At 45.0% G+C, this 64,875-nt stretch overlaps 1 protein-coding gene across 2 annotated transcripts; it reads right to left on the reverse strand.

The window, feature by feature from the left end:
- Nucleotides 1-15,827: 15,827 nt before the first annotated feature.
- On the reverse strand, nt 15,828-60,670 carry EEIG2 (EEIG family member 2). 2 transcript variants are annotated; one of them, XM_075322192.1, is made up of 12 exons: nt 60,374-60,670; nt 58,809-59,289; nt 52,054-52,174; nt 50,935-50,964; nt 50,323-50,439; nt 43,688-43,734; nt 42,749-42,852; nt 42,561-42,656; nt 23,406-23,592; nt 22,928-23,055; nt 21,310-21,379; nt 15,828-18,495 (listed from the first exon to the last, which is right to left on the reverse strand). In XM_075322192.1, the coding sequence occupies exons 2-12, from the start codon at nt 58,955-58,957 to the stop codon at nt 18,453-18,455; spliced, it is 1,092 nt and encodes a 363-aa protein (XP_075178307.1). In that variant the 5' UTR covers nt 58,958-59,289; nt 60,374-60,670; the 3' UTR covers nt 15,828-18,452. The 2 variants fall into 2 exon arrangements, with proteins under 2 accessions (XP_075178307.1, XP_075178306.1); XM_075322191.1 differs by having other exon boundaries at nt 60,308-60,670.
- Nucleotides 60,671-64,875: the final 4,205 nt, after the last annotated feature.

A 64,875-nucleotide genomic window follows, 5' to 3' on the forward strand; every position in this document is an offset into this window, starting at 1 on the left:
GGCCTATCCAAGAAGGCAGCTGAGTTATTAGCCTCCAGGCTTCAAGAAAAGAATGTACTTTGCCAGTCATCTAAAGTATCCCTTTTCAGGAAGCGTGAACAAATTTTCGTGGACTTTTTTTTCCCCAAAGACAAACACTTTGTTTTCTGTCATATCATCAGTAGTTTTCTCAGCCTGCTAGGTGTTACCACTTACAGTCCAACACAATAGCAGTTATTTCTTGACAGTTCTAAATGGAGTCTGAAATGTGTTCTCCTACATAACAGTAATGTTTATACAGAGGTTCCAATTGGTCATTCAACTCATGTATGAGAAGATTATAATGACATAAAAATTGTCCTCAACTTACTTAAGTATGAGGAGCATAATTAGATCATTTGTGTAGATCTTAAAATGGTAAATCTCCTGCTAGGACAACAGAGAGGTTTCACAAAGTATCCTTGTTTTCTGTGTTTGTGGGATAGCCGAGCTTGGGAGAAACACTAGACACAGAAGAAGTGGCTGAAACGTGAAGCTCTGGAAGTTGGGATGCAAAATATTGTGAATGAACCTGTAGTTGATAGACACTATCATTTTCCCCCCAATTCACATCAAACTTGGTTTAATGAAGTTTGTTCGGGCTTTAAATAGAAAAAGTGAAAGCTTTCAACATATTATTTTTGCTTTTCCTGCTTTGTCTTTCGAGAAGATTAACCTCTTCCCGACCGCGGACGGTATATAAACGTCGGCGCTTGCTGGGCTTTGTGCAGCGCCAACGTTTATGAACGGTCCGCGGTTTTGCAGCGATCGTGACCGTATGGTACCTGTAAGCGCCGGGATTCCGGTGCAGGACGCTAGCTGCGACCCCTGACCTCACCAGGATCTGATTGGTTCAGGTCCTGGTGACGTCAGCGCCGCGCTAACCAATGAAAACGATCGCTGGGAAAGTTTGTTGTAGTTACAAACTTGCCTGGGCGATCTGCCGGTATAAAACACTGCTTCACCTCAGATCCTCCGTGTGTGACTGATCTGAGGAGAAACAGTGTGACAAGTGCTGCTGACAGGAGCTCTGTCAGTCAGCGATTTTTCACACAGTAAAAAAACCCACATATTACATCTATAGAAATCAATTCCCCCTTTTCCCAGTTAGGCAGCATATAGGGTTAGATAGGGTAGATGTTCAGTATAGTATAGCATAGAATACAGTATAGTGTAGTATAGTATAGAATACAGTATAGTATAGAATACAGTATAGTGTAGTATAGAATACAGTATAGTGTAGTATATAATACAGTATATAATACAGTATAGTATAGAATACAGTATAGATTACAGTATAGTATAGAATACAGTATAGTGTAGTATAGAATACAGTATATAATACAGTATAGTATAGAATACATTATAGAATACAGTATAGTATAGTAAGAATACAGTATAGTATAGAATATAGTATAGTGTAGTATATAATACAGTATAGAATACAGTATAGTGTAGTATAGAATAAAGTATAGTTTAGTATAATATAAGTTGATTAGATAAGTTAGATAAATAATTTAGTAATATATAAAGATTAAAAATTGATCAAAAATAAATTTTTATCAATCAGTAGTGTTAATCTGTCAGTAGCGTCAATCAGTTAGTAGCGTACTGTTGAGTACATTATATATATAAAAATCTAAAAAGTAATAAAATGGCTCGTCGGTTTTATACTGCAGAGCAGGTGTATGCCCTTTTATGCTCTGACAGTGAGGAAAGTGTTCAGTCAGGTAGTGATGAGGATTTTGAGGGCTTTAGTGGCAGCGCCAGTGATGGCTCAGAAATGAGCAGTCAGTCTGGTCCATCCTCAAAAACGACCAGAACCAGTACAAGAGAGGCAAATAGCGCTACTGGAGAAACGGCTCCAAATCAGGGAACGATGGCCAGTACAAGCGAGGTCCCTAGTACGAGTGAATTGGCGGATGCCAATGTACAAAATGCTTTGCCTTTTGATGTAGCATTTCCCAGATGGGAAGCTCCAGATTCAGCTACCCCTTTCATCCCTGATTTTACTGCTAACCCTGGTATAAATGTGGAGGTGGAAGGTTTTGGGCCAGTTAATTTTTTTAATTTGTTTGTGACAGATAGGTTGCTAGAGCATATTGTCCTGCAAACAAACTTATACGCTTCCCAATTTATCACCAAGAATCCTCAATCCTATTATGCCAGATCAAATTCATGGAGGCCAACAAATTGTGCTGAAATGAGAACATTTTTAGGGCTTACATTTGCCATGGGACTTGTTAAAAAACCAAGTATTCGGTCTTACTGGTCCAACAGCCCTGTTTACGCCACCCCAATGTTTCCTGCCGTTATTCCTAGGAGTCGCTATGAAATTCTGATGAGATTTTGGCATTTTAATGACAATAGTCAATGTCTGCCTAGAAATGCCCCAGAACATGACCGACTATATAAACTCAGACCCATCATCGAAGAGTTCACAGAAACCTTCTTACGGATCTACACCCCAACACAAAACATTTCCATCGATGAGTCCCTTGTAAAATTCAAAGGAAGACTGCACCTCAAACAATTTATTCCATCTAAGAGGGCAAGGTTTGGAATAAAGCTATATAAAATGTGCGAGAGCTCAACTGGATACACATCAGCTTTTCGCATTTATGAGGGGAAAGACAGCCAGCTAAACCCACAAGGATGCCCTACTTATTTGGGGACATCTGGAAAAATTGTTTGGGAACTGATTAGTCCATTTTTACAAAAAGGCTATAATCTATATGTGGACAATTACTACTCCAGCATACCACTATTTAAAAGCCTGGTTGAATGCAACATAGGGGCTTGTGGGACCATTCGTAAAAACCGTCAGGGGTTTCCGCAATCTTTGGTGAACGAAAAGTTCCAAAAGGGGCAGTCAGGAGCTGTTCGCAGTGGAAAGCTGCTTGCCCTCAAGTATAGGGATAAAAAAGATATTTATATCCTCAGCTCAATCCACACAGATGCCACAACGGCTGTTGAAGAATTAAGGTCCACTACTCCAAAGCTAAAGCCAGTGTCAATCATTGAATACAGCAAATACATGGGGGGTGTGGACCTTGCAGACCAGGTTCTACAGCCATACCAGGTATCAAGAAAATCCTACACCTGGTACAAAAAGTTAGTCATTCACTTGTTTCAGGTTGCCACATACAATTCTTTTGTGTTATATAAAAAAGCAGGACATTCAGAAACTTTCATTGATTATCAAGAAAAGGTAATCGAAAATTTACTTTTTGCAAATTTTGGCCCCACTTATCCATTAGAATCTGAAAATGTCAAAAGACTGACTGAGCGACATTTTATAGCACTCATTCCACCATCAGCAACCAAAAGGAATCCCCAGAGAAGATGTCGTGTATGTACCAAGAGAGGAGTGAGACATGATACCCGCTATTATTGCCCACAATGCCCTTCATTACCAGCCTTATGCCTCACTGAATGCTTTAAAATCTTCCACACAGAAGCACGTTTTGAAATAGTATAAAAGTATCCCCTTTTATCATTCAAATACATGGAAATAGTAAATTATACACGGTACAATATATTGAGCACTACTATGGCATATTTGCAAATTTTGCACTAAAAACATCCACTGCGTGCTTGTTTCTGGAAATAATTCATGGAGTGAAACTTGTCATTAAACCTAAATATGAATTTCCAGTGGGGTGTAATTTCCACAAAGGGGTCACTTCAGGGGGGATTCTGCTGTTATTGCAATTAGCAGCTCTGCAAATGGAGTCCTCAAACTAGTCTAGGAATACACATGCTCCAAAAGTCAAATGGCGCTCCTTGCCTTCCGAGCCCTGCCATGCATCCATAGAGTAGTTTTCCAGCACATATAGGGTATCAACGCATTCAGGAGAAATTGTACAACAAACTATATGGTTCAATTTTTCCTTTTACCCTTGTAAAAATTAAAGATTTGTGGCTAAAGTTACATTTTTATGGGAAAATTTCATTTTTTAATTTTCACGGTTTAGTGTTATTACATTCTGTGAAGCACCTGTAGGTTTAAAGTGCTCATTATACATCAATATACATTCCTTAAGGGGTCTAGTTTACAAAATGGGGTGACATGTGGGGGAGCTCCACTGTTTAGGCACATCAGGGGGACTCCAAATGAGACATGGCGTCCGCAATCCATTCCAGACAGTTTTGCATTCCAAAAACCAAATGACGCTCCTTGCCTTCTGAGCCCTGCCATGCATCCATAGAGTAGTTTTCCAGCACATATAGGGTATCAACGCATTCAGGAGAAATTGTACAACAAACTATATGGTTCAATTTTTCCTTTTACCCTTGTAAAAATTAAAGATTTGTGGCTAAAGTTACATTTTTGTGGGAAAAAGTAAAATTTTCATTTTTCCCTTCCATATTGCTTTAGTTCCTGTTAAGAACTGGAAGGGTTAATAAACTTCTTGGATATGATTTTGACCAGTGTGAGGGGTGTAGTTTTCAGAATGGTGTCACTTTTGGGTATTTTCTGTCACTTAGGCCCCTCAAAGTCACTAAAAATAGGGTATGGTCCCTAAAAAAATTATTTGGGAAATTTTGTTGGAAAAATGAGAAATTGCTGATGAACTTTGATCCCTTATAACTTCCTAACAAAAAAAAGTTATGTTTCCAAAATTGCGCGGATGTAAAGTAGGCATGTGGGAAATGTTTTTTATTAACTATTTTGTGGGACATAACCCTCTGGATTAAGGGCATAAAAATAAAAAAATTGAAAATTGCAAAATTTTCTAACTTTTTACCAAATTTTCGATATTGTCACAAAAAAACACAAAATATATCGTCTTAATTTTTCCACTATCTTGAAGTACAATATGTCATAAAAAAACAATCTCAGAATTGACGGGATCCATTGAAGCGTTTTAGAGTTATAACCTGTCAAAGTGACACTGGTCAGAAATAAAAAAATTGGTCCGGTCACGAAGGCAAAAACAGGCTCTGGTGCGAAAAGGTTAAAGCAGGTGTATTCAATGGACCTCAGATTCGAACCCTCATATGTGATAATGCATTCGCCAAAAAGATGAATGAGGAGGAGAAAGCATGGCAGTCTTTTGTGGCAGTTAAAACTTCCTTGGCAACAAAAAAGCAGAAAACTCTGAATTTCTGTTTCAAAGGATGCTATATTCCGCGACATTGGATGTAACATGAGCGTTAAGATTCACTTCTGAACAATCACCTTTATAAGTTTCCCAAAAATCTTGGAGCTGTTAGTGATGATCAGGGAGAACGCTTTCCTAAAGATCTGAAGACAATAGAAGAGCGTTATCGTGGGCGATAGGACAAAAATATGATGGCAGACTACTGCTGGAGCATCAAACGAGATTGTTCTCAGCAAGTACACAAACGCAAGAGCTACAAACGCAAACTTTTGCCTGAATAGAAATAACGAAGTTTTGCACAATTTTTATGATTAAAATAAGTGTTTTAATATGTTCTATTTCAAAATTGTAGACAAATTCTGATGCAATCATATCTATTAGTGTATTTCCTGTATTACATTATTAAATTTTCACAAATATGATGCCCAAGAAGACATTCTACTTCATTATGTTAAACTAAATGTTGAAACTTGTATAATAAGATGAAAACCTAAACTCTTGAATTGCAAAAAAAACTGTAGGTGACAGAGAAAAACTAATATCAGATTTGAGATCAGCACACTCCAATGAAGTAAGAACAAGTGTTTTTGTGAATGCAACAAACATTTTGTTCCCCGGTAAAATCATTCCAGCAAATTAAGTGACCGGTCAAAAGCTGAATACCTCTCCTCCCTCTACACCCAAATGTGTGCACAAACAGAAGATCACAGAAATATATGTGGCGTATTCATAACACAACGTGGGGGGCTTTTTCTTCAGTTACTTCTTGTGAAGATTTAAAGGGTTTGACTTAAAACTGTGTATTATTGGATAGAAAATAGAACTTGATGAAAAATGAATAAAATACTGAAGTTCTATGAAACTATTGTAGGTGGGAATGCTCACTACACCCCTAATGACATGAGGTTCACATGAGCGTACAAGAAATTATTAATTTACAAAACCATTTACAGTTTCCTATATACAGTGGGTACGGAAAATATTCAGACCCCTTTACATTTTTCACTTTCATTGAAGAAAAAACAAAAAGCAGCACCAAATGTGCACTACAGCACTAAACATTCCAAACTGTACTTATTTTAAAAATTTTGAGATTTTTGGCAAAAAATTGCAATTTCTTGAGCTGCTTCGCCACGTCACGGCAAATCTCATTTGAAGCAGTCCTACACTAAAATATTTTTATAAAATGTGCCATACGGCCTCACATATGAATAGTAGAACTGCTCTTAGCAGCACTCACCTGGTCTATTTCAATCCCGTACCCATGACTGAGTCATGGCTGTGGGCGGGACAGGTCCAAGCAAATGCTGCATGAAGTAAATAGCCTGTGGACAAAGCCTGATGACTTAATGTGAACAGTCACCAACCGCCAAAATCTAGACAGATGGAATACATCCCAAATTGGGGTGCAAAGCAAGGTGGAGGTCAACCACCGACCAATTCAATGAAGAAAAAACAAAAAGCAGCACCAAATGTGCACTACAGCACTTTCATTGCAGCCATTTGTAAATTCAAAAAAGTTCATTTTTTTCTAATTAATGTACACTCTGCACCCTATCTTGACAGGAAAAAAAACAAATGTAGAAGTTTTTTTAAAAAAAAAAAAATTTAAAAAAAGGAAACCTCACATGGTTATAAGTATTCAGACCCTTTGCTCAGTATTGAGTAGAAGCACCCTTTTGAGCTAGTACAGCCATGTGTCTTCTTGGCAATGATGCAACAAGTTTTTCACACCTGGATTTGGGGATCCTCTCCAGTTCCATTAGGTTGGATGTGAACGTTGGTGGACAGCCATTTTTAGGTCTCTCCAGAGATGCTCAATTGGGTTTAGGTCAGGGCTCTGGCTGGGCCAGTCAAGGATGGTCACAGAGTTGTTCAGAAGCCACTCCTTTGTTATTTTAGAAAACTGAGAGAACTAAGAGGGAATAGATAACCAATATCATAGGTTTGAAAAGAAGTCAATTCAAACGGGATCAGTTCAAGTATACCAATATAATCTTTATTACATATAAAAAGACAAGTTTAAAAACTTAAGCAATGATCCAGAATTATAAATAATAGTTATAGACAGGAAGATAGAGAAAAAGTTCAGAGCAAAGGCTGTTCAGGTCTGCGCCATTACCATGGGGAATAGAGAACAAAGACTCAGCCCCAGCATGTGAAACTAAATATTACAATCCTAGTGGGAAAACACATGCTGATTGCTGGAAAGAGCATAGTTACTTACCCATAAGGAAGGCTACCCAGAACAACAGCCACCGCACCCCAACGCGTTTCGAAGTCTTTTTCAAAGATTATATTGGTATACTTGAACTGATCCCGTTTGAATTGACTTCTTTTCAAACCTATGATATTGGTTATCTATTCCCTCTTAGTTCTCTCAGTTTTCTATATTGCCTTTTGAGGGTGACCATATGCTATCCTATGATGCATAAGGTGGTCCTTTGTGTCCTACCTTGTTTCTCCTTTGTTATTTTAGCTGTGTGTTTAGGGTCATTGACTTGTTGGCAGGTGAAACTTTGACCAAGTCTGAGCTTCAGAGCACTCGGGAAGAGGTTTTCTTCCAGGATATCTCTGAACTTGGCCGCATTCATCTTTTCTTCAATTGCAACCAGTTGTCCTGTCACTGCAGCTGAAAAACAACCCCATAGGATGATGCTGCTGCCACCACCATGTGTCACTGTTGGGATTATAATGGGCAGGTGATGAGCAGTGCCTGGTTTTCTCCACACATACCGCTTAGAATTATCACCAAAAAGTTCTATCTTCATCTCATCAGACCAGAGAATCTTATTTCTCATAGTCTGGGAGTCCTTCATGTGTTTGTTGTTTTTGTTTTTTTGCAAACTCTATGCGGGCTTTCATGTGTCTTGCACTGAGGAGAGGCTTCTGTCGGGCCACTCTGCCATAAAGGCCCAACTGGTGGAGGGCTGCAGTGATAGTTGACTTTGTGGAACTTTCTCCCATCTCCCTACTGCATTGCTGGAGCTCAGCCAAAGTGATCATAGGGTTTCTTCTTTACCTCTCTCACCAAGGCTCTTTTCCCACAATTGCTCAGTTTGGCTGGACGGCCAGGTCTAGGAAGAGTTCGGATGGTCCCTAACCTCTTCCATTTAAGGATTATGGAGGCCATTGTGCTCTTATGAACCTGGAGTACTGCAGAATCTTTTGTAACCTTGGCCAGATCTGTGCAATGCCACAATTCTGTCTCTGAGCTTCTTGGGCAGTTCCTTTTGATCTCATGATTGTCATTTGGTCTGACATGCACTGTGAGCTGTGGGGTCTTAGCCCCGTTTCATACATCTGGCATTTCACCGTATCGCCGGATCCGGCGCACTCCAGTACAGTGTTCCAGTACAATGGCATCACGGCAACCTGCGGTCACATGCTGTCACTGGAGCTTGCTGCGATGCCATTGTACAGTATTAACTGTACTGGAGTGTGCCGGATCCGGAAATCCAACGAAATGCCGGATATGTGAAACGGTCCTTATGTAGACAGGACTTGATTTGGAAAGGCAGACATCTATCAGTTTAATTAAACACAACTGGACTCCAATGAAGAAGTAGAACCATCTCAAGGAGGATCACATGGAAATAAACAGCATGTGACTTAAATATGAGTGTCTGAGCAAAGGGTCTGAATACTTATGACCATGTTATATTTCAGTTTTTCTTTAATTAATTTGCACACATTTTTACACTTGTTTTTTTCTGTCAAGATGGGGTGCAAAGTGTAAATTAATAAGAAAAGAAAAATTGAATTTTTTTAATTTACTTTCCGTAGCCACTGTAACAGAATTGCAATGTATTCATAAAAACAGTTTCTATACTGTGGCTCCGTATGGCATCAGACTTTTTTTTTTTTTTTTTTCTTTGAAGTATTCTATTACTTGAATTGGTGACTCATCCCACTTATGGAAGAAACTAGTTCATGCTGCCATTTTTTTTATTTTATTTAACTCCTTCATTTTTTTTTCACATGATTCAGCATTGACCATATTGTGCTGTCTGTTTTGTGTTTGTTAAAAAAAAAAAAACAGCGTTCTGACTGAAAATTCGTTTGTGTGAAGCTGGCGAACATTGCAGCAGCCAGACAGCCGTACTCCATTCACTCAAACTTTGGGCATTCCCGTACTTGGGATTGGACAAAGTCCTGTGGGCAGATCCCCAATGAGCACACATTTATTACCTATCCACAGGATAAAAGTTCTAGGACAAGCTTCACTTTCCAGCAATACCCAATACAAATTAATTAGTAATACAAAAGTTAAAGTTTGTGATTTTTGTGCCAGTTTCTACCAGCTGTGAAACAATGGGAGGAGGTAGGACAGGACGGAGGTACGGCAGAGGCCACAGCTCTTCTAATTCCTGACAAGCTGTCTGGTCCCGCACACCAAAAACCTCACTCCAATACTTGCCGCTCATCAGACATTACTGATTCATGTAGAGGAGCGTCTGACTAACACACTTCCTCATCAAGACCGACGTGAACAACCAACCACTGTCTAGATCAGGGGTCTCAAACTCTGCTGAATATAAGGGCCAGATTGTTTACTGAACCCAGTAACATTTTTAGTGATCGCATATTTTTTTTTCTATACACCTTTGGATCACATTTTTTGCCTGTTATAATAAATGTGCACATTTTTATTTCAGTTTATACAGTATAATAAAAATACCTTTTATGTAAAAAAAAAAAAAATTTTTTTTGCATTTTATCCCCTTCTTGTAAGTAATATTTTACAATTAGCACCATATAGTAATTTTGGCCAACATTTTGTAGTTATATTTTCGTCCTCATCTTTTAGTAATTCCCCATCCTGTAGTAATGTGCCCATATTGCCCCCTTATAGTAATGTACTCATATTGTCCCCTGTGGAAATGTGGCCATTCTGTGCTCTGGTAGTAATGTGCCTATATTGTGCTCTGGTAGTAATGTGCCCATTTTGTCCCCTGGTAGATGTGCCCATATTGTCCCCTGGTAGTAATGTGCCCATATTGTGCTTTGGTAGTAATGTGGGCATATTGTCCCCTGGTAGTAATGTGGGCATATTGTCCCCTGGTAGTAATGTGCCTATATTGTCCCCTGTAATAATGTGCCCATATTGTCCCCTGGTAGTAATGTGCCCATAGTGTCCCCTGGTAGTAATGTGCCCATAGTGTCCCCTGGTAGTAATGTGCCCATATTGTGCTTTGGTAGTAATGTGGTCATATTGTCCCCTGGTAGTAATGTGGGCATATTGTCCCCTGGTAGTAATGTGGGCATATTGTCCTCTGGTAGTTATGTGCCTATATTGTCCCCTGGTAGTAATGTGCCCATATTGTGCTTTGGTAGTAATGTGCCCATATTGTCCCCTGTCGTAATGTGGCCATATTGTCCCCTGTGGTAATGTGCCCATATTGTGCTCTGGTAGTAATGTGCCCATATTGTGCTCTGGTAGTAATGTGGGCATATTGTCCCCTGGTAGTAATGTGGGCATATTGTCCCCTGGTAGTAATGTGGGCATATTGTCCCCTGGTAGTAATGTGCCCATATTGTCCCCTGTCGTAATGTGGGCATATTGTCCCCTGGTAGTAATGTGGCCATATTGTCCCCTGTGGTAATGTGCCCATATTGTCCCCTGGTAGTAATGTGGCCATATTGTCCCCTGTGGTAATGTGCCCATATTGTGCTTTGGTAGTAATGTGGCCATATTGTCCCCTGTAGTAATGTGGGCATATTGTCCCCTGGTAGTAATGTGGGCATATTGTCCCCTGGTAGTAATGTGGGCATATTGTCCCCTGGTAGTAATGTGGGCATATTGTCCCCTGGTAGTAATGTGGGCATATTGTCCCCTGGTAGTAATGTGCCCATATTGTGCTTTGGTAGTAATGTGGCCATATTGTCCCCTGTAGTAATGTGGGCATATTGTCCCCTGGTAGTAATGTGGGCATATTGTCCCCTGGTAGTAATGTGGGCATATTGTCCTCTGGTAGTAATGTGGGCATATTGTCCTCTGGTAGTAATGTGGGCATATTGTCCTCTGGTAGTAATGTGGGCATATTGTCCCCTGGTAGTAATGTGGGCATATTGTCCCCTGGTAGTAATGTGGGCATATTGTCCCCTGGTAGTAATGTGGGCATATTGTCCCCTGGTAGTAATGTGGGCATATTGTCCTCTGGTAGTAATGTGCCCATATTGTGCTTTGGTAGTAATGTGGCCATATTGTCCCCTGTAGTAATGTGGGCATATTGTCCCCTGGTAGTAATGTGGGCATATTGTCCCCTGGTAGTAATGTGGGCATATTGTCCTCTGGTAGTAATGTGGGCATATTGTCCTCTGGTAGTAATGTGGGCATATTGTCCTCTGGTAGTAATGTGGGCATATTGTCCTCTGGTAGTAATGTCCCATACTGTAATATCCTGTTGTGACATTGGTCACATACAAAAAAAAAAAAAATATATATTTTTCTCACCTTTCCCTCGTTGTCCTCCTTACCGGCTTCTTGAAGCTGCAGGCACCTGGAGCCCGTGATAATTGCGGCCTGGTACATACACAGGGCCACCGCCATCAGTGCGTTCCTACTGGGGAACGATTTGCAGCACTGCTGCTCTCCTCACATCTTTACTAATGGCAGCCGCACTGACCAATCAGAATACACCCACGTTAGCTTCTGGCCCCTGATGGGCTGGCGGCAGCTGCCATTAGTAAAGCTGTGTAGAGGCGTGCTGTTTTGTGCGGTGCGCAGATTATACTCGCCGGGAAAAAAAGTGCCGACGGCGGCGGTGGCCCAGTCTATGTACTGGGCCATAATCGTCACGGGGGTCTAGGTGTCTGGGGGCCGCAAGAAGCAGCCTGAGGGGCCGCATGCAGCCTGCGTGTTTGAAACCCCTGGTCTAGATGAATCGCATCCATTGTCTGCTGGTGAAGGAGCTTCTGACCAGACTTGTTCACCAGCTTCTTCCATTGGCTAAAAGTGCGCTCACAAATGCAGGAGAACCTGTAATACTTGCAGATTACTCAGCCTCACTCGGTGTCTGTTTTTCATACACATTCCTTGTTTTTCACCAATAGAAGATCTGCTTCCAAAACCAGCCATACAAGTCTATAGGTCTGAGAATCACGGACAGAAAACTGATGGCATCAGTGCACTGACTAATATTGTAGTGGATAGGAGAAGCTTCACAAGCCGCTTATTTTTGTACAGTATATGTAAAATTCACAGATGAATCACTGACATTTGTAAGAGGCCTGCGTGCCACAGCATCATGTCCCCAACACGCCATTGTGCATCTTTATAGCGTAGGTAATAGATAAGTATAGCACATGAATGCCAACCTTGTGCCGTACGCGTTTCTCACAGACCCATAGACTTGCATTGGCACTTGTCATCCGTGATACCGGAAAGAAATGGACATGTCACCCTGTGTTTTGAATGGAAATATAGTGTGTGTAGAAAAAAGATACAAATAGAATAGCACAAATTAATTATAGTTACATGTATCCGTTAATGAAACTTAATCCAGTTTAAACCTTATTGTCTAATAAGTTATATTTTATTTCCACACAATTTTTATCTGCCTCAAAGAGGTCGTCCGTCCCCGATACATACTGCACAAGCTGCGTGAATGCATTAAAACATCAGCTTTATTAACGGACATCCTGCAGTTCAGTCATCCGATCACTGCAATTGGCTGCAGCGGTCAGGTGACTGGAATGGAACATCGTCAAAGTCTAATAACACATTGTTAAAATCACAACCCAAAATGTAGGCCTCACAGGTACAGGCCTAGGTCATTGATTCCAGTCCTGCTATCAACCAGTGGAGCAGCCTGCACTGTATAATCCCGCCGCAGACCACGGGAGCAGCCTGCGGTATGCAATCCCGCCTCCAACCACGGGAGCAGCCTGCGGTATGCAATCCCGCCTCCAACCACGGGAGCAGCCTGCGGTATGCAATCCCGCCTCCAACCACGGGAGCAGCCTGCGGTATGCAATCCCGCCTCCAACCACGGGAGCAGCCTGCGGTATGCAATCCCGCCTCCAACCACGGGAGCAGCCTGCGCTATGCAATCCCGCCTCCAACCACGGGAGCAGCCTGCGCTATGCAATCCCGCCGCCAACCACGGGAGCAGCCTGCGCTATGCAATCCCGCCGCCAACCACGGGAGCAGCCTGCGCTATGCAATCCCGCCGCCAACCACGGGAGCAGCCTGCACTTTGTAAACCCGCCGCCAACCACGGGAGCAGCCTGCACTTTGTAAACCCGCCGCCAACCACGGGAGCAGCCTGTACTATATAATCCCGCCGCCAACAACAGAAGCAGCCTGTGTATAATCCCGCCGATTATGGGAGTTGACTGGGCTATATAATCCCTTTGCCAACCATGGGAGCAGCCTGCGCTGTATAATCCCGCCGCCGATTACAGGAGCAGCCTGCGCTGTATAATCCCGCCGCCGATTACAGGAGCAGCCTGCGCTGTATAATCCCGCCGCCGATTACAGGAGCAGCCTGCGCTGTATAATCCCACCGCCGATTACAGGAGCAGCCTGCGCTGTATAATCCCGCCGCCGATTACAGGAGCAGCCTGCGCTGTATAATCCCGCCGCGGATTATGAGAGCAGCCTACCTCCTGGACAGGTGCGGAGATAAAGTAATTGCCGACACTGCTAACAGTGCTCATCTCCCAAGACAGAGGAGGAGAAAGGATTGGGCACCGAAATCAGAGGCTTCTGTCCATTCACAACAGTTATGGAAAGACAGACGACTTCCACATTGGTAAATCTTACTAATGTGGGAGCGCATCCTCTTAGTTAATGCAGGCCATCATTAGGGCAACTGTGATCCCTCTAAATGGGCACCACATCCAAGTCCCAAAAATGGAATCAAATTCCCCACTCCCCATAACAACAATCTGGTTACAGAACAGAGACCATGAACATTCCGTATAAATCCCAAAGACTGATTTATTTTGGACATCGGCTGGTACAAATATCTAGATCAAATGTATTTACGGCAAAGTCAGTGAAGCGTACTCGCACGTCAGTCCTACTCATAAGAAAGGTCATAAAATAAAACACGTTTAATAACAGCAAATACTATATATTATATAAAAATACTATTGTACAAACCAAAGTCAGAATTGCACCATAAACAAAATGTGGCGTTTTCCTCAAAATAAGTCATTGTCCTGTATATTCTGGTAAATATTTCTTCCATAAGTCTGTATATTCACTATACACATAACAATTACAACATGGAAGAAACTTTGTGATATCCTTTACCATAAAGTCCCTAACCCCGACACCCCTGCCTAATAGTGTAAACATCAGCAAGTCAAGTGGTCAGCACTGGAATACAATATGGACGCCTATGAGGCCTGGGGGGCTAGAGGGTAGATGTAGTGTCACATACAACATATGGCAGAGTTACCCAAAGACCTGGCCTTGGTCCATTGATCCTCGCTTACCATAGGGGGTTCTTTAACCCTCTTTTGCACCCACCTATACATTTTGATTCAGTAATAGGCATGCGACTGGAAATTTATGGTTATCATGGGTTGGAAATGAAGGAACACAAGATGGTTTAGAGAATACATTGGCAAGCTCTATATATACACGTGGATACAGGCCGTACATGAGCGGCTATGACACGGCGGAGTACATGTTATTAGATAATGTTAGATATAGGCTATTAATCTAGTTTTACTGGAAAAGGATAAGGCAGTAAATAGTCGTCTGGCTTCATGGAGGTTGTATATGACCCGGCTGGATATACTCTTATGATTGTCTAGCACTACTAATCTATTACACGTCCAATGTAATTCTATACTAAAGGGTTGTAAAATATTTTAAAGTAAATTCATGTATTTGGGGCTAAACATTATTTTTGTACTTGGGTTCCATTCAAAAATGTGCATCATTTGCTTCCCGTATCTGAGACTGTAAATTGTTGGCTATAAAATGAGTGTACTGAGAATCCATCAGTAAGTGCCATCTGATGGGAGAGATTGTAAATATTATGTCTTTTTCTGTGCTGCCCTTGGCTGATTGATAACCACAGACCACATCAAAGCTGAATGTGTATGGAAAAAAACCTTAAAAAGCCAAAACGGAGCAAAAGTTTTACGTAAAAATAGTTTTTAGTCCCTATTACATGCGTTTTAAAAAAAAATAAAAAAAAAAAAATCTATAAATGATCCCCAAAGGGTGGGCAACCCCTTTAATGTCCGAATAAATTATAGCATGTATTTAAAGATTATACCCTTGTCAAATTCCCTTGGGACCACTTATTCTATTAGTGCATAAAGGGATGGGTTTCAGGTCTACCTAAGGGCATGGCTGCACACTCCGGCCTGAAACGCGGCCCACCCAGGAGGAGCCAACGCAAACAATTCTGTCTCACAATTGTGGGGCCATTGCCTCGGCATGGGTGGGTGGGCTGTGGCAATATTTTTATTGTTTCCGCAGAGGCACATGGGAAAGCTGCTTGTCCAAAGTAGACTAGGCAATTCATCATGAACATAAAGTGACTGCTGCATTTTCACAATAACTGTAGTCAAATTGTTTAAAGGGAACCTGTCACCACTTTTTTGGACTATAAGCTGTGGCCACCACCACCGGGCTCTTATATACAGCATTCTAACATGCTGTATATAGGAGCCCAGGCCGCTGTGTAGAACTTAAAAAACACTTTATAATACTTCCCTAATGGTCGCGCTGTGGTGGAGTTGGGCCATATGGTCATCTCTGTGCTCCAGTGCTGGCGCCTCCTCTTTCAGCCATCTGTGTCCTCCTTCTTCTGAAGCCTGTGTGCAAGACGCGTCCTACGTCATACACACTCACCGGTTCTACAGGACCTCAATGCCGGCGAGTGTGGATGACGTAGGACACGTCATGCACCCCGGCTTCAGAAGAAGGAGGACAAAGATGGACGAAAGAGGTGGCACTGGCAACGGAGACACCCATCTGACCCAACTCCACCGCAGAGCGACTGTTACGGGAGTATTATAAAGTGTTTATGTTCTACACAGCGGCCTGGGCTCTTATATACAGCATGTTAGAATGCTGTATAGAAGAGCCCACTTGTGGTGGCCGCAGCTTATAGGCCGAAAAAGTGGTGAAAGGTTCCCTTTAATACACTATGTCCAACCTTCAGCCACAGCAGTGTTCCTGGAAGGGAAAATGTCCTTCGGTTGATGCCTCGTCTTGATCCAGATTGTAGAACATTGTTCACATCTGCATCAGAGGCTCCATTGCAGATTGCATTGGGGAATAAAAAAAAAAAAAAGAAGATCTGCATACATTTTTTTCTAGCAAATTGCCATACACCATGATGGAACCCAACGACCCTCCCAAGTCATTGGGGTCCATAGGGATCTGTTGTGCAATGGATCCAGCACAGTGCTGCTTTTTCCTTTTTAATGGAAACGATGACAGATGTGAATAGAGCCCTACATTGCAAGGCTATTGTTATACACTTACACTGCACTGCTTACTGACGGTCTGCCGTCACTGTATTATGAAGACTATTCCCGGCAATAATAGTCAGCGCACGTCCTCACCCCACCCTACATCTCACTCAGTTGGCACATGGAATATATTCCAAGAAGAGATGATCTAACAATGGAGAAATCGGATTCCCACCCAATTTCAAGCACAGTAATCTTATGTCTCCTGCACACGGCTGTATTAATAATGCTCCTTTTTACACAGTAATGGGAATCCCACACAGGTGTATGGAGTGTTAATGCAGTATGGCTTGCACAAAGGTTATGTCCACACTAATCCATTAGATGGCGCTGTGGGCTGAGCCTGTATAGCAGGACGTGGAAGCTAAAAGGAATTAAAAAGAAGTGGACTCTTTAAAAATAACTTTTCCTGATCGGTACAGATCACTATAAAAAACAAAAACAGTGCTTCACTTACCCTCTTGGGGTCCAATGCAGAGTCTCCATGACTGTCCAATCACCATTATTTCACTGCAGTGGTGATGTCATGTTTCTCTATGGCCAGTCACTGAGCTCAGCGCTCTGAGCGCCTCCTGCTGTCAACACAGACTCTGCACCTAAGCTCAGTGATTGCCTGCAGCGCTGCTGAGGTGATGTCACGCCTGCAGCCAAATATCAGAGACAAAGTGCTGGACCCTGGTAGGATAAGTAAAGCACAATTTGTTGTCTTTCTTACAATGAACTATACATACAAGGAAACGTTCTCTGAAACGGCACAACAATTAAAGTTAGAGATGTGTACGGCCTCCATACAGGTTTGTGCTGGCAGCTCTGCTATGTGCATGAGACATAAGACGAAAAAAAAGAAAAAATCTTTGGCAAGATCAATTTTTCTCAAAAATTTTGCAAAAAGTGCACTTAAATCAGATTTTTTTTTATAATATATTATCTATAACTCCATGTGCAATCTGCAGACCCCCAACTGTTGGACAGATCAGATACCACCTCTCCGGAGAAGGCTTATATATCGCTTTTTAGGATTTGCGATGATCTCAGTATCACTCTGCACCTAATGTTACTGAGCTCATCTGTGCGTATCACTGTATCTCAGCATCTCTTGGGCTCAGTAGCTCCATAGCACTGTGATCTGGTTTCTACGAGTGATGAGCGAGCACTACCATGCCTGGGAGTACTCGTAACGAGCAGTTGGACGCTTGGATGGGCTCGACTTGTGTACCAAGTATCATGGAAGTCATTGGGGAACTTGTGCATTTTTCAGGAAGATTTTTTGGAAAAAATGCTTGGGTTCCCAATTGACTTCCATTATACTTAGTACATGGGTCAAGCACGTCCAAGGGTCTGACTGCTCAGTATGAGCACCGAGCCCCTGAGCATGGTAGTGCCCACTCATCACTAGTCTCAACCCAAGAGCATGTGATATCTATAAACTCACACTTATTGAGACTCAATGTACTAAAGACGTAAGACCATCTAATCTGTGGATCAGATACTAGCAGAATTTACACTTCTACTCATATGATTTGTAGAAAATGTCATAAAGAAGAGCTCAGTCTCAGTCCCGGAGGCTTATGCCTAATTCCAATGCACTTGCAATCCAAGATGGGGGCAGATTTGGTTGTGGATGATCGGATCACTGGCCATTTAGATTCTCCTGGATGTTGTGAAGAGTTCACCTCCACCAAGACAACAATCAAGGTTCATATTTACGGAGGGATGAGAGGAAACCATCCGGACCTATGGCAGCACAGCATGCATCTTCATTTGGAAAACTAAAAACCTGTTTATTCTTTCCATAAAAAGTTTGCAACGTATTGACCCATACACAGTAGGCTGGATAATAATATTCCCCACACAACCAGTCATCTTGTAAACTTCTCAGCGTTTGATGACCACCTGTTCATACGCTCCTGCCCCAACCCTGAAAGGAAAAGAGAAAAGTCAGGACGGGGACAGTTCGGGACTTCCATCTTATTGTGTAAAGAAATAGAATAAAAAGTGAGGGATATTTGAGAAGACATTAAAATGATAAATATTCTCCAGGTCTCAATATCATAATAAGAAGGATAAGAAGTCTCCAGTCACATCCGGTCCTGGGCTCGATATATGGTAGGTGAGCGCTCCTCATGTGAAGGGGGCTGGCTGACTGCCCCTCCTCTACATATGCCATAGATATTACATAGTAGGGGAGGACGGGCTGAAACAAGTCCGCTCCTTCCATATCACAGTGGTCTGAATTGGATTTTCAGAAACTGATGAGAAACTGTCTCTTAGTTTCTAATTCATCATTCTGACAAACTAAAGGCCCAGTCACACACAATGACTTACCAGCGATCCCGAAAACGATGCAACCTGATAGGGATCGCAGGTAAGTCGCTGGGAGGTCGCAGGTGAGATGTCGCACAGTCAGATCTTACCAGCGATGCAGGAACAATACAGGTCGCAGTAGCGACCTGTATAACTATCTCAGCGGTCACTGTGACCCTGTCACACAGTGTCAAACACAGCGATGGGTCCTGCCCAGCAGGACATCGCCTTTGAAGAAAATGGCCTGGACCATTCTGCAACGACTAGAGATCTCACAGCAGGGGCCTAATCGCTGGTAGGTGTCACACATAAGATCGCTAACTGGATCGCTACTGCGTCACAGAAACTGTGACTCAGCTGCGATCTCGCTAGCAATCTCATTATGTGTGACGGTACCTTAAGGCTATGTGCACACGCTGCGTTTTTTTGACGCTGCGTTTTTGGTCGCTAAAAATGCACCCACGGCAAAAAAAAAAACGCAGCAAAAAACGCATGCGTTTTACCGCGATTTGGTGTGTTTTTTGCTGCGTTTTTGATCTCTGCATTTTTCCAGTGCATTGCATGGGGGGGAAAACGCAAAAAAAACGCAGGAAAGAATTGACATGTCCATTTTTTTTTAAGCTCAAAAACGCAGCTTAAAAAAAAAAAAGTTGTGTGCGGACAGCAAAAATGAAAACTCAGACTTTGCTGGGGAAGCAAAGTCATGCAGTTTTGATGCCAAAAACGCACCCGAAAAACGCGCAAAATGCCGCGAAAAACGCACTGTGTGCACATAGCCTAAGAGCTGAAGCAAGCGGAATCATCAAAACTTGGGTTGTCACTACTCAATCACTAATATGTGCCCATGCGTAAAACAGATCTGTCTCCAGATCTCACAATACAAATGCAATAAATTATTAAATAGGTAGATTCAACCTGATGAGGCCGGTGTACTTACATTTACTGTCCTTATCAGAGTGGCTGCTAATCCTTTTTGTAAGTTTAAAAAGGGACTCAGTGTGAACAGGCATTCTGTGCTGACAAAGCGTGGTGTCACACACAGCGACGACGACAAGGACGTCGCTGCTACGTCACCATTTTCTGTGACGTTGCAGCGAGGTCCCGTCACTGTCGCTGTGTGTGACATCCAGCAACGAGCTGGCCCCTGCTGTGAGGTCGCCGGTCGTTGCTGAATGTCCAGCTTCATTTTTTGGTCGTCGTTCGCCCGCTGTCACGCACACATCGCTGTGTGTGACTGCGAGAGAGCGACGAAATGAAGTGAGCAGGGAGCAGGAGCCGGCGTCTGGCAGCTGCGGTTCGCTGTAACCAGGGTAAACATCGGGTAACCAAGGGAAGACCTTTCCCTGGTTACCTGATATTTACCTTCGTTACCAGCGTCCGCCGCTCTCGCTGTCAGTGCCGGCTCCCTGCTCTCTGCACATGTAGCTGCAGTACACATTGGGTAATTACCCCGATGTGTACTGTAGCTAGCAGTGCAGGGAGGCAGCGCTAAGCAGCGTGCGCGGCTCCCTGCTCTCTGCACATGTAGCACAGCAACGCGTGTCGTTATGATCGCTGCTGCTTCTGCTGTGTTTGACAGCTAAGCAGCGATCATAACAGCGACTTACAAGGTCGCTGTTGCGTCACAGAAAATGGTGACGTAACAGCGACATCGTCGCTGTCACTATGTGTGAACTCAGCTTAAAGTACAGGCACTGGAACATCATGGTAGGGCTAATCCTTTATATCCACAATCCCACTTGCTTGTTTTGCCTCTATCTTCTCCTTCCTCCAGCGCTATTAACCCAGAACTGCCAAAAGGGGGGAGGGTGGAGATAGAGGGAAATCAAGAAGGTAGTAAGGTGTATCTAAATGATTAGCCCCGCCATGATGCACAAACACCTGTACGTGACTCAATGTCCGCTGGCCTAGCTTGATTGACAGCCCTTCAGTGCTCTTCCTGCTGCTGAGATCTCACGCTGCTCAGTACAAGCTGCAGTTCAGTCAGTCTGGGGGCTGAGACTGATACACTGGACTTGTGAGCTCTCTCACCCTGTAGCTGGAATCAAGCGTTAATATCAGGAACATACAGCCATTCAGACACGTATATGTAAAGTATGTACACCAGCTTCATCTGGCCAAATATCTATTCAATCACGTATGTAGTTTACATAGTAAAATCTGATGACAAATCCTCCAAGTTTTAGGTGCCTCTCCTACATATTTTACATTGCAGCTTTTGTAGTTTAGATAGGTATACGGTATATACAAAGCAGCAAGATTGACAGGAGCTCAGTATGATCTCAGCAAATGGAGAGATGACCCTGATTTTAGCACAAGGACAATAAATGAAAAGCAGTTAAAAATGTCACGATATACTGAGAACAATTGAGTCTACATAAGGAGGGGTGGGGGTCTGAGACCCACTTTAAAGAATGTTCTGATTTACCTGTTCGGTAAGTGATGACTTCCGAGAGCAGTGCTCCCCCCGGGACCGACAAACAGCCGCAGACCTTCCTCTATAAGAAATAAAAGAAAAATTATGAGTGAGTATCAGGGACACTGAGGAGTAGATGGGTGGCAGGAAATTTCCCAATCATGAGGAGTATACGCATGCTGAACGCATAGGCACAGAATATGCACTGTGTCATCCGGAGCAGCGCAATGCCTGTTAAAAAAGGCTGCAGGCCTTACAGAAAAGAAGGACAAATAGGGGACCACAAACCAGGGGCGGACATTGGTGCAACCGAACAGGGGAACAAGAGGTAATAGGGTCCATTTTTACCTCCAAAGCAGTTGGAACTGTGCATTTTGATGAATTATTGGGCTGAAAATGGACAATATACTGCTCTTACACAGGGGCCCTTTTCAGTCTGTGTCCACTCATGCTACAATTAGTCCCTATTGGTACTCAGAACATATATATCAAGTGACTATAGTGAAGAGCAGTAATAGAATCGGCGGTAAGGCCTAAGACATACGGCATAAAAATCGTGTCAGCACCCATGAGCAATTATTTTCTCGGCCCCAATCGGATCGAGAAAACAATTGCAGCATGCTGCTATTGTAATGCAAGACTGTCTCGCACCCATTCAAGTCTATGGGGTGAAAGAGATTGTACTGCACTCGCGGTACACCGATGTACTGTGAGTACAGTGCGAGAATGGCAATAGCCGGCTATGGCGGAGAGAGGGAGATAAACTCCTCCCTCTCCTCCTCCGTGCCGGCCTGCCCCTCCCTCTCCTCCTCAGCGCTGGCCCATCCCGTGCAACTGAGGTTCGATTGCATGATCGGACCTCAGTTGCAATAACACTCGCATGACACTCGGCTCCTGCTGTGCTGCCAGCGCGAGCGTCATGCGAGGATCGCAGTAGTCCCCGTGTGGCCTTGGCCTTACAGTAAAGTGTATCATGATCTGGACACAGATATCAACCTCAGTCTTGGGTTTGGCCCACACTTGCATGTAAAATGGTTGAGTGCAATGCAAGAAGAAAAAAAAAACAAAAAAAACCAAACACCTTTATAGCACTCGGACCCATGTCATTCAATGAGGCAGAGCAGATCTGCGATTTCGTTTTCGGCTGTATTCGCCATGAGGAAAAAAAAAACGGCAGCAAGCTGTGAGTGGGAGCATAAAACGGATGAGACGCACCAATGCAAGTCTATGGGTGTGAGAAAAATAAAAGATGTCACATGGACCATCTGTACGGCGTTTTTTTTTTTTGTGGTTTTTTTTTTAAGGATACATTACAATTCTGTAGAACAGGACACTATAAATGGTCCCGTAAATGAATGTTGAGGGAAAAAAAATGCATTGCATATGGATGATCAGTGGGAAAAAAACCCCCAAAACTAAACAAAAAAACAAACAATCGCACTCGGATTACATACACAACACTCTTCCAACTTTTCTGGATAAAAATTGGACACTTTTTTTTTTTTTTTTTTATAAGCTTGTGTGAGCAAACCCTTACAGAATAATACAGACATAGCTGCAGCAATGTAATGGTAAATATGGCGGTAATCTATAATACCGTATTATCGCTAACGGAAACTTGGTAACACACCTTCTGCACTGGAGTCCAGGGTAAAGTCTTGGCTTTGGAGAATAGTTTCTATAACATCATCTGCGTTCACTCGGGTGGCGTCCACTCTTTTTAGCTGTGACTCAACAGAGTCTTGTTTCACTGGGAGCCTATAGGCAAAAGGATATGGAATTATAGGCTCAGCTGCATTTATCGTGCATTCTGCTCTTATGTGTGTCAAAAGGCAGCACCCCAAAATATTTCCTTTATTCAGCCACCATGCCGCCACAATTAAAATGTTACAGGTATTGTTCTCCATAAGTCCTTATGTGGTTTCTGGGCTCGTGGCTCTTGTGGACACGGTGCGGTTTTATTCTACATCTATTATAAGTATACAACTTGCGATAATCTCCAGGGGTTGAGGGGGGCTTATAAGACTATAAACCATATTGGTATTAACAAAGTAATAAACAGGTCACATACATGTGATACTGATGTCTCGGAGCGTCTCAAACTGTACCTGCTGAGTTTCTCAGAGGAAGATCCTTCTTCTTTAATATCCTGGTTATACGCCAGCGCCCTGTTGGTGTCATCTTCTATCGGTTCTGGAATACTCCCAATACCGGTGGAAGTGCTGCCGACCGATGTGTTTCTCCGATGGCTCAGTTCAGACAAACTGGAAGACCGCGAGTGGCCGGTGCTGTATCCTGAATTAGGAAAAATTAGTAATTAAAGTATTACATTTTCTTTCTTCTTCACACTGCCAGAGCACATCCACCCCATCAGCACTTTCCTACAGCCTCAATGCACCTGCCAAGTCACAATATATGGGCCACGAGTGAGAAGAGCTGCTAGTGAACACCCCAATAATGGGCGCTGCCTGGAAGATATTGGCATCAAGACTTAGTATAAAATAAAGAAGATTTATTCGAAAAAATATCATTTTACAAATAAACCCACTATATTTTATACTAGGACTCCACGCAATCATCTTCTAGGCAGCGCCCGACATTGGGGTGTTTGCTAGCGGCTCTTCTCACCCGTGGATCCTGGCCTCAGCGGGCAGAGGAGGATCACAGCCCTACGGAGCAGCAGTGGACATTGGCACGGAGGTACAATTATCCCAGCCATGTTGTCCTCTACAGTTGTATATACTTTTTTTTTTACAACGGTCTACGGTTAGTATCACCAATTCATCTCCTGTTTACACCAGTCCTGGATAATATTGCACAAGAGAGTGTCCCCCTCTGTTTTTCAAATTACAACCATTTGGACAAGAGATATATATTAGGAAAATACTGAAAACAGAGGTTCTTTCAAGTCAGAGAGTCACTTTAGTACTTTTGACTGTTCTCAGATTTATTTTTTTTTAATAAGAAAAAGGCACAATGAAAAAAAGATTACAAGTCCATAGAATTCAGTAACTTTACAGAAGGAGCTCCTTCTATAGAGATCACAGAGTGTCAGAATTCCTTCTAGGCAAAGTGTTATGTAAAGCAGGGCGTACTGGGGAGGCAAGCCTGGCTAGTTGGCTCCCAATCCTCGATTTCCATTCAGCCATTTACATGACTGGACATGAAACAACATCTCTATGTAGTGACAAGTATGGCACAAGCGGCATCTGCTGTGCTCCTCGTATACAAGTGTGTGACAAGCTGTTATCTGACACATTCTGTATACAATCAGTGGTGCTGCGCTCTGTGCACTTAATGGCTGTCAACGGCTGGAAATAATGAATGGGATATCGCAGCTCGCACAGGTAGAAGGCCCAGATCCACCTCAGTACAAGCCTTCAATGCCGAAAATGTCCTGCACTATTTTTGAGATTAACAACTTAGCACTTTTCTAAAAGCATAACCCTCATCCTGTGGTTAAGGAATAAAATATGCAATTAAAGAGAGGCTGTTACCCCCAAAAAGGGCAATTATGCTGCCTAAACATTTAGAAAGGGCACCTAGCCCCTATATAAATCATAATATACAAGTATAACTTAACTTATTATTTAATTAAAACTCAACTTTTTTGATATTCTAATGAGGGTGCTGTGGCGCACCCCTGACGTGGCCTATGCACCGTCGCTCCCTCCTATTTGTGTAATAAAGCCGGTACCTTACATTGATGGATTTGTCTAGAACTCCCAGAGGGAATGTGGGGGCTCCTGTCTGCACACTGACACTGGAAGATGGCAGCAGTGCGCCCACAATGGATGTAGGGGTGCTCTGAGATGTCGTCCAAAGGACCAGGCATCATAGCACACCGCTGTCATCATGTAGTGTCAGTGCGCAGGTGCAGGCAAGGGGCACAGCATTAGCTCCGAGCGTTAAGCTGGGTTCACACTAAGCGACAGCGACAACGACGTCGCTGTTACGTCACCATTTTCTGTGACGTAGCAGCGACCTTGTAAGTCGCTGTTATGATCGCTGCTTAGCTGTCAAACACAGCAGAAGCAGCAGCGATCATAACGTCACTACATGTGCAGAGAGCAGGGAGCCGCGCTTAGCGCTGGCTCCTTGCTCTCCTAGGTACAGTACACATCGGGTTAATTACCCGATGTGTGCTGCAGCTACATGTCACAGTGCAGAGAGCAGGGAGCCGCGCACAGTGCTTAGCGCTGGCTCCTTGCTCTCCTAGCTACAGTACACATCGGGTTAATTACCCGATGTGTGCTGCAGCCACATGTGCACAGAGCAGGAGCCAGCACTGGCAGCTAGAGCGGCGGAGGCTGGTAACGAAGGTAAATATCGGGTAACCAGGGAAAGGGCTTCCCTTGGTTACCCGATGTTTACGCTGGTTACAGCTTACCGCAGCTGCCAGACGCCGGCTCCCTGCATCCTGCTCGCTTCATTTCGTCGCTCTCTCGCTGTCACACACAGCGATGTGCGCTTCACAGCGGGAGAGTGACGACCAAAAAATGAAGCTGGACATTCATCAACGACCGGCGCCCTCACAGCAGGGGCCAGGTCGTTGCTGGATGTCACACACAGCGACAGGATGTCGCTGCAACGTCACAGAAAATGGTGACGTAGCAGCAACGTCGTTGTCGTCGCTGTGTGTGACACCAGCTTTAGAGACAAGTCAATCAACAATGTAAGGTATTGGCTTTATCATGCAAATAGGAGGGCCACGCCAAGAGTGCACCAAAGTGCCCTCATTTGCATATCAAATAATATTTAATTAAAACTCAACTTTTAAGTTAAAGGGAGTTTTCCCCATGAACAAAGTTAATTTTATTCAATAGATCTTGGAATAATAATAGTTTATATAATTAGATGTGACTAATATTTTTTTCCTGTGCTGAGATAATCTTATATATGTCCCCCTGCTATGTACTGTGTAATGGCCGTGTCTGACCGTACAGGAACATGGTCTGATCATACCACATCTCCTGTGCTGAGACCATCTTATGTGTCCCTGCTGTGTACTGTGTAATGGCCGTGTCTGTCCGTAAAGGAACATGGTCTGATCATACCACAGCTCCTGTGTTGAGATAATCTTATATCTGTGTCCCTGCTATGTACTGTGTAATGGTCGTGTCTGACCGTATAGGGACATGGTCTGATCACACCACATCTCTTGTTATGATCAGACCACAGTTGTTGGGCAGAGCCATATTTTAATCATTATTGTTGATGATTTCATAAGCATGAAAGAGTTTATCGACTGCACATTGAAACAAATGTACGTTGTATGGGAAGCAGCTTTTTGCCTGTTTATAATGTTTGGCTTCAGGTTACCAAATCCTAAAATATGTTGGCTAATTAGACACATACATTTCTCCAGGACCATTTATTAATCATGAATAATTTTTTTGCCAATACCAAGAGCAGATATGATGATACTGTTAAGTGCTGGGCAGACCGGCAAAGGTACAACTGATGGAAACGAGCAAAGTGGTGAATTCCGTTCTCATCGGACATCAGTTATAGAGACAACCAAAATGAGCAAGACCCTGGTGACAAATCAGGAGAGGCGCCAGAGACAGGCATGGCGGCAGGTGGGAGGCGGTTCACAGGGCTCCCGTCTGGAGGGCACAGACCAATGATGAAGCTGCTGAACCATTTTCCTTCAACTCTATTCACTCTACTCTTCTGATCGTATGCAGAAACAACGGAACCGTAAATCAATGCATTGTCATGTTATTAAGCCCGGGTTCTGACCAGTCCTTATTCATACTTACATCACTAAAAATTGTCGTAAGGTTTTAAATACTAGATGCTAGGAATGGGTCACCTTGAGGTGGGGGGATGGCTTTTACATTTTTCTTTCTAATCAAAATAATGTTAACAAAAATACCTTTTTTTTTTTTGTAACATGCACCATTACTATTTATTTACTTATTTTAGGGTATTTCCTCATTTTTGCTTTTTCTCTTGGGCAGTTTAATGGCCAGTGTGAATATGCTCCTACACATTGGATATCTACAAACCTATATTCCACTTCATTTCTTTTGGTTTTCGTTATTAGCCACATGTAGATTGATTTCTTAAAAAGTGTTGTTCCTAAAATATTAAGCGATTGCTACTTGCTGATTGCTGGGCATCCGAGACCTGGACTCCCCCACCCCCACCCCCACCCCCATCCCCTCTCACAATCCTGAAATCGAGGTTCTGGAACCAAAGTTTTACAGAGCTCCATCTTGACCGTAGCAGAGGTGTATATTTTTGGCCTCCACTCCATGCATTGTATGGGACTGCTGGAGAAGGCAGAGCATGGCATAGAGCACGACTACTGGAATGGTGGGGGCTCAAAAATAATATATTTATTCATTTATATAGCGCTATTAATTCCACAGCGCTTTACATACATTGGCAACACTGTCCCCATTGGGGCTCACAATCTGGAGTCCCTATTTGTAGGTCTTTGGAGTGTCGGAGGAAACCGGAGTACCCGGAGGAAACCCACGCAAACACAGGGAGAACATAAACTGCTTGCAGATGGTGTCCTTGGTGGGATTTGAACACAGGACCCCAGCGCTGCAAGACTGCAGTGCTAACCACTGAGCCTCCGTGCACCCCCAAACGAGTCTTTACCTAGTTAATGTCCCATCCCCTCCCTTCTTCATTCACCCCCCCTTTCATGGTTCCCTTTACCCAATTTTTTTTTATTTTTCTGGAAAACATCTTTTAAGTTCCTGACACTGTAAAGAGGTTTCCTACCCTAGACATTTGTGCCATAAATATCTAAAAAGGTATGGGTCCCAGAGGGACCCATCTCTCTCTAAATTTTGAGGAGAGCCATTAGATCAAATACTTAATTAACCTCTGGACATAGAGGACTGGGAAGTGTGTTCAATGAAATCGATTCTCCAAGATGGCCCCCGATGACATCATGGATTCGCCCGATGACATCATAGACCCACCCAACAGGATCACCGCAGATCCGCCCTGATTACTTCATAGACCCGCCTACGATGACACCCACCAATCAGCTCATGGACTAACACAATGTTCAGCCCACTAACCAATGAACACATCCAGGTATGCCCACTGTAGAGCAGACAATGCCCCTTTCCTAGGTTATATCAGGGCATGCTTCAGTTGAAATAAACTCTGTTCTGGGTCACCTCTGATCGAGGAAAGATGAACATCCGACTGTGTGTTTCTGATGTCATTTTATTGAGCATGCACTTGATCCAATACCAATTAGATCATTCAGTAGGCAACACGAGTGAACCCTGGTTAAGTGTTCACCCTAACATAAAATGTGTCTCCTAATTTGAGATCTCCATGATTACTGCACCTGGCGAAGATGGAATGGAGCTATGGAAACAGCCGAGCAAACATGATGGAGCTCCATTCTGTCTTCGTCAGGTGCAGTAATCGTGGAGATCACAAATTAGGAGACACATTTTATATTAGGGTGAACACTTAACCAGGGTTCACTCGTGTTGCCTACTGAATGACCTAATTGTTATTGGATCAAGTGCATGCTCAAAAAATGTATGGAGATAATCGGCAACTTCATGACATATCAGATGGATATGTTAAATTCAAGAGGGAAATACACCTTTAAGGAATGTTCACTTTGGCTGTATATACTGAACAGTCAAAAAAAAAAAAAAAAAAAAAGCATGCTGCGTTCCATATCTGTCCCATCTTTGGTTTATATACATACTTTTACCTGAAGTCTGGATCAAGAAGCAATAAAAGACTCGGCTGCAGAGCAGAACGATCATTCAATTTATGGTACACATATATGTTTTACACACACACACACACACACACACACACACACACACACACACACACACACACACACACGACATGTGTATATTTGTTTTTATCATTTTGGTGTAAGAACGTTTACAAAAGAATTAATCTTCCATGAATAGAAAGATAAATATTTGCTCTCCGCCAAAGACAAATAACAAAAGTAAAGAAAGGAACTGTTACAATAACAGAAAGTGAAAAGGAATGTGGAAACAGATACATTCCTGAAACTCACCGATACCCACCCAATACCTGAGAGGACCGGATCGTGTTCATTCCTGAATGTTCTGGAGACCGTAGCCACAGGCACAGCCATCCGCAGAGACCGGCCGTGGGAGCTACATGTATACGAGCGGCTGTGCTTCAGCCATCGACAGCCCCTTGCACAGAATAAGACCATGATCACACACAACATTTTCTGAAGATTAAAAAAACGAGTTTTTCAAGCAGAAGATCTTCCAATAAGGTTATGTGCGCACGAGTCTTTTTGCCAAGTTTTTGGAGCAGAAACTTGAAGTTTGCAAACGTCTGCACAGACCCTTACTCTCTTCTTTCAAGACTTTTCTTCAAGAGGTTTTGAAAAGTTTAAAATTTCTTTTTCTTGAAGAAGTTTTTCTTTGGCAGCCTTTAAAGGGAAACGGTCACCAGGTTTTACCACCTAATCTGAGAGCAGCATAATGTAGGGGTAGAGATCCTGATTCCAGCGATGTGTCACTTACTGGGCTGCTTAGTGTTGTTTTGATAATATCACAGTTTAATCAGCATTACATTATAATTAGAGCAGTGGTCCCCAACCTCTTTTGCACTAGTACCAGCTTTAAGTAAGACCATGTTTCCATGGCTCAGTAAGGCGGGGATTTGGTCATATAGGGGCGGGGTTATGGAAAATATACAGCTAGCAGGAGGGGAAAGAGGTCTGGACACATATGAGGTTCTTGTCCCTGCTCCTGTCTGAGCAAATTCTGCAAGTAGAGAGGCAGCACTGTACATTGAGCCTCAGTGTGCAGCACTGATACTTAGCAGCGCTATACACCAAACAGCGCTATAGACCAGGGGGTGCTGGCGGGACCTCAGTGTACAGCCCTGTAGACCAGGGCCCCGCCAGGACCTACGCCAGGAACCAAGACGCTGTGGCCAGATTGCCGACCCTCCACACTGTGTCCCACATAATGAGCCGCATCTACTGAGGTCAGCCTGCCGCCATGCATAATGTTCTGTGCCGGGAGCTGTGACATTTTAAATGTCGGATTCCGGCAGAGAAAATTAAGCGGGGCGTGACGGGGCTGCATCCACCCCACAAAAAGTGTGCTCTGAACTGCCACAGAGCACACAGTCAGTGTTTAGTGCTGGTCTGCGTTGGCGCCGCTGACCGGCAAAAAATCCCCAACGGCCCAGTCCTGGTCCACGGACCGGTGGTTGGGCTGCCTTGAATTAGAGGACTACTTGGCATACCGCTAGGTAGTCCAGCACATTCATGAGCTCTGTATAACTGCTAGATCTGCAGCAGAGAAAACATTGATTTTATCAAAATGACAGCAAACAGCTCAGTAAGTGACACATTGCTGGAATCAGGATCTCCGCCCCTACATTATGCTGCTCTCAGATGGGGGAGCAAAAACCTGTTTATTTTTTAAAGTGTCCCTTTATATTGGATACTGCCTACTTCACAACGGATTTCATCAGGAGTCAGTAGAAAGAAAATTTCTTTTTACCAAACCTCAGGGAAAGAAAAAAAACAAAAAACACTAATAAAAACTCCTCATAGACTCATGAAGACCGTGACGATCACGTTTGTATAGCGCTGTGGAATAGCGCTATACAAGTGAGTAAAATAAGTAAATAAATAAGGACCCAAAAGTGATCTCCAGTGTACAGAGTCTCCCAAGAATTTTAAAGCAACTAACGAAAAAAAAAAAAACTAGTATAAAAAACCCAAGTGTGAACACAGCCTTAAGGTGGTGTCACACACAGCGACAACGACGTCGCTGCTACGCCACCATTTTCTGTGACGTAGCAGCGACGTCCCGTTGCTGTGTGTGACATCCAGCAACGACCTGGCCCCTGCTGTGAGATCACTGCTCGTTGCTGAATGTCCTGCTTCATTTTTTGGACGTTGCTCTCCCGCTGTGAAGCCCACATCACTGTGTGTGACAGCGAGAGAGCGACGAGCTGAAGAAACAGGGAGCAGGGAGACTGCTTCTGGCAGCCTGCGGTAAGCTGTAACCAAGGTACACATCGGGTAAATAAGCAAAGGTTTGCTTATTAACCCGATGTGTACTCTGGCTAGGAGTGCAGGTAGCCAGCGCTAAGCGGTGTGCGCTGGTAACCAAGGTAATTATCGGGTAACCAGCAAAGCATTTTGCTTGGTTACCCGATATTTACCTTAGTTACCAAGCGCAGCATTGCTTCCACGCATCGCTGCTGGCTGGGGGCTGATCACTGGTCGCTGGTGAGATCTGCCTGTTTGACAGCTCACCAGCGACCATGTAACGACGCAGCAGCGATCCTGATAAGGTCAGGTCGTCAGTCGTGATCGCTGCTGCGTCGCTACGTGTGACCCTAGCTTTAGAACCAGGCTTTGTCCCCACAGGTATTAAGGCTTTATTGGCCATTATAAATAAATAAATTAAAAAAAAAAATGCGGCAAAAACACATGCCAGAAGGTGCAGTTTTGTTGTAACAAAAAAACTGCAGCATGTGGACATGGCCTAAATATTTATGAAAGGTTTGTAAGAAAAACAAAAACAAAAAAAAAACCATGGACAATAATGTGGAAAAGAAAAGAAAAATGAACTTTACACATTTCAGACAAAAATGTCCTTAGTAGTGATGAGTGAGCGTGCTCAGCACTGCTTCATACATGATCGAGCATCGGGGTGCTCGGGTACGCTCGGTAAACGGCCAGGTATCGGGGGTGTTCCAGAGTTATGCTAGAGTCCCCACCCCGCTGATTTTCAGCCATTAAGCATTCAAAGTTACAGTAATGCTGTAGCCATGCTGGCTACGGGCATTACAGTCATTGGCCGGCGCATCACATCATCATGTCTTATAGCAGACCCAGGGGTGCGGTTCTCGGCTCACTACAGTTCAGGGAGAGTTGATGGAGGGAGAGCTTAGGTTGGAGCAGGCATATTGGCAGATTTTACACTTGCACAGTTTAGTGCCTTTCATTTAGCGTTTTTTAGCCCGGTTTAATTTAATAAATAGTTAAACAAAAATAAAAAAAAAATATATAATGAGTGGGGTCCCCCCTGCCCATTTTTGAAAAACAGATAAGATAAAGCAGACAGCTGGAGGCTGGTATTATCAAGGTGGGAAGGCTGCGACTAGGGACATGTTTGTCAAACGCGTAAGCTTCTCATTTTTGTGTTCCTTTCAATATGTATTTGTCCCCGATTTTGTTATGAACATTTAATAAATATCAATTTTATATTTTTTGGTGCATTTTTTTTTATTTTTGGCTGACTGTCATTGCTGGGATACTGGCCCTTTGCTTCTGGGCATCAAACTGTGGAATTGTTATTAACCCATGGATTGATGATCTGAGTTTTTTTCTTAATCCTGATGGGTTTTTTGTGTTTGGATTATTTGTAGCGAATTCCAAAGTACTATTCTGGTATTCATCACGAATAATGAACCTAATGCAAGTCAATGGGAAACCCGAGCATTTTTCTTGCCCTGACATATACTGGAATAGTGCTCGGTATTCGGTAAGCATAATCCGAACACGAATAGTTACTATTCGCCCATCACTACTTCTGACATTAATAGGTAAATGGTATACATTAAATGGAATCTATCACCAGGTTTCTGCTACCCCATCTGGCAGCAGTATTATGTAGGGGAAGAGGTCCTGATTCCAGAGATGTGTCACTTACTGGGATGCTTGCTGCACTTTTTATAAAATCACAGGTACATCTTTTTCAGATCTAGCAGTTCTCTGAACGCTGAGCTCTGTATAACCCTGCCAACACCAATGATTGACAGCTTTCTGTGTACCCTGTACATAGGAAAAATTGGAAAAAAGTGTGCCTTATAATGTTGTAATGTGGTTGTCTCCTGATGAAGTTTGGAAAAACTTGAAATGCTTAGAAAATAAACCACAGGAATCATCTATCTCCTGCATCCTTTCACCGGCCAATTCCAGCAGCACAGATAGAAGTCATACTTTAGGTCTCATCCCTCGTGTGACCTGCAGCCTATGACGTACCACCTTTGAAGTTGTGTGTTACAGAACCAAATCTGGTGAGCACATACCACACTACTAGGATAGAACTAATAGGATATAGATATGGGTTATCCCCCTACTGAGCTTGTTTTTTGCCCCTCAGCTTTTTTCCTTGAATTTACACTGTGCATAGGCAGAAAGATGCTAATCGATAGTGGTGGAGGGGTTATACAGAGCTCATGAATATGGAGTACTACATGGCAGTAGGTTTACTAGTCTTCGGCCTAAGACTCACGGCATGAAAATCTGAGCGAGTGGAATGCGATAAAACATCGCATTCCACTCCGACCAATATTAGCCTGTGTGTCGGCGCACATGAGCGATTATTTTCACAGCCCTAAATCGGACCGAGAAAACAGTCGCAGCATGCTGCGGGTGCAATGCGACCCTTGTTTCTCTCGCACCCAATCAAATCTATGGGGCGAGAGAAAAATCGCACTGCACTCGCAGTACACGGGTGTACCGCGAGTGCAGGGCGAGAATGGCAATAGCCGGCTACGGAGGAGAGAGGGAGATAAATCCCTCCCTCCCCTCCGCAGCACCGGCCCTCCCATCCTGAGTGCCGGCCCGCCCCTCCTCACAGCCGGCCCGCCTCCCGCAGCTGAGGTCCGATTGCATGATCGGACCTCAGTCGCAGTGACACTCTGCTCCCGCTGTGCTGCCAGCATGAGCCGAGTGTCATGAGACGATCGCAGTAGTGCCCCGTGTGGCCCCGGCCTTCTAGAGATAATAATGTAAATGGTATGAGAGTATCAGTCTATTAAACCATGGCTCCATCATAATTTGGAAATGAACTAAGAGCTTGCAATCTATAGCCCCCGTAACACATAGCGAGATCGCTGAAACGTCACAGGTTTTGTGACGTATCAGCGACCTCGCCAGCGATATCGCGGTGTGTGACACTAAGCGGCGACCTAGCTCCTGCTGCGAGGTCGCTGATTGTTACAAAACGATCAGGACCTTTTTTTGCTCGTTGGTCTCCCGCTGTGCAGAACGTATTGGCGTGTTTGACTATGGGAGACCAATGAGCACTGACTCTGTAAGCAGCGTACGCTGGTAACCAGGGTAAATATCGGGTAACTAAGCAAAGCGCTTTGCTTAGTTAACCGATATTTACCCTGGTTACCAAGCGCAGCATCTTTACAAGAGTCGTTGGTGGCTGGTTGCTGGTGAGATCTGCCTGATTGACAGCTCACCAGCAACCATGTAGTGATGCACCAACGATCCCTGCCAGGTCGGATCGCTGGTGACTTGCTACATGTGACGGAACCCCAATACTACATCTGATGCCTGTTCAGCCTTCATTGAATTAGGACCCCCTGGTGTGGACAGGTAATTTAACTTGTATATCTACTGTAAGGCTGGGTTCACACATAGCGACAGCGACGTCGCTGTTATGTCACCATTTTCTGTGACGTAGCAGCGACCTTGTAAGTCGCTGTTATGATCGCTGCTTAGCTGTCAAACACAGCGACGCAGCAGCGATCATAACGTCGCTACATGTGCAGAGAGCAGGGAGCCGCGCGCACTGCTTAGTGCTGGCTTCCTGCTCTCCTAGCTACAGTACACATCGGGTTAATTACACGATGTGTACTGCAGCTACATGTGCAGAGCAGGAGCCGGCACTGGCAGCGCGAGAGCGGCGGAGGCTGGTAACGAAGGTAAATATCGGGTAACCACCTTGGTTACCCTGGTTACAGCTTACCGCAGCTGCCAGATGCCGGTTCCATGCTCGCTGCTCGCTTCATTTCGTCGCTCTCTTGCTGTCACACACAGCGATGTGTGCTTATCAACGGGAGAGCAACAATAAAAAAACGAACCAGGGCTGTGTGTAACGAGCAGCGATCTCACAGCAGGGGCCAGATCGCTGCTCAGTGTCACACACAGCGAGATCGCTAATGAGGTCACTGCTGCGTCACAAAAAGCGTGACGTAGCAGCAATTTCGGTAGCGATCTCGCTGTGTGTGAAGCACCCCTAAAGCCTGTGTTTTGTATATACAGAGCTTGAGAAGCGACACTACTGTCACCTCTGTAGTCAGCTCTGCTGAATTTCAAAGGAATGACAGTAGACAGACCAGAGCTAAGTTAGGAATATTTAGGGTTTTGCAGAAAGCAAAGATCCTACAGTTATGGGGGACACATTTTCTGCACCATGATTCCAAGGAGAATAGCATGCATGTCATTACATAGCTGTGCAGCCTGAGCATCAGCCCCAAATTAATATTGGTCAGATGGATTCTTGCACCCATGCTCCACTATTGTAAGGCTATGTGCGCAGTGTTTTTGCGCGTTTTTTTGGGTGCGTTTTTGGGCTCAAAACTGTATTACTTTGCTTCCCGAGCAAAGTGTATGATTTTTCATTTTTGCTGTCTGCACACAACTTTTTTTTTTTAAGCTGCGTTTTTGAGCTTTAACACTAGAACTACTGAGGTAGTCATTTTGGCTACTTTGCACTATGTATTTCTATATAGGTGTCATGAGTCCAGTAGTTCTAGTGTTAAAAAAAAAAAAAAAAAAAATGGACATGTCAATTCTTTCCTGCGTTTTTCTGTGTTTTCCCCCCATGCAATGCATTGGAAAAACGCATAAAAATGCAGAGATAAAAAATGCTGCAAAATGTAGCCAAAAACGCACCAAAACGTGGTAAAAACATATGCGTTTTTACGTGTTTTGCCGCGGGTGCATTTTTATGCGTTTTAGGCGGCCAAAAACGCAGCGTCAAAAAAACGCAGCGTGCGCACATAGCCTAATACTGTACTGTGCGACACCCCTTAATAAAACACGCTGCGCAGTCACAGGGAGTTAACCAGATTATCAGCTTTGTCAACAAAGATAATAAATGCCTGGAGGATACTACAGGCTAAAGATCAGATTTCAGGCACAAACTCCATTTTGGATTTGCCTTGGGCTACAGATGAGAGGCTATGCTCTGGATAGAAGCCTGATAAATCTGCATTCCTCCATTAAAGTTATGTTTCCATGTCGTCGCAATGTTCAGCATATGTGCCGATGCTAGAAGCAGCGTGTATATTAACAAGAATGGAGACCAGGGTGGAAATACACTGTAATCAGATTGGCACGTCCATGGGCATTTATGAGATGCCGCAGGCAATATGGCACGGCTGTGGGCACGGCAGCAGTTACATGTTCATTTGTAAGAAGTTTAAGCTTCAGGCAATAGTGTTATCGCAGCACAAAGGCAACGGTCAGAAATCAGTTCGGCACCAGACAAAGCCAGGGAGCACGGTTATTGGAGGAACCGAGTCATAGCCTAAATATACAGTCGTGGCCAAAAGTTTTGAGACTGACAAAAATTTGGTTTTCACAAAGTTTTCTACTCCAGACGTTTTACCTCTTTGTTCAGATGTTTCTATGATTACTAAGTTACAATCATAAGGATTTCATACGTTTTTACACTTTCATTGCCAAATACATCAAATTTATACAAAGACTCATTATTTATAGTGTTGACCCTTATATAAAGACTTGTGCCCTTTCCCCGCTGGCAGCTGGATATCAGCTTCTGGGCCAAATCCTGACTGATGACAGCACATTCCTCTCTAATTAGTGCTTGGAGTTTATCACACTTTGTGTTTTTGTTTGTCCATTGTAAGGTGGTCAATGGTAAAATCCTGGAGGGGAGATATATTTCACTGAGGTTAATAACTTCAGTGATGTGAAACCCAAAAAAAAGTGAGCTCCAGCATACTAGGTTCTGAGAGGGTTAATTGACCATGACAAGGGTTGGGTTTTATGTGAACAGTCAAAAAGATGCATGGAATGGCTGTTGACATATCTGCACCCTAGGGTGTGAGCCAGCAGGTAAACGTAAAGGCCACGTCTCACTAAGCAACATCGCTAGCAACATCGCTGCTGAGGCATGACTTTTGTGACGCAACAGCGATGTTGCTAGCGATGTTGCTTAGTGTGACATCCAGCAACAACCCGGCCCCTGCTGTGAAGTCGCTGGTTGTTGCTGAATGTCCTGGACCATTTTTTAGTTGGTCTCCCGCTGTGAAGCGCACATCGCTGTGTGTGACAGCGAGAGAGCAACAACTGAATGGGCAGTGAGAAGGGAGCCGGCTTCTGCGGATGCTGGTAACCAATGTAAATATCGGGTAACCAAGACGCCCTTTCCTTGGTTACCCGATATTACCTTCGTTACCAGCGTCCGCCGCTCTCATGCAGCGAGTGCCGGCTCCCTGCTCCCTGCACACATAGCCAGACTACACATCTGGTAATTAACCCGATCTGTACTCTGGCTAGGTGTGCAGGGAGCCAGCGCTTAGCGGTGTGCGCTGGTAACCAAGGTAAATATCTGGTTGGTTACCCGATATTTACCTTAGTTACCAAACGCAGCATGCTTCCACGCGTCACTGCTGGCTGGGGGCTGGTCACTGGTTGCTGGTGAGATCTGCCTGTTTAACAGCTCACCAGCAACCCGTGTAGCGACGCTCCAGCGATTCCTGCCAGGTCAGGTTGCTGGTGGGATCGCTGGAGCGTCGCTTAGTGTGACGGTACCTTAAGGCCTCTGGAATCACTTGTTCTGTGTATGGAGGTAGCGGATCTCCATAGTTATGCTCTTGGGAGAAGAGTAGAACCCTGTATTTGCGCGGGCGAACCCTGCAGCTACATGGACTGTTTGGTTGTTTTATTTTTTTTATGCCAGAATGTCTGTTTTTTGTTTGTTGGGCTGGTTTATGTAGTTGAATAAACCAGCTGAAATCTAAACAAAGTATTCCTGTGTCTACCCTTAACTGCAGCTGAGACAGCAAAATCCTGACACCAGACACTGAGCATTAACCACACAAAAAAATAACCTAAGGCTACTTTCACACATCAGTTTTTTGCCATCAGGTTCAATCCGGAAAAAAACGGGTAAAACGGATCCAGTACCGCATCCGTTTTTTCCCCATAGACTTGCATTGTTACCGGATTGTACCGGATGGCTTTGCGGTGCATCCGTTTTTTTCCGGATGCGGCAAAATAAATAAATGCGGCGGCCGGAGGCAACGTAGCTTGCAACGTTTTTTTGTCCGGCAAAAAAAACGCATCGCGCCGGATCCGGCGCGATACGGCGTGTTTTACAATAGAAGCCTATGGACGCCGGATCCGGCGTAATGCGGTAAAAAACGGATGCGGCCGCCGGATCCGTTTTTGTTAACTGCGCATGCACCAATGTAATTAACAAAACGGATCCAGCCAAAAACCGGACGAAAAGGATGCAAAAACGGATGCAAACCGTATCCACCGGATCCGTTTTTTAACGGATCCGGCATAACGGATCCGTTAAAAAAACGGATCCGGTGGATACGGTTTTCACTTTTTTTTCAGGATCCGTTGGATCAGGAAAAAAAAGGACTGTGCCTGAATACAGAAAACTGATGTGTGAAAGTAGCCTAAGTCCTCTGCAGTCCAACCCCTGTGCGTCCTGCAAAGTTAGAAGGGGGAATCATCACAGATTCTAACTATTTGGGACATCTGGAAGCTGGAAGAATGGATAGTCCGAAAAAAAGAAAAGGTGAGCGCTACCATGAGTCTTGTGTCATATCAACAGTAAAGCTGGGTTTACACACAAACTTTCTAGCGATCCCACCAGCGATCCCAAACTGGCCGGGATCGCTACAAAGTCTCTGGTGAGCAGTCAAACAGGCAAACCTGGCCAACGACGCAACAGCGATCCGCACCTGCAGAGCGACCTAGCTGGTTGTTGGGGACGTTGTAAAGCAGCTTTTTGAAAGGGAAGTCGCTGTAAAGTCCCCTTTACACACTGAAACTTTCTAGCGATCATGCTGCACAGCGGGAAACAAAGGACCTAAGAATGGTCCTGAACGATTTGTAGCGATCACAACTTCACAGCAGGGGCCAGGTCGCTGATGTGTTTCACACACTGCAATGTCGCTGGGGAGGTCGCTGTAACGTCACAAAACCGGTGACGTTACAGCGATGTCGTTTGCGATGTTGCAGTGTGTAAAGCCACCTTAAAGCCTCCCGAGAGCATCCAAATGTGGGTGCTTTACATCTGTTGAGCGGGCACACTCACAATCTTGTCTTAAATCACTGCCAGGAATAAAGAATAGGAGAAACACATCCTCCAAAATCAAGAAGTCCTAACGATCCAGGAGCAATTTGGTGATAAGCAATGCTTTTTCCACCAAGAGTAGCTCAGAGAACAAAACATCAAAATCTTGGTTCCTTGGCCAGGAAATATCCTAGGCCTCAATGCCATTGAGAACCTGGGACCAATCCTCAAGAACCAGGTGGATTTAATTAAAAAAAAAAAAAAAGGAAGGTCAGTGCACCCCACATAGGTCCATGCTGCCTATTTTTTTCTAACGAGTAGCACTTAGACCCAAAATTCGGTGGTGTGAACAAGCCCTAAGGAATGTAGATAATTGGATTCCTGGCCATTAGCAACCTATGAAAATATTTAGTAGGGTAACGGCGATGTTCAGCAGGGAGTCACCGGAACGAGGAATTTCTTGCACAAGAGATGTAGAAATAGCCTTTTATACAGTTTACTCCTCACATCATACGTGAAATATTTCTATGATAAGAGCTGGAAATAAACATCTCCTTATCTGCACAATCTGGTAATGAAATGTTCCAAGAGGTTAAAAACGCCACCTTTCCCTCCTCTTAGGAGTCGCTTTTATGAAACTTTCAATCGTGTTATTATTTATTTTATTCTGTGCATTTGTTTTTTATTGTAGAAATTTACAGCAGTTTTTACAACTTTTTGTTAATGTCCATCTGGTTGCCACATGGCGTCTCCTCAAAGCCTCCTACTATAGGCAGCAGGTAACCTATGATTTTTCATCTCTGCATTATGACATCCTCCAACCATCACCACTTATTTTATCTTAAAGATGTACGATTTGTTATGGTGACTTTACATCATTTAAAGTGGAGAAGAAAGAGGAATCTTAATTATTTTAAGGTGTAATGGCAACAAGGCTAAGAACAGAAGCAAGAGCCTGGATCAGAGGTTTAGTGACTAGAGTTGGTGCAGCTCTATTTGATCAACCTGATCTGTCAGCCACGTCAGTACTCTCAGGACAGGAGCCGCAAGAATGGCCTCCTACCGGATGGCATCTGCGGCTCTTCTTTTGATTAGCAGGTCTGGTGCGAGGTCACAATACAACACTGATGATGAGCCAGGCCTGTTAATCAAGCGAAGAGCCGCGAATACCATCAGGTAGGAGGCGATTCTCACAGCTCCTGCCCAGAGCCAACAGATTACCGATCGGGTCAGTGGACCAAGTGTGGCACCAACTTTATTAGTGACTTCTCCAAGTCAAAAGATCAAACAATTAAACAAAACAGAGATTTGTCACTAAAGAAATATTTCTACTGCAGTATAACATTCTATAAACAGAACGGCTCAGTGGTTAGCACTGTACAAAGGACAGCACGGTGGCTCAGTGGTTAAGCACTGTATAATGGACAGAACTGTGGCTCAATGGTTAGCACTTTATAATGGACAGCACAGTGGCTCAGTGGTTAAGCACTGTATAATGGACAGCACAGTGGCTCAGTGTTTAGAACTACAGTCTTGCAGTGCTTGGGTCCGGAGTTCAAATCCCACCAAGCATAACATCAGCAATTAGTTTATATGTTCTCCTAATGTTACGTGGGTTTCATTCAAGTCTCCGATTTCCTCCCACACTCGAAGACTAGTATGAAATATAGACTGTGAGCTCCAATAGGGACAGAGATGATCACGTTTGTAAAGCGCGGTGGAATTAATGGTGCTATATGAAAAACTAAAAGATGACATCATGTAAGGCATGGGTCCCCAACTCCAGTCCTCGAGGGCCGCCAACAGTGCATGTTTTCAGGATTTCCTTAGTATTGCACATGTGATAATTTAATCACCTGCACAGTTGATTCCAACACCCATGCAATGCTAAAGAAATCCTGAAAACATGCACTGTTGGCGGCCCTCGAGGACTGGAGTTGGGGAACCCTGATGTAAGGAGTGATGTGAGGTCACTGGTGCAGCAGAACACTACTCCTTAGGAGCTTTACAGTACGCTCCCACAGGCGCCAACGCTGCACTTTTTGCATTAGGATTTTTTTTTTTTTATAGTACTAGTGTTGTAATACTGAAAATGTTTAGAAATATTAAATTCTACAGCACGTCAGTGTACGCTGCAGATATCACAGTGCATTTCCATCCTTTGCAATTGAAAGAGCCTAATGTGCGCTTATCGGAACCCTTTCACAATATCTGCAACAGTAACATTACCTCCACGAGAAGTAGTTAAAAACAAAAATATGAGAAATCAATGGCGCTGCTGACTTACAACCGGATTCAGGATAAAACAAGCAAAGTGTTTCGGCACTGGAGCGACTCCTCCCTCAGTAACAGGGACATAAAGTATATTCATAAGGAAAAGGAAATGACATCATGGGGTGAGGTCAAAGGTGAAAACAAAACAAAGAAAACACAAAAATAATTTATAAAACACCTTTGGTTCCAATCAAATCCTAAGTTCAAATCCAACCAAGCATGTTTTATAAATATTTATTTCTCCTGACCTTTGACCCAACCCCATGACATTTCCTGATTTATGTATATAAATCCCTGATGTTTCTTACTGTAATATGTAACATGTAGCCTGTAGACTGCAGACATGTGAATCCTCGCAGCCCGCACTGTCAGGATTCTCTGGTGCGGTCACTGGGCGGTCATGTGAACACAAGAATACAGATTTGTATTTTCCATGACACATTCAGACTAGACGTGTGCGGCCTTCTGCAATACAAGTGAATTAAGAGATGTCACACGTCTAGTCGGAATGTGGTGGAAAGCATGCACTTCTCTGCAGAAGGTCCAGAATGGAAGTGCTCAGTGGGAACAACCCCTTAGATTGGGACATATGCATCTTATTTTTAGGCAGGGAATCCATAGTCAGAATGTTTAACATCTGAACTTTTGTTTCATATTTCCCCCTTAAAGGGGTGAAATCTGCAATGAAATATATGCCACAGAGATACATTCAAAAATCTGAGTCAAAGGTCCATATTTGTTCAGAAAAATCTGCAACGTGTGGAAAAGATTTATAAAACCTCATCCAAACCCATAGTACCATAAACTCTTGCAGGTGTTACCTGCAGCAATCCACTGATGAATCAGAGGCCCCATTATTTCTCCATATTGGGGAACAGACTCACCCCACAGGGAGGCTAATGACCAACCCTGCATTATCCTTATCAGTAGATCAGCTTGTACCTGATGCTTTAGATTGCTGGCTGGCGTAACTTGACGTCCTGGAATGTCCACATGCTCCAAGCTCGTCAGGAACAGAAGCGCTCTTTGATGAAAGGTCTCAAAATAATATAGATATACATAACATTAAAAACAGAACACAAACACACAACAGTCGTGTAATTAGCAAGGCAATTAAACGTTGTACATACCAGACACTCCCAGGTGCAGTTTTATCGTCTCTCGTCCTTTCCGGTCTTCATGCAAAGAGTCAGAATCTCCAGGGATTGCAATGGAGGTGGCAGTGGAAGGAGCCCTGGAGGCCAAAGAAGACATGGAGATTGCTGATATATGCTAATCATGGATCTCCGATCAGTTACCAAGAGATGAAAGTAGGTGCTCATAGGATCTTTATCTCCAGAGAAATTTCAAAAAGATGCTTCTTTCCCCTATAGCGACACTGCCGAGGAATATAACACAGGTAATGGCTGGGGGTCCGAGCAACGAGACTGGGCCACCCTTCTAATAAAAAGGCAGACTGCGGCAATTTTTAATATTTTTCTAAAAAAAATTGTATTATATTTTTAGATTTTTTCATTCCTTGGTCAGTGACTTTGACAGTGACTATCACTACAGGGGGGGTCTTGGAAAATATTGATAAACCCCTAGGGCTAAATTTAAATTGTCACAAGCAAAAATAAAAAATAAATTGTTTGTCAAAATGATACCTTCGGGCAGCCTTTTTATCCATTTTTGACATTGCAAAAGTGATAGAGAAAACTGAACTAATTGAGCCAAACATGGATATAGAGAATGTATGGGCTCGTTTTTTCCCCACAACTAATGTTGAGCTCAATGGGGGATGATCACCCTCAAATTAGACTTGACTACATCATGCTGCGAGTTTTTTCTTTTTCTATTCACACACATCACGTGAATTGTGCCACTAATGTATTATTCTGGCTGTGGTTGGTCCGTCATGCACATGGAAGGAAAAAAAACACAGTCTGAACTGGGACTAAAGCTGCATTTACATTACTGATCCTTGGTTTAGATTTTGGTTGTTTTCACATAACTTATGGACATTTCTATCAGTTTAATAATCTTCATCACAATATAATACAATATACAATGCATTAGGAGTAACTCACGTTTTAAAGCAGGGGTCGCCGGACATGAGCTGCATAGAGATTCCAACCTACAGGCAAAAACCGGGAAATATAGAAAAGCAGGTCAGAAAGGTAAAACGACAAATTTCCATCTATGCAAAGGTATTGTAGCATCACAAGAGCTGTGTACACAGCAAACGTTTCCGAAAAGCAGGTCCTGACGGCCTATTATGTGCCCAATCACATTAGTGCGCTTCTTCATAAAACCAAATAAGATCCACAGGAACTTTGTGACTTAAAGGGGTTGTCCACTACTTTTATAAAAATTATTTTAAGGGCAGGTCCACCTTTACAACTATATGTGTTCTGGTTTCAACATGTCTAAAATAAAAAATGAAGACATTTAGCAAATGGCAGGGCAGAACTATTTGCAATCTTGTTTATTTTTGCTTTGGATGTGATTACCTATAAAATCAGGCTCAGACTGGCCCCAAGGAGAACAGGTAAATCTGCCCGTGGGCCACTGTGCGGGAATGGGCCATATACCCACTTACACGAGCCATATACCCACTTACACGAGCCATATACCCACTTACACGAGCCATATACCCACTTACACGAGCCATATACCCACTTACACGAGCCATATACCCACTTACACGAGCCATATACCCACTTACACGAGCCATATACCCACTTACACGAGCCATATACCCACTTACACGAGCCATATACCCACTTACACGAGCCATATACCCACTTACACGAGCCATATACCCACTTACACGAGCCATATACCCACTTACACGAGCCATATACCCACTTACACGAGCCATATACCCACTTACACGAGCCATATACCCACTTACACGAGCCATATACCCACTTACACGAGCCATATACCCACTTACACGAGCCATATACCCACTTACACGAGCCATATACCCACTTACACGAGCCATATACCCACTTACATGAGCCATATACCCACTTACATGAGCCATATACCCACTTACATGAGCCATATACCCACTTACATGAGCCATATACCCACTTACATGAGCCATATACCCACTTACATGAGCCATATACCCACTTACATGAGCCATATACCCACTTACATGAGCCATATACCCACTTACATGAGCCATATACCCACTTACATGAGCCATATACCTACTTACATGAGCAGTAGTTGGCACAATACGTGAATGAGGGTAAAGTAAATATGTCCATGCAGCTGAACAGTGGCCCCCAGAGTCAGTGATTTTAGGTGGCCCCTTGGAACCCCAGTGTGACGCTGCCTATAATCCTAAACAAATGGTTGTGAAGGAAAAGCTTTCATTAAAAGCAGCTTCTAATCTGCTGTGAAAAAAATGAATCATTGTGAATCATCATCCCATGTATATTTACATAGTTTTACTAAGGATAGATTTATAAAAAGGACCCAATTCATTTTTTCTTTTTTTTTTTTTTTGAGGGGGGGGGGGGGGTTGTGATGTTTATTGCACCAAATTCTTCAAAATGTTGCATCTAAGTTTCTGAATTTTGTGGGGAAAAATAAATAAATAAATTTAAAAATGCTCTTTATTTTCGTCTTTAACTCGTTTTGCAACTTTTTAGCACAAAAAGGTCGCACGTTCGGCTGAAAAGTTTGAACACAAATATCCGGGGTGCGTGAAATCTCTCCAGGTATCGGGGGCAGCTGAGGAACCTTTGTGCAAAAATGTTGCACCTTTTTTTACAAAAAGTTGCAATTGATGAATTGCCTGAAAACTCCGTCCTCAAACAAAATAAAAAATACAGTAAAATAAAAACCAGGGGGACACAAATAAAAGCCATTATAAAATACACAAATGAAAAAGTTTAAAAACGCCAAAAGACAGACAAAAAAAAAAAAATGGCACAAGTGCAATAATTAATTAACTTTATAAAATGCAGTAAAAATCTATCACTTAAGGCCGCTTTACACACTGCGATATCGGTACCGATATCGCCATCGTGGGTACCCGCCCCCATTGGTTGTGCGATACGGGCAAATCACTGCCCGTGTCGCACAACATCGCCCGGACCCATCACACTACTTATCTTCCCTGCGACGTCGCTGTGACCGGCGAACCGCCTCCTTTCTACTGCAGCGTCACTGATCCGCCGCCCAATAGAAGCGGAGGGGCGGAGATGAGCGGGACGAACATCCTGCCCACCTCCTTCCTTTTGCATTGCGGGCGGGAGGCAGGTAAGGAGAGGTTCCTCGTTCCTGCGGAGTCACACGTAGCGATGTGTGCTGCCGCAGGAAAGAGGAACAACCTCGTTACTGCTGCAGTAACGATATTTGAGAATGGACCCCCATGTCGCCGATGAGCGATTTTGCACGTTTTTGTGACGATGCAAAATCGCTCATAGGTGTCACACGCAGCGGCATCGCTAAAGCGACCGGATGTGCGTCACAAATTCCGTGACCCCAACGAGATCGCTGTAGCGATCTCGTAGCGTGTAAAGCCCGCTTTAGGCTACTTTCACACATCAGTTTTTTGGCATCAGGCACAATCCGGCTTGTGCCTGATGCAACGGATCCGGCGCAGAATATAAAATAACGGATGCGCGGGATCCTTTTTTTTTTTACGGATCCGGTATACCTGATCCTTCAAAAAACGGATCCGACGCATCCGGGTTTGCATCCGTTTCGTCCGTTTTTTTGCTGGTTCCATTTTTTTTCAATAATGCGTAGTTTAAAAAAACGGATCCAGCAGCCGCATCCGTTTTTTGCCGCATTACGCCGGATCTGGCGTCCATAGGCTTCCACTGTAAATCACGCCGTATCGCGCCAGATCCAAAAAGAGGGAGGAGGAGCGCACCACATTTAGACAGAAGTATCCGGATCCAGCGCAATGCTTTTTTTGTCAGAGACAAAAAGGTTACAAGAGACGTTCCATCCGGCCACCGCATTAGCCAATTATGCCGGATCCGGCAAAAGCCGGATGCAACGCAAGCCCATCAGGCACAATCCAGCGCTAATACAAATCAATGGGGATAAAACGGATCCGGCGCAGATCTGTTTTATACGTTTTTTTCCGGATTGTGCCTGATGGAAAAAAACTGATGTGTGAAAGTAGCCTTAGCAAGGTCCACAGAAAATGGCTGCATAAACTTGCTACAATTATCACAGAGAAGCCCGAACTCACATCCTGTTATTCTACTAGTAAATGTAATAAAAACAAGCTGGTGAAACAATGGCGAGCGCTGCACTCTCTGTCAGGAGCTTTTAGGAGTAATACATTCTGATCCCGTCCCTCCCGGATGAGCGTGAAATCTATAACGGCAACAGGAACGACTGCAAAAGTGTTTATTTCCCAGAGCTGTAAGTGCATTAGCCAGGAAGAAGCCGATTTAATAATTCACAATGATCCCTCGGATAGGCTGCGATTACCCTTCCCGGAATGATGTGGATCTTCTAGACGCGGCTTGGCCTGCACAGAGCAAGATCTTCGATTTCAGCTTGTACAGCAATTTACTCTATTAGACACTGTATTCAACAGCTAAATAGAAGTGGAGTAGAAGGTTTTACTAAAATGGCTCTTGTTCGAATATTAAAAAAGGTCTGTATCTGCACAGAACACTGTAGAGTCATAGAAAAACCATGAATACTTATTCCAGGCGTGACCCCATCCAGACCCATTACAATACATAATTCATCATCTACCGCAGCCTGCTGAAAGGGGATCGGTTACTGGCAATGACCTGACAGACAGCGCAGGAGAACATCGGATTAATCAGGCAGGATATTAGCATTTCTATAAGAGATCGCACTACGGGAAAGCGCAATCTAAGATCAGATGGGAAAACTTTCAAAAAGGATCATATAGCCATTCTAATATAGATTTTCAAAGCAAGTACTCCAGCCTCATCAGGAGATCAAGCAGATTTGCAGGATCATAGTCCACATAGGTACTCATCCGAGACACGAATGCAGGGGACTACTAATCATGACAATCACAAGATGCCGGCATTCCAGTTCCGCTGACTTACACTTTCTGGTCCAGCTGCCATTGAGCTCCTCATAAGGACCCAGGCCCTTCCATTCGTTTTGCCTAACTCTACTCAACAGGTCTAACTGATTTATTTAAAGGGTTTATCACAGGGGAAAATGTACTGATCACTGGGGTCCTAGGCCTGAGAACGGGGCACTGGAACAGGCTCTGCAGGGTCATCTTGGAGAGTGGAGGGGCGCATGCTTCACTGCCGCTCCATTCATTGTCTATAGAGCTGCTGGAGAAAGCCCAGTACAGTGCTCCACTATACCCAGCAGGCAATGAATGGAGCAGAGGTCCTGCATGCACACCTCCATTCAGGAAGGGGCTCTGCACTTTACATTGGATCACTAGGGTCCCGGCAGCAGTCAGTCAGACCCCTAGCAATTAGTAAGTCATCCCCTATCCTATCTTGGGAATACCCCTTTAATGTACAGTGTGCAACTGCATAATGGAATCTGCCGACATTCCAATGATTCACAAATAAGGAAAGTTACACCTAAGAAAAAAAATACTATAAAAGATTTCTGGCGATTATTAGAGGATTTGGACAATACCGGACTATACATATCCTATTCAGCCACATGGATCCCGACTATGAGCCGAGAGAGCCCGAAACTCAACAAGTGCTGGACAGTAAAGCATTTATCCTACAAACGATGTCACCAAGGAATGGATGTAACATGCACATATCCCTTTGGTCGTCACTATCGGTATGTGTCACCGGTGATGGCCATTTCACAACCTGTATTCTCGTCTTCTGTCATCTATAATGGATCTGTCTACAGTCTTAATGATGACTACATGAAGCGAGCGTCAAGTTCACATAATAATTGCAATTTATATCACGTTAATTCCAAGCAATATAATAAGCCAGTTACCCTCTACTTCTATATACTGGATAAGATTCCGCTGGCGGATCACTTTACATTCTATAGATTGTGTCGCAATTGCAAATAAACGTTTATATACTATAATAGTAGCATCTTTGATCCAGGCCTTACTATTCAACTTAAAAGGGAATTATCAGCAGATTTTTGCTATATAATCTGAAGACATCATGTTGTAGGGGTTAAAACACAGATTTCAGTGATGTGTCGCTTATCCCGCTCTGTACTGTTTACCAGCAATGTTTTTATTTTTTAGCTTCAAAAGATTACTATTGCTGCAGCAAGAGGTCAGCTAGTCCAGCACATCCCTTACTGTCATTAGCAGCCCACAGTCTATAGACATTATGCATAAAGAGTCTGGTGTGGGCAGGAGCAACTCTCCCAGCTCTGATGCATTGCTAAATCTAAAAACTCTGATTCTGTTACAACTGCTGCATCCAGTAAACTAAGTCATACATTGTTGGATTCAGGGTCTCTTTCCCTACATCATGTAGTTCTCCGATGAGGTAGCAAAAGTCTGTTGAAAGATTCCCTTTAAAAGGAACCTGACAGCTGATGGATGTTATCTGACCCATGGGTAGCATGTCTCAGACACTGGTTGTATGATCTCAGCTTGGTATATTTGATTCTGAAACACTCACATACTTTAAAAGTTGCCAGGAACCATGCTGCACGGGATTTAGTCAGACAGGTTTCGCCCCGCCTCCTCCCCATGAGTGACAGGTCTGTCCCTGTATGCATACATAGGAAGAGACTCCTCAATCAAGGGGAGTAGGGGGGGGGGGGAGGGAGAAGCTGACGGGGCCCCGCCTTTCTGACTAGTCTCGAGTTTTTCGCTTTCCAGTGTTTTTTTCTGAAATGCCGAGCGTTTAATAGTCAAACATACCTGGCTGAGATCATACAGACAGTGCCTGCTACATGCTGCATGTATCAGCTGTCAATTTACCTGTAAAGGGGAATTTCTAACAGTGAACCTTATTGGATATCCGCCGGTTTATCACTGACTATGCATCATGGCTTATCCACTGATAGATGCGGGACTCACGTATGTGAAGAACAGGCATCCTGTGACCCTTATGGTGAGTTGAACGCAGGCCAGCACATCCAGGTGAAAAGTAAAGAGAGAGCAGGCCACGTATGTGTATCGTGGATATGGAAGTTATAGACACGGCTGAGTCGCTCCCATATGCACCCACTTGTTCTTTAATTCTCGGGCTCACCCTTTGGGTCAGGAGATCCCCGTACTTCAGATAATGGTCTCAGAGGCGGGCCTGGGTCTGTCCAATATCTCTGGAACATCCTGTGGATAGGTCTTAGAAATACTCTTGTAATATTTGCCGAAGATAATACTAAAGGATAAATTCTCCTAAACCTACATATAATGCAATAAGAAGTACACGCTGCCCACTGGAGACGCTAAATTTAGCGGAGATTTGGGTTCTGCCCAATAGAGTTAATAGAAACTGGCAAGAAATGCTAAAGTGGAGCTCTGATACCCAAGCCGACGTCACCCAGTAATGTGATAACGCGCAGGACTGGTTCTGTGCGGAGCCGGAATGTAATAATCCATAAGGTCAGCACATACAGTGCAATGGAAATCATCTCAGTACAAGGAAAAAGGACTGCGGAAACGGCAACAAAGCTCATTGTCAGCAGAGTTTAGGGTGTATGGGCCCCTGGTTTTTGGTATTGTCTAGTCCTCCATTTATACAAGTATCATAGCACAGGACACATCAGTGCTGCAATGGCCGCTACTAACCTTTAGGATAGAGTTATCTTGTCTGGTGTTTTTGGTGTCGTATCCTTCTAATAGGCATCGCCGAACGGTGTTACCAGATCCAGCAAACTCCGCAAGGTTCAAGTCTGCAAATCCGAGCTATAGAAACAATGGCACCATGGTAAGAAGAAAAGCAGGAGGTTCTACAGAAGTATTCATATCATCATATAATAGCAGCTGATTAATAAATGTAGGGAAAAAGCCCCAAAAGAAGCAAAATTCTAGACATACTGGACATCCCTGGTCTCCTCACATGGGGAGGATCCCACTTTTGGACCACTTTAGGCGGTGGGTCCCAGATGTGCATTGACTGATGGAGAAATCAGATTACAGTGCTTGAATGTCTCCATCACTCCCATAGACTCAGAATGAAGAGGGAAAACCTGAATTCTGGGCACTAAACTCAAACTGGGCTCTCTGGACCACCGATCGTGTGACCTGTGATGGAGCTGATGGTGGACACCCAGAGGTCAGCAATTTGTCAGCTATCCTGTGGATTTGTAATGGGTTATGATTGTAGGACCACCCCTTTAAATGCAAATAAAAGGAAAAAAAAGGGGGGGGGGGATTTTTGAATAGTAATAAGCATGTTACCTTTGCGTAGGCTTTCCCGCCTTTTAGCTCCTGAAACAAATAAGAGACAAACACCAGTGAATTAAGACTTTGCTCACAGCACGAGGGCCTTGTTCACACATTCCCCAGGATATTCGGGGAGCTGTCACTATCGACAGAAAGGATAGTACAGACTACAGAGCTATTCCTGCTGTCTGAATAATGGACACGACAGAGACCCCAATGAAAGTGAATGATGTCCATGGTTCACCATTATATACGACGGACGTAGTCTGAAAGGGATACTCTAAAGTTTGGAAATTCTTCCCTATTTTTATGAGAGGGGCTAACTTCTCAACCATTGGGACCCCCACTGATCCTAAGAACAGAGACTCTGAAGAGCCCTGTGTGAATGGACTGGTGGTCGATTATGTGCATGGCCACTCTGTTCATTCTAAAAGGGCAACGGTCACCATGTTTTTTGCTATGTTATCAGAGCAGCAAGATGGAAAGGCAAAATCCTGATTCCAGCGATGTATCACTTACTGGACTGTTTGTCGCAGTTTTAATAAAATCCCTGTTTTTTCTGCTGTAGATATAGCAGTGGTCACAGTGCTGAGCTGTGTATAACCCCACACACACTCTTGATTGACAACTTTCTGAGTACACTGTACATTGTCAGCAAGCTGCCCATCAGTGGGGTTACAGAGATTAGTTGGCCTGCCTAGCAAGCGATACCTAGTCCTGCAGTGATGATCTCCTGCGGATAAAACACTGACTGTATTGAAGCTACAGCAAGCTCCTGAGCAATTGACACAACCCTTAAATCAGGCTCTCTTCCCCTACATTATGAAGATCTCAGATTAAATAACAAAAACCTGCTGACAATTTTCCTTTTAACAGCCAAGCTCAGTACTCAACCTGTCTTCGGAACTACCATAAAAATGAATGAAGCGGAGGTGAACATGATCTACCACTGCTCCCTTCACATGGGGCTCCTTAGAGCCGTGGTTCTTGGGAATCAGTCGGGGTCCCAGCTGTCAGAATCCCAGCGATCAGAAAGTTACCCTCCAACCCACAGATTGGGGATAATGTCCAAACTTGGGAATATCCCGTTAAACGATCCTTCCTGCTCCATCATGTCAGTGGTGAGAGTCTTACCTTGCGCACAGATACTCTGCAGATACAGGGGTCCAGGATACCGGAGGCCGCGCTGGCACTCATCTTACACATGAACGAAAAACATTTCTTCCAGTGGACACTGTTCGCTTGAACAACCTCTCTGCAAAAAATGAGAAATTAAAAAAAAAAAAAAAAAAAGTACTGGAATTTTTTCTCTAATCTCAGAAAACCTTTCTATGTGGTGACTAACGGGCTTAGGATTTTGTTTTTTTGCATGAGATGAATGGGGCTCACACACACCTCTGAAACCCAAAACCGGCCATTTCCCACACAAACCCATACCCGAAGCCCAAGGTCCAGGTAATTATGTCCTTACTGATCCTTCCATCTGACACCTTTATTGAGTGATGGACTCCAGTCATGTAATAGAATATGGAAATGGCAACGTGAGGAGGGACAGTCGCCAACATGGGCGTCAGGCGCGGCCGATATCCCTAATCAGGTTGCCCAACCTGTTATTGTGCCAGGCTCTGACAGACAGGGCAGCCTCCTCTGTCCCTCAGAGAACTCATTTTACTGCTTTTTCCCCCTGTAAGGAGCATGGCCAATAAGACACAGGTGGTCCCCCAAAGCTGGCCGCAGATAATGGAGTGGGTCAGCGCCCCCCATATCGTCATCCGGTGGCAGATGTGGGTCTGGCTTGTTTTGGTCACTCGTGGCAACAAAAATAACACTGCTTATGTCGGACATGACTAGAGAATCTGACTCATCGCTTCCTCCAGACTCAGACTTCTCCTCAGAGGAGCTCCATTGTCAGCGTCGGCCCTGTGGACACGAGACAGTCACACACCACAACACTGCTGCTGCCCGGCAACCACAGGCTTTTATCATGGCGGCTATTCTTCATTTCCTTCCTTAAAAACTGACAGATTCTTTGAATAACGCATTCCACATTTTATATTATATTGTATTATAAGGCCGGTTTCACAAGTCTATCTTTTTTGTTTATGTGAAAAACAGAACAATTTTGTGTTTTGGACCCGCCGCGTTTCATCAGTGTTTGGTCAGCGTGTCCCTTTTTAATATCAGCGTTTCATCAGTTTTTCTCATAGCAAAAAAAACAAAAAAAAAAAAAAACACAATGGAGGCTTCTCCAGCTTGTCAATCAATCAGTGCTAGAATACGACTAGTATGCCATCCGTGTGCTGTTCAAGTATTTCACGAAAATCAGATGTGTAAAAGGGCCAAATTCTTGGTAAAACCCAAAGTCTAGAGATTAAAAAGGGGTATCCCCAACTATAAGATCCTATCTCAATATGTAGTAGGTGTAATAGTAATATTATTAGCAAATCCCTCCAATTAGAAATGTAGTATAGTTCTCCTGATATAGCCATGTCTCTTACCTCATGTGCAGGGCATTGCAGCTTAGGTATCCATGGTTACTACCACTAGCAAATAACTGTCACTATAAGAGTGGATGTATCCATGGAAACCTAAGCTGCAATGCCCTGCACACGAGGTAAGAGACTTAGCTATATCAGGAGAACTACAGTATATCACAAAAGTGAGTACACCCCTTGCATTTTTTGTAAATATATTATATACTGTATTTTCATGGGACAACACTGAAGATCTGACCCTGTGATACAATGTACAGTAAGTAGTCAGTGTACAGCTTGTTTAACTGTAAATTTGCTGTGCCCTCTAAATAACATAACACACAGCCATTCATGTCTAAACTGCTGGGAACAAAAGAGAGTCCACCCCTATGTTAAAATAGCCAAATTGTGCCCAAAGTGTTAATATTTTGTGCGGCCACCATTATTTTCAAGTACTGCCGTAACTCTCTTGGGCAAGGAGTTCACTAACCTTCACAGGAGCCGCTGGATCCTCTTCCATCCTCCAGGACGACATCACTGAGCTGGTGGATGTTAGAGACATTGCGCTCCTCCACCTTCTGTTTGAGGAGGCCCCACAGATGCTCAATAGTGTTTTGATCTGGAGACATGCTTGGCCAGTCAAACGCCTTTACCCTCAGTTTCTATAACAAGGCAGTGGCCGTCATGGGGTTGTTTGGGGTCGTTATGTTGGAATACTGCTCTGTGGCTCAATTTCTGAAGAGAGGGGGGGGGGTCTGGGAATCATGCTCTGCTGCAGTATGCCATAGTACATGTTGGCATTCATAATTTGCTCAAAGAACTGTAGCTCCCCACAGCCGGCACCATTGATGCAGCCCCAAGCCATGACACTCCCACCACCATGCTTGACTGTAGGGAGGACACACTTATCTTTGTACTCTTCTCCTGGTTGTTTCCACACATGCTCACACCAATCTGAAACAAACAAGTCGATCTTGCTCTCATCAGACCACAGGACATGGTTCAGTTCCAGTAATCCATGTCCTTAGTATGCTTGTCTTCAGCAAACTGTTTGCGGGTTTTCTTGTACATCATCTTTAGAATAGACTTCCTTCTGGGATGACAGCCATGCAGGCCAATGTGATGCAGTGTGTGATGCATGGTCTGAGCACTGACAGGCTGACCCCCTCCCCTTTTACCTCTGTAGTAATGCTGGCAGCACTCAGAAGTCTATTTTCAAAAGACAAACCCTGGATATGATGCTGAGCACATGCACTCAGCTTCTTTGGTCAACTATGGCGAGGCCTTCTCTGAGTGGAACCTGTAAACCGCTGTATGGTCTTGGCCACTGTGCTCTGCACCTCAGTTTCATGGTTTGGGCAATCTTCTTATAGCATAGGCCATCTTTTTGTAAAGCAACAATTGGTTTTTTCGGCTCCTGAGAGATTTCTTTGCCATAAGGAGCCATGTTTACACATCTCTTCCCCATTCACATCTGAGACCTGGTAACACGAATGAGTCACATGACACTGGGGAGCGAAAATGGCTAATTGGGTACAATTTAGAGGTGTACTCACTTTTGTTGCCAGCGGTTTTGACAATAATGGCTGTGCATTGAGTTAGAGGGCACCAAATTTACAATTTGTTATACAAGCTGCACACTGACTACTGTACATTGTATCACTGTCATATTAGTGTTGTCCCATGACAAGATAGAATACAATATGTACAAAAATGTGAGAGATGTAGTCACTTTTGTTATAATATATATATATATATATATATATATATATATATATATAAAAAAATAAATAAAAAACGCTGCACAAAAGCAGTGTCAGATTATCTGATAAGTCAAGCCCATAGATTTTCTCGCCAGTCTTGATGAGGTGTGTACGCCTTTTCATGAATCGGACGCATGTGACGAGTGGTGTGCACCTCCATGATCTACACCATAAGTCATACTTTAGTCATTAGAAGAGTTTGGCGCCATGTCCCTGCTCCACTCTTTTTGCCAGACATGAAAGAAACTGGAGTGAAAATGCCAAAAGTCACAAAATTTTGCAAAAACAAAAAACCTCCAAAAAAATACAAACTGATCTGTCTAATGCCTCAGCCAAAGGACATCGTTTTTTATCGGTTTATTTGATTACATATAAAAATCCTTTAACCGGGGGATTTTTTTTTTTTATATCAAATAGATGACAAAATTTATATAACAGCTATATAAGGATAAAAGTAAAACTGGACCTAATGGGACTAAAGGGTGCTTTACACGCTGTGACATCGCTAACGATATATCGTCTGGGTCACGTCGTTAGTGACGCACATCCGGCGACATTAGTGACATCACAGCATGTGACAGCTAGGAGCGACGATCAACGATCGCAAAAACGGCAAAAAACGTTGACACGTCGCTCCTTTTCATAATATCATTGCTGTTGCAGGACGCAGGTTGTTCGTCGTTCCTGCGGCATCACACATCGCTATGTGTCTTTACCTGCGTCCACCGGCACGTTCCGGCTGCTCATCTCCGCCCCTCCTCTTCTATTGGACGGCCGTTTTGTGACGTCACTGTGATGCCGAACGCCCCTCCCCCTTGAAGGAGGGATTGCTCGGCGGTCACAGCGAAGTTGCAGTGCAGGTGAGTGCGTGTGACGCTGCCGTAGCGATAATGTTCGCTACGGCAGCGATCACCATATATCGCACCAACGACGGTTGCAGGTGCTATCGATCGCGACATCGCTAGCGATGTCGCAGTGTGTAAAGCAGCCTATACAGATATAATAGACATGTGCAAGAATAAAAAAGAAGTGCAAAAGTAATGTTAACCAGCATAATTTTTTCAGACGAAAAGAGGATTATTTTGATATAAACATATTGGATCTCTTTTCCAAATAGTTTGTGAATGGCTGACGTCTTGTACATTTTTGTGACATTGTGCAGGTATATTGGTGAGCGCCTCTAGCGATGAGCGGGCACTACCAAGCCAGGTGCTCGGTACTGGAGACCAGCAGGTTGGATGCCCGGCCTTAGGCAAACTAAGTAAATGTATCATGAGGGTTCAGACAGCTTGAGAATGTGCCCGCCTTGCCAAGGCACAGGTTATAACAGGAAGGGCTGTGTTACTGACAGCTGCCCCTTGAGAGAGCTTGTGCTTATATGAACAAACCGCTGCAGTGTAAAGCATGGCAAACTAAAGAAATCTAGCTCAAGTCACTTAAGATATAGGATATGGATAATAGACTTCCTTGCATATCTATGAGACAATAAGTTATAAAGTGCAGTGCAACCTAAAAGCCAAATGACATACCTGTCCTTTTTCTTCTGGGAGCATTGAAGTGGACAATGCCAGGACTGACTGCCGGTCTCCTGACCAGAATGTATAGTCTCAGACTAAGGCCTCTTTCACACGTCAGTGATTCTGGTACGTTTGTGCTTTTTTTTCTACGTACCAGAATCACTGACATACACAGACCCATTATAATGAATGGGTCTGCTCACACGTCAGTGATCTTTCTCTGCACGTGTCTCCGTGCGGCGTACCCGCGTGTGCGTGATTGCCGCACGGAGACATGTCCATTTTTTTCTGGCATCACTGATGTTCCACGGACCATGCAGTGGTGTGGTCCGTGAAACACGTGCCAGAAAAAAACGTGCATTTAAAATAATAAACATTTTAACTCACCCGGCGTCCAGCGATGTCCTCTGCAGCCCGTCCTCCCTGCTGCTTCTAAGCTGGCTGATTACTGTCGCACATCTTAATGATGCGCGACACAGCCGACCCGGAAGCAGCTGCTGCAGGGGTCACCGCCGGCCGGATGCTGCACCGCGGGAGGATTCAGCACCACGGACAGCGGGAGCGCGCACAGGTGAGTTGATTTCTAAGTGCAATCACGGGCCACGGAGAACGGAGCCCGGATTGCACTTAGACAACCCACGTGTGCCGTGATTCACGGCACACGCAGGGACATGTGCGTGTTTTACACGCCAGTGAAAAACGTCTGTGTTTTTCACGGACGTGTGAAACGGGCCAAATAGAAGGCTGTAAATTGGGGTCAGGAGATCTGCAGTTAGTTCAGGCTTTGTGGTTCATGAATTCCCCCTTATGACCCTGTTCAGACTGACCACTTTCACAGTGTGGGGCACAAATATTTCCATATAGACAAAATGCTTACAGACTGCTACAAATAATGCCTGGCTACAGAAAAACAGCCCCTGGGGTGGACCACCCAGACCCAAGGAATACAGTCCCACCCCAAGAGGAACACAGGTCATACTGGCCACCAGCTATCCAGGAAAAACTGAGCGATAGCCCTCGAGGAGCCTACACAGAATCATAGAATGAGCAAGACAAAACAATCACTGAAATCAGTGGAATCCTAGGTGCGTTGGATACCTGGCCTTGGTATTTCCCTTGTCATATCCTTAAACTTGTCAAAGAGTTGGATATTGACTAAAAGGGCCACTTAATATGATGGTTATGGTGGTCTCCTTAAAAAGAGCCACTCCTTGGCTAGGTCCTTCCCGGAGGAATATCTGACTATCTTCTGTGTCGAGACTCCTAACAGAGGCTCCACGGACCTTTTTTGATTTGCAGAATCATAGAATGGTAGAGTTGGAAGGGACCTCAAGGGCCATCGGGTCCAACCCCCTGCGAGTGCAGGCTTTCCTAAATCAATTGATTGAGAGCTGAATACCTTCCATGGTTGCCTGTTCCTCTCTCCGACTGCCCTCACCACCTCCCGTGGTAGCTTGTTTTAATCTCGGACTGCCCTCACCACCTCCCGTGGTAGCTTGTTTTAATCTTGCACTGCCCTCACCACCTCCCGTGGTAGCTTGTTCCAATCTCGGACTGCCCTCACTACCTCCCGTGGTAGCTTGTTCCAATCTCGGACTGCCCTCACTACCTCCCATGGTAGCTTATTCCACTCTCGGACTGCTCTCACTACCTCCCGTGGTAGCTTGTTCCAATCTCGGACTACCCTCACTACCTCCCGTGGTAGCTTGTTCAAATCTCGGACTGCCCTCACTACCTCCCATGGTAGCTTATTCCACTCTCGGACTGCTCTCACCATCTCCCGTGGTAGCTTGTTCCAATCTCGGACTGCTCTCACTACCTCCCGTGGTAGCTTGTTCCAATCTCGGACTGCCCTCACTACCTCCCGTGGTAGCTTGTTCCAATCTCGGACTGCCCTCACTACCTCCCATGGTAGCTTATTCCACTCTCGGACTGCCCTCACCACCTCCCGTGGTAGCTTGTTCCAATCTCGGACTGCCCTCACGGTCAGAAAGTTTTTCCTAATGTCTAATCTGAATCTCCTTTTAAATTTCATCCCATTGCTTCTTATACTTCCTTGTGCTAATGAGAATAGGGTAGTTCCCTCCGCACTTGCTGATCCCTCCCCCCCGCTGATGGTGGTTGCGGTCTCTCACCTGGTGGACTCCACACTGAAGCTGCCGCCATCCAACAAGCGGATCTTACAAAACAGGATCCCATTCACAAAAGGAACCGATGACAGTTCATCCAACTCAAAGTCCACCCGGAACTTAAATTTCTTCTTTTTCATCATCATGAAAGCCATAAACTGGACTCAGGAGGCCACAGGATGGTGGTGCCACGCTGGACACAATGACCAAACAATTATTTCCAATACTTGTGATGTGTGCACTGTCGTGTCATTGGCTGCACCTTCCTGCGATTGCCGTGTGGGGATCTGAGCAATGGGAAAAGTTTTCAGAATGCCAGTTATTTCCCAGGAAGACTCAGTGTGAGGGCTCGGAGCTGCCCCTGTCCCGTAGACTTCCTTTATCCGCCCGTCCTGCCGGATCCAGAAGGTGACGGCATTATGACGGTCTCCAGGTTCTGCCAGATCCATTTACAGCCATAATCCGTCTTGTGTGCAAGGATCCAACCCTGGAAAATAAGAAGGATCTATGAGCGCTCAGTGTCCGGACCTATGGGGAATCAGGTGCACCCCAATACCTGACCTGGGAGAGGCAACTGCAAAATTATCAGGGTACCCCGCCCTCCTGCACATGCACAACCTAATGTCATCTAATGATGCATGTGCAATGGACACAGACTGACCCCTTGTCACACAGCCTGAGCCCATGTATGCTGCCTGAGCCCATGTATGCTGCCCGAGCCCATGTATGCTGCCCGAGCCCATGTATGCTGCCCGAGCCCATGTATGCTGCCCGAGCCCATGTATGCTGCCCGAGCCCATGTATGCTGCCCGAGCCCATGTATGCTGCCCGAGCCCATGTATGCTGCCCGAGCCCATGTATGCTGCCCGAGCCCATGTATGCTGCCCGAGCCCATGTATGCTGCCCGAGCCCATGTATGCTGCCCGAGCCCATGTATGCTGCCCGAGCCCATGTATGCTGCCCGAGCCCATGTATGCTGCCCGAGCCCATGTATGCTGCCCGAGCCCATGTATGCTGCCCGCGCCCATGTATGCTGCCCGCGCCCATGTATGCTGCCCGAGCCCATGTATGCTGCCCGAGGCCATGTATGCTGCCCGAGCCCATGTATGCTGCCCGAGCCCATGTATGCTGCCCGAGCCCATGTATGCTGCCCGAGCCCATGTATGCTGCCCGAGCCCATGTATGCTGCCCGAGCCCATGTATGCTGCCCGCGCCCATGTATGCTGCCTGCGCCCATGTATGCTGCCTGCGCCCATGTATGCTGCCTGCGCCCATGTATGCTGCCTGAGCCCATGTAAGCTGCCTGAGCCCATGTAAGCTGCCTGAGCCCATGTAAGCTGCCTGAGCCCATGTATGCTGCCTGCGCCCATGTATGCTGCCTGAGCCCATGTAAGCTGCCTGCGCCTAAGTATTCTGCCTGATCCCATGTACACAGCTGGGGATCGCACTCATCCAGCTGTCCATAGAAGCACTGCCCCGTACACATCCGTGCAGAGCTGCCTGACCTCAGCGATCTATGAAGCCCGGGTCCATCATGTAGAATCAGTGCCCCACTCTCTCCCCGGCTGTACCTGCTGCTCCTGTTGTTGCTCAAGTCGTTTCCTTCGTGTCCCGCCCGGATCGCTCTGATCTTTCTGTCCTCTCTCGGCTTCCGTATCGTCTGTGTGTCATTTACAAGGCGTTGTCTCACTGGTGACCTCCGCTGGCTAAAAGTAGGGTTGCAAGCTCCAAATCCTTTATCTTTTCTTTAGTGACACCTAGCGGCGTTCTCGGGTAATGCGAAGAACGGATGGTTCTTGAGCAGAGCGAACACTCCGCAGTGGAAGTAGGGCGACATCTAGTGGACACAAGCTGATAAGTAAACGAATTTCCCAACTATTGGATCGTGGGTTTGTTGCAATTCTCTACTGTGCTGTTACTTTATGACAGGGGTGGGGAACCTTTTTTTCTGCCGGGGACCATTTGGAAATTTCTACCTACCTTCGGGGGCTGCACATAATTATCAGCTTGAGAATTACCCTAATATATTTCGTCAAACAATTAATTAACTCACCCCTACACCCCTATTGTGGTGGCTGGAGCTGCTTCTCTTTGGTGCGGCTGTGATGTTCGGTGATATTGATCATGTTGCTTCTCACAACTGCTTTTCCAGGTTTGTCTCGGTCTGGAGCGCAGTCAACAAATTGGTAAATCATATACATCTTATAGGAGACAATGGAGGCACATACATCACAGAAGGAGTTGGGGGCATATATACATCACAGGAGGGGTTGGGGCATATATAGATCACAGGAGGGGATGGGGGCATATATAAATCACAGGAGGGGTTGGGGCATATATACATCACAGGAGGGGCTGGGGCATATATACATCACAGGAGGGACTGGGGGCATATATACATCACAGAAGGGGTTGGGGACATATACACATCACAGCAGAGGTTGGGGACATATACACATCAAAAGAGGAGCTGGGGACATATACACATCACAGGAGGAGCTCGGGACATATACACATTACAGGAGGGGTTGGGGCTCAGACATCACTGGGGGCACAGACAGTACTGCCGGGCATGGACAGCACTGGTGGTGGCACAGACAGCACTAGAGGGGCACGAACAGGACTGGGGAACACGGACAGGACTAAGAGGGCACATGCATCACCATGGGAGGCAGGAGACTCACAGCACCGCAGGAGGCTCACAACACTGTGGGAGGTAGGAGGCTCACATCACCGCAGGAGGCAGGAGGCTCACAGCACCGCAGGAGGCTAACATCACCGCAGGAGGCAGGAGGCTCACATCACCGCAGGAGTCAGGAGGCTGACAGCACCGCAGGAGGCTCACAGCACCGCGGGAGGCAGGAGGCTCACAGCACCATGGGAGGCAAGAAGCTCACAGCACCGTGGGAGGCAGGGGGCTCACAGCACTGCGGGAGGCAGGAGGCTCACAGCACCATGGGAGGCAAAACTCACACAGCACCATGGGAGGCAAAAGTCACACATCACCACGGGAAGCAGTAGGCTCACAGCACTGTGGGAGGCAGGAGGCTCAGTGCACCGCAGGAGGGTCACAGCAGTGGGAGGCATCTACAAAAGGGAGGCTGCTAAACCTGCTGCTCCTCTACTTCTGTGGGACGGGAGCACAGCGCATCTTACACTTACCCCGCTGACAAAGTACGTCCTCAGCATGCAGTACTTCAGTCCCCAGGAATGTGCCCAGGGGTCGCATAAAAAGCCATCGGGGGCTGCATACGGCCCGCGGGCCAGAGGTACCCCACCCCTGCTTTATGGAATAGTAGCGGCTGCAGTCAGTATTTAATGCAACATAGAGCAGTATTGTGATGGATTCGAAACTCAACATATTTTGGAAAAACACTTGTTTATGCAGTTTTATTCCTTTTTTTTTTTAATGCTGACAGATACCAGATGGCCCCCGCCCCCAGTATAATCAATGGTGTCTGGCGGTGTCAGGATGTCAGGGATTCCGCATTGCCTTGAATTTTGCTGTTCTAATACTGAAAAGAACAACAACATTAAAGCGGGCTTTGCACACTGCGATATCGGTCCCAATATCGCTAGTGTGGGTACCCGCCCCCATATGTTGCGCGACACGGGCAAATCGCTGCCCGTGCCGCACAAGATCGCCCAGACCTGTCACACATACTTACCTGCCCGGCGACGTCGCTGTGACCGGCGAACCGCCTCCTTTCTAAGGGGGCGGTCCGTGCGGCGTCACAGCGACGTCACTGAGCGGCCGCCCAATAGCAGCGGAGGGGCGGAGCTGAGCGGGACGTAACATCCCACCCACCTCCTTCCTTCCGCATAGCAGGCGGCAGGCAGGTAAGGAGAGCTTCCTCGTTCCTGCGGTGTCACACAGAGCGATGTGTGGTGCCGCAGGAACGAGGAACAACCTCGTTACTGCTGCAGTAACGATTTTTGAGAATGGACCCCCATGTCACCGATGAGCGATTTTGCACGTTTTTGCAACGATGCAAAATCGCTCATCGGTGTCACACGCAACGGCATCGCTAATGCGGCCGGATGTGCGTCACCAATTCCGTGACCCCAACGAGTTCGCATTAGCGATGTCGTAGCGTGTAAAGCCCCCTTTAGCCCAGTTAAGACGCTTCTGGCGTTGTCTATTGGTCATGAGTAGCTTGACACAAGGAATGTGAAAGTTGTAGCCCATGTCCTGGATACATCTGTGTGTGGTGACTTTTGAAGCACTGACTCCAGCAGCAGTCCACTCCTTGTGAATCTCCCCCAAAGTTTTTAATCGCCTTTTCTCAACAATCCTATCAAGGCTGCGGTTATCTCGGTCGCTTGTGCACCTTTTTCTACCACACTTTTTCCTTCCACTCAATTTTACATTAATATGCTTGGATAGGGCACTCTGTGAACAGCCAGCTTCTTTAGCAATGACTTTTTGTGGCTTACCCTCCTTGTGGAGTGTGTCAATGACTACCTTCTGTACATCTGTCAAGTCAGAGAGGGGAGCCAGCACGATCTGAAAATGGCATGCATCATATAAAAAGTGCAAATTCACAGATTTATTCCAACTGTACTGTAATATAAATGAGATTTTTAGCAAATAATTGATCAATTCTTTGAGCCACCCCTGCCAACGTCACGGCAAATCTCAATAGGGGGGTCCTACTCTATATTCTGTATTTCATGTGCCATGCGGCCTCCTAGATAAAGTTAAAAGCAGAACCATAATGGAGCACACATACCTGTAACCTGTATATGTGGCACCCCTGACCTGGTCAGGCACCACTGAGTACTGCACCCATGCTGGGGACAGTACAAAACAGGTAATCCAGAAGGCTGACCGAGGTGCTACTACACAGGCGCATAGTGATCAGGTCTCACACATGTACCTTTGGGAGGACCCCTGGGGATCCCAGGAGGGGGCGAGGCCTCCATCTCCACTCAAGGGGTGTGGTAGAGAGCCTGGTTGCTAGGTGACGTAGGCGGAAACAGGAGTGAGGAGTGAGCCGAGAGGAGTTGGGTAGTGAAGTTCAGGGAGAGCAGAAGCCGACCCTGGAGCTCGACACAATTCTGACAACGTACGCGCAGTGACTACCGACGGGGGAGAACGGTCACCTGGTAGTGCTGCCCGAAATCCACCCACGGCTAAAGAGAGAGCAACGGAGTGGGGAGTAAGGAGACTGTCAGGGAGTTACCAGGCCCAACCGGGTAACAGGTCCCAGTGCAGGGATAGATTCACCTGTCCTTTGCCAAACCTGCATGAGGGGGCACTTTACACCCCCAAGACAACACCACAGAGTCCGCAGCCACGTAGCAAAGTGAGGGCCCATAGCTCACAGGAGGCAAGCAGCCGGAGTGACCTGGTCCAGGCTACAAGCAAACGGGCCAAAAAGGAAGGGGAGAGAGGCACCAGCAACTTCCCTGGGCGACCCCAGCAGGGCTTCAAGCAGGGGTTACCCCAAAACACAAAGGGCTAAGGAAGGCGAGTCGGTAGCCACCCTCATCAGTCAGCCTGAAGGACACCTGGTTCCAGCCTGGTTCATCCCAGCTACGCCCGGGTTACTCACCCTGCCACCCTCAGTGAGTAAAACCCTTGAAAGACATTCTGCTTGTGCGTGTGAGTCATTCTGTGACTTGTAGTTCCACACATCTACACGGGGCCCTGGGGCATGCCTCACTCTCAGGAGGCTATTACAACTGACTGCACCGACTATCGGCCCCAGGCACCCCTAACCTGCAGTGGCGGTCTCCACTGACCGCAATTCTGAGAGTGGCGTCACGACAATCAAAATAGAGGATTTCCTACCTGTGACAAGATCCAGACGCGTGGAGTCCCTGAAGGTAATGCACAGCTGCACCGACACCGCACCTCGGGGCCCCACTTATATATAACTGCTTCTATGTTGCAAAAGAGGCAATTGTGGATAGAGGCCAGCCCAGGTCCCAGCATGTGGAGCAAGCTCTGAGAAAAGATCTGCAGAGCAGCAGAGCAGCGACGACGTGGTGAAGATGGCGTCTGAAGATAGGAGCCCAGAGCCGGGTTCCGCTGCCTGGTGGTCCTGGGAGCTTGCCCAGTTCAGTA

This window comes from Anomaloglossus baeobatrachus, chromosome 8 (assembly GCF_048569485.1).
Source record: "Anomaloglossus baeobatrachus isolate aAnoBae1 chromosome 8, aAnoBae1.hap1, whole genome shotgun sequence".
NCBI classification, from domain to species: Eukaryota; Metazoa; Chordata; class Amphibia; order Anura; family Aromobatidae; genus Anomaloglossus; species Anomaloglossus baeobatrachus.

What these genes read in the sequence shown, in the direction of transcription:
- EEIG2 (XM_075322192.1), bottom strand. Translation starts at nt 58,957, where the DNA reads ATGGCTTTCATGATGATGAAAAAGAAGAAATTTAAGTTCCGGGTGGAC. An exon ending in CCAGCAATCTAAAGCATCAG is followed by an intron (nt 23,593 to 42,560) that starts GTACAAGCTGAT and finishes TTCCTAATTCAG; the next exon opens with GATACAGCACCGGCCACTCG. An exon ending in AGTCATCACTTACCGAACAG is followed by an intron (nt 18,496 to 21,309) that starts GTAAATCAGAAC and finishes TTTTCCTTTCAG; the next exon opens with GGTTGGGGCAGGAGCGTATG.